The sequence below is a fragment of the Ipomoea nil genome, unplaced genomic scaffold (genome assembly GCF_001879475.1).
Source record: "Ipomoea nil cultivar Tokyo-kokei standard unplaced genomic scaffold, Asagao_1.1 scaffold1043, whole genome shotgun sequence".
NCBI classification, from domain to species: domain Eukaryota; kingdom Viridiplantae; phylum Streptophyta; class Magnoliopsida; order Solanales; family Convolvulaceae; genus Ipomoea; species Ipomoea nil.
In genome coordinates this window covers 10042150-10114238 of record NW_017617471.1, presented here as the reverse complement: position 1 = coordinate 10114238, position 72089 = coordinate 10042150, and the positions used below count along the sequence as shown (strand labels likewise).

General features: G+C 33.0%; 4 protein-coding genes across 4 annotated transcripts; 2 read left to right on the top strand and 2 right to left on the bottom strand.

The window, feature by feature from the left end:
• Positions 1-18393: 18393 nt before the first annotated feature.
• LOC109181245 (endoribonuclease Dicer homolog 2-like) lies at positions 18394-26725 on the bottom strand. The gene is made up of 22 exons (XM_019330997.1): positions 26664-26725; positions 26375-26552; positions 26114-26227; positions 25643-25777; positions 24724-24808; positions 24582-24643; positions 23519-23662; positions 23304-23432; positions 23088-23217; positions 22870-22963; positions 22559-22754; positions 22326-22486; positions 21941-22156; positions 21615-21841; positions 21292-21542; positions 20794-21218; positions 20588-20691; positions 20235-20431; positions 19895-20104; positions 19373-19783; positions 19004-19282; positions 18394-18795 (listed from the first exon to the last, which is right to left on the bottom strand). The coding sequence occupies exons 1-22, from the start codon at positions 26723-26725 to the stop codon at positions 18445-18447; spliced, it is 4161 nt and encodes a 1386-aa protein (XP_019186542.1). The 3' UTR covers positions 18394-18444.
• Positions 26726-36015: 9290 nt separating this feature from the next.
• Positions 36016-50160, top strand: LOC109181244 (putative leucine-rich repeat receptor-like serine/threonine-protein kinase At2g24130). Its single transcript, XM_019330996.1, has 6 exons — positions 36016-37005; positions 40812-41105; positions 46859-48784; positions 48889-49255; positions 49347-49380; positions 50043-50160. The coding sequence occupies exons 1-4, from the start codon at positions 36072-36074 to the stop codon at positions 49236-49238; spliced, it is 3504 nt and encodes a 1167-aa protein (XP_019186541.1). The 5' UTR covers positions 36016-36071; the 3' UTR covers positions 49239-49255; positions 49347-49380; positions 50043-50160.
• Positions 50161-57082: 6922 nt separating this feature from the next.
• LOC109181243 (putative receptor-like protein kinase At3g47110) lies at positions 57083-62703 on the top strand. The gene is made up of 5 exons (XM_019330995.1): positions 57083-58033; positions 58915-59208; positions 60209-62137; positions 62232-62569; positions 62689-62703. The coding sequence occupies exons 1-5, from the start codon at positions 57103-57105 to the stop codon at positions 62701-62703; spliced, it is 3507 nt and encodes a 1168-aa protein (XP_019186540.1). The 5' UTR covers positions 57083-57102.
• Positions 62704-65643: 2940 nt separating this feature from the next.
• LOC109182281 (rubredoxin) lies at positions 65644-66625 on the bottom strand. Its single transcript, XM_019332407.1, has one exon. It carries the CDS (start codon positions 66462-66464, stop codon positions 65838-65840), a length of 627 nt encoding a protein of 208 aa, XP_019187952.1. The 5' UTR covers positions 66465-66625; the 3' UTR covers positions 65644-65837.
• Positions 66626-72089: the final 5464 nt, after the last annotated feature.

Here is a 72089-nt window from a genome sequence, read left to right as displayed (position 1 = left end):
CCTTTCTACAATCAGTTAATGTTATCAACTAGTTGTACTATCTAATTAACCGAATCAGCTAACAGTCATTTACCAAACAAAGTTTTTTTTCTTTTCTTTTTTTGGTAAAATTAATTGTTTTTTTTTTTGTTTTTTTTTTGTTTTAGTCAAATGCTAGCTTAGTAGGATAATAATAATAAAAATAAAAAAGAAATACACATGTCATCCGAATCATCACAAATTTGTTGGTAACCTACTAAAAATGCTAATTGCACTTTTTTTACAAGTTCATGGATCAATTTGAAACTTATTCAAGTTCAGTGGCTTAATTGAACAAGTCATATTGGACTTAATTGAACAATTTTACCGGTTTAGGGGACTTTAATGAAGCTTTTTTCACTTAGGGGACCCAATTGCGCTATCCACTCTACTTAGGGGGCCACTTTGACACTTTTCCCTTTGTTTTTTATTTTATTTTATTTCTTTTAATATTATTTTATTATTATATTTATAATATAATATAAAAGTGAGACCCATTTTTAAAAGTGAGAGAGATTTGCAGAGATGTAGAATAAATAGTAAAGAATTTACAAATTTGATGATGTGAAAGTGAGACCCATTTTAGAAACTGAGAGATATATAAGGGATAAGGATAACCTAGCATTCTTGTATAATATTGTACTCATTACAACTAATGGGTGGGTAAATAGGGATGGAATTTGGTCCGTCTTTGACGGGGATCTCCAATCTCCGTCTCGACAGGAACGATGATGGGGAAACTTTTCGGGAAACGGGAACGGGAATGGGAAATATATGTAATTTCTCATCGGGGACGCCACATGAAGAAAAAGACGAGGAGCGCAATAATATTCTTTTTCTCGTGAATCTATTGGCAGTCTAATGCGAGATTGTCAAGAGATTCTGTCCACTCATTCTCAACTCAAGGAGCGTAATAATATTCTAATTCTTGAAAAGATAGATATGAATAAAAGATAGCAAGATGCTTAACTTGAAGTGAGTAACTTGAAGAGTGAAAATACTTGCTTTCAAGAAGAGTGTAAAGCAAGAGAGGTTAGAGAACATAACATTCGCGCTACCATTGCTACGTTTACTAATTCATCCAAAATTATGGATAAAATAGTAAACATGTAAAAGCCATCGAGAGATAAGACAGGACTTGGTTATGACTCCACATGTTCTCAAGCCCCTCCAAAACTGACTAATTTTGCTACTACTTTAAATAATAAAGTGCAAGTGGTAAAATTTGTTAAAAGTCAGGATAACACAATGACACCGGGACTTGGCTATCAAGCAAATGCAACGTTGAATGTTGAAAGGCCGAAACAATTAAATTTCACGGCTAAGGAACAAAAATTCAACAAGCAAAATAGATATGCCAATGAGTTTAGTGCAAAAAGATTTCATAGAAAAGAGGGAAGCTTTTCTAGAAATGGAGCTGGGAGATTATATCCCACTCAACATGATTGGTTGTGTAAATCTAAACCATGGAACAAGTCCAAGTTTAATACTTTTCATAGGCTAAAGCAACAATCCTCTTCCCATGTGCCAAAATATAAAAATGTTTTTCAAAACCCGGCGCCAAAAATATTTTCAAATGTCAGTTATGATTATCATGTCTCAAATGGTTACAAATCACCTTATCTTGGTTCAATAGGATCTAGGTGAGTTTTGCTACAAAAAATTACTAACAGTAAAGGACCCAAGCAAGTATGAGTACCTAAAACTAATTAATCATTTTTGCAGGATGTTTGGTACATCGATAGTGGTTGCTCATGCCACATGACTATAAATAAATCATATCTAGTGAACTTCAAGAAGATCGATTGACCAAAAGTTATCTTCGGAGGAAATCAAAATTATAGAGTTACCAAAGATGTTGGTACAATTGAAAGAAATGAGTTAAAGGATTGAAGATGTCTCATTTGGTTAAAGCCTAAAATTCAATTTGTTGAGCACTAGTCAATTTTGTGATAAAGGCTATCTTGTGGAATTTTCCAAAGATAATTGCCTAATAAAAAATGAGCTCACAAATGAAATTGTACTCATTGGAAAAAAGAAAAAAGAATATGTATGTTGTTGATTGGAACTCAAGCAAAGATTCTATGTGCTTAATGGCCAGAAATTCGAATGAAGCAAATTGGGAATGACATAGGAAGCTCAACCATCTAAACTTCAAGATTATCAATCAACTTGCAAAGAAAAATCTAGTTGAAGGATTACCAAATATTGTCTTCAAGAAGGACCAAGTGTGCGATGCATGTCAACGAGGAAAGCAAATAAAATCATCTTTCAAGTAAAAAACGCACGAGTCAAGGTCGAGACCGTTAAGCTTACTACATATCGACTTATTTGGAATGGTTGATCAAATAAGTGTAAGTGGTAAGAAATATACACTTGTTCTTGTTGTTGATGATTTTTCTAGGTACACTTGGACTGTATTCCCCAAGAAGAAGAATGAAGTTGAGCAAGTGTTGACGAAGCTATTGAAGCAACTCCAAAACGAGAAAGAATTGCAAATATAAAAATTCGGCAACTTTCCTCTTTGGTGTGACTTCTTTTTAAAGCAAATATTAAACCTCCACTTTGATCCTTAATATTAGCATCATCTTTTTTCGATTAAACCTCAGTCACACGCTCTTTGTTTTGAAGCCTTCATTTGTGCGCTGCTGATGACTTTCTTTTCATTTGACAATGCATATCATCCACTCAAATTTACTTTGATAGATATCAAGTGGTCCAAAGGAAGATTAACACTAACAACCCTTAACTAAAACTAATAACAACACTACTAAATAAAATAGTCAATAAGGTTTTAACATGTACAAATAATTTTAAACTTACAATCTCCCCCTTTCGCATTTTATTTGGTAAAACTCAAGTATCAAATACTTTGGACAAAAATTGAAACATAATCAGTTTAGTTTTTATTTAGAGCCCTTATAATAGGTATTGAACAAGACATACAGTGACATAATAAAAAAATTAAACCTAATTCCTTTTTGGACCACATGTCAACAATATACCTGTGTAAATTTCTTCAATCATCCAACCACAACCACGAGTAGAATATACACAGAAGAAGCGAATATACAATTGATCATCACATAATTAAAAGAAGAAGATTTTATCATCAACTTGTTCATACGAGTAGTAGTTCAAAAAACATGCCATACATATGCCATCATCCAAGAGTACCATATAGACTACTACTCCCCCTAACATAGTGATCCTTTTATTTCCAAAGAAATATACCTTAAAAACTTCCCAAAACATCCATACTCCAAGAATACCCCCTTACTCAAAAAACTCCCCCTTTTTGCCAAATAAATGACAAACCACGAAGGGTGAACATCAATATAGTGGATTAGCTTTATCGTGCAGACGAGGTGCCCGAAATCGAATCATCATCGTCGTCTTTAGAACCTGAACTAGAAGAAGCAGCACCAATGTCGGCCAAAATCCGAGCGTATATGTCCTCCATGCGAGATTCCTTGAGTTGAGCATCACGTAAGTTTTCAAGGCCAAAAATTGTGGCTTGTTGAGAGGCAACGGAGTGTTGAATCTGAGCAATTGAGGCCTCAAGTGTAACTACAATCTGCCTACGATCAACTAAAGTCTGAGGCTCTTTGGGAACCGGTCTGGAACCTGGAATAGAAGCAGAGGCAGTGTCCTCAGATGAAGCCGGAGCAGAAACCAGTAGGGCAGAAATAGCGATGTCCGGAGGCATAGCAAGAGATGCTCTATCATCATAGTGATCCTGTTGGGTCAGACGCTCATCATATTGATACACATTGTCATGAGGGGTAACAATTTCATCCTTATACGGCTTGAACCCATAGAAATTGGGCGGGAAGTTAAAATTTTAGGATTTTGTTATTATATATAGTATAGATTACAATAGGAATAGTATTACACAATTTTATAATATTAGAATAGAATTTTAACGCAGAATTATTGTACGAATGGGAATGTAGAAATCAATATATTTTATTAGGAAAATAGATTTTTTAGGAATTGGGCAGGAGTTACACAATTTTATAATATTATAATAGAATTTTAACGGAGAATTATTGTACGAATGGGAAAGTAGAAATCAATATATTTTATTAGGAAGGGATCGAGATTTTTTAGCAATTGGGTGAGAAGTTAAAATTTTAGGATTTCGTTATTATATATAGTATAGATTACAATTAGAATTGTATTACACAATTTGATAATATTAGAATAAAATTTTAACGCATAATTATTATACGAATGGGAAAATAAAAATCAATATATTTTATTAGGAAGAGATATTTTTTAGGAATTGGGCGGGAAGTTAAAATTTTAGGATTTTGTTATTATATATAGTATAGATTACAATAGGAATAGTATTACACAATTTTATAATATTAGAATAGAATTTTAACGCAGAATTATTGTACGAATGAGAAAGTAGAAATCAATATATTTTATTAGAAAGAGAGATTTTTTAGGAATTAGGTGGGAAGTTAAAATTTTAGGATTTTGTTATTATAGATAGTATAGAAGTATAGATTACAATAGAAATAGTATTACACAATTTTATAATATTAGAATAGAATTTTAACGCAAAATTATTGTACGAATGAGAAAGTAGAAATCAATATATTTTATTAGGAAGAGAGATTTTTTAGGAATTGGGTGGGAGTTACACAATTTTATAATATTAGAATAAAATTTTAACGCAGAATTATTGTACGAATGAGAAACTAGAAATCAATATATTTTATTAGGAAGAGAGATTTTTTAGGAATTGGGCGGGAAATTAAAATTTTAGGATTTTGTTATTATATATATATATATATATATATATATATATATATATATATATATATATATATATATATATATATATATAGATTACAATTAGAATTGTATTACACAATTTTATAATATTAGACAAGAATTTTAACGCAGAATTATTGCACGAATGGGAAAAATAGAAATTACTATATTTTATTAGGAATAGAGGTTTTTTAGGAATTGAGCGGGAAGTAAATTTTAGGATTTTGTGATTATCTACTATATATATATATATATATATATAACTAACGGTGAGTTAACACAAAACCTAACGGATGACCAAATTGAGGTAACTTTTAAAAGTCGAGGGATCATATTGGGTGCAATTAAAAGTCTGAATGCAAAATTGAGAATGGGTCATAGTCAAGGGACCAAAATGGGTAAAAACTCTGAAGAAAACTAATAGTCAGAGACCAAATGAGGAAATAGTCCAATAGTCATGAGACCAAAAGTGAAAAAAATTGAATAAATATTATAGTCCATCAATTTTTTTGAATCAATCAAAACATATCATGTCAATAGAAAGTAAAAATAAAGCATGCAATAAGTAAGAGTATTGTATGTAAAAGGAAAATGGTAGGTGTAAGCCTATATAATTCTTACCAAGTGTTTAAATTTTATTGAATGAAGAAAATAGAATGAATAAAAACGTAACCATGACCCACTCCCTTTTATTAATTAATCAAAGTATGACGGACACATCATATGCAGTAAAAAGTGAGTAAAAAGTGAGAGTATATATATAATTACTCTTATGTAATAATATAATATTCTTCTTCGTGGGATGATAAACACGTGGTTCCATCCTTGTTGCTTCATTGATAGTCCTTGGTCCCTGGAAACTATTGCTAGTAAGGTTCCTTTTGTTCGTCAATCACCATTAATCCATTATATGAATGGATCAGAGTTTTTTTTTTTTTTTTTTTTTTTTTTTTTTTTTTTTAATAATAGTAATAATTGAAAGATAGGATAGGAACCACTTGGTATAATATGAGTAACAATCGAGTTATAAAAAAAAATTATTTTTTCAATAATTTAAAAATATGATTCTTTTTCCCTATAATGTTGTGTGTCTAAATATCTCCATTCCAATAAACGCAGACCATGTACGTTTATTCGCATGCATGCATGATTCTTCCTCTCAAAAGGTTGAATCCCCCACCCGAAGGTCCTCCACACTTCTGTCCGATAGAATATTTGAAAGGATCTAAATTAAGATGACTTAATAGTTCATATTAATTCCTACAAACTAAGGGATCAATTCAATTTGAGCATGATCTCCACACAGTTACTGCGGAAGTTCGAATCTTGAACTTTTCTTTCAAATGCATGCATGGTTTGTTTTTACTAGCGCGACACTGTATAGAGATACAGAATATGGCACTTTTTGAAAAGAGTCGAGATTCCAAGAAGATAACAATCAAAAAGTGAAGTTAGATGGAGATATATATCAAAGAATCACATACCCAAAATTATTGAATACAATTAAGGAACAATATAATATGATTAATATCTATCTTCCAGGAAATTAGCACCCATCGCTCTCCTATATAAACCCAAATATATGTTGTTGTCATTACACCTTAACACACAAACAAAAACTCATTAAACCCTACACTAACACCGCCCTACCATAATGGCCGCAGCCGCAGGTTATGGTTTCATGAATAACAAAGGCAATAACTTTAACACCTACAAGGCCATGGAGCGACACATGGACGGAAATGGCTTCCGCGACTCCCTCGGCGGCGGTCGCCAGCAGTACGCTGCCGCCGCCGGCGAAGGCTTCTACGGGCTGAGCAACGACACGGAACAAGATTTGTTTGAAAAGGTTCGTTTGCAGATGACTCAAATGGGGTATCGCAGCAAGAACTGGGGCGGCGTGAAGCCTGCGAATGGGAAGACCATTCATCAAGCTGGCAATGGAGAGCAAACCTCCGGCAAGTATAATAACTTCTACGGCGGCGCTCAGGGTGGAGCTCAACGCCCTCGGTTTGGTGCTCTGGCAAGCAAGCATAAAGAGTAATATAATAACTTTCACAATAGGCGGCTAAGAAAACACTTTGTACTAAAAAACTTATAAGAATAGCCTTTGTAATATAGTGGTAGATGTGTCATGTGTGGGAACGTGAAAATAAAAAGGACTAAAACAGAGTTTTTTTTTTTTTTTTTTTTTTTTTTTTTTTTTTTTTTTTTTTTTTTGCCGTTTTGAAGATGAAGAAACGGCGATGTGTGACTAGCTGCATCCCTTTCTTATATTTGTATTTTTATTGTATCATAAGTATAAGAGATATGTGATCCCTTTCTTATATTTGTATTTTTATTGTATCATAACTATAAGGGATATGTGATGAATATTTATGAAGGCTTAAGTTTGTGAAATATATAGTCTAACCTCATAATAGTATCCAATAGCTTTAGAACGGATTGACCTCATTGTATACAAAATCTCTTAAAATAATGGTGCAAATAATTAGTTTTAATTTTATTCAAAAAAGTTTTGTTAAGTTTTTGATCCGTGATTATATTCAATGTTAAGTTTGGAGAACTTTCAGATCTCTATTTATCAAGTCAAATTTTGAAGTTTTAATTTGAAAGTGAAATAAAAATACAAGAAAATGTGCGAGAAAATATATATGCAGCCCTACATTGCTCATGCACCTAAGCTAAAATATTTTCCAAGCAAAGTTTGAAGTTGTACCTGGTGTGTGTGGTTGGGCACCTGCCCTGCCCGTACACCTGAGTGATACTCTCAAACTGTGATTTCTTGTAAGACTACATGTGTCTAGTCGTACACTTGCTCGTACATACATTCACAGTAATTGTATTTAAGGGAGTTTTGAGTTGTTTTTCTTTGGTTCCGACCTCTAGATAAACACTAGCTAGTTTTTTTTTTTTTTTTTTTTTTTTTTTTTTTTTCATTTTCCTTTATATTTTTAGGTTAGATTAGGTTTAGATTTAGATTTCTAGCTAAACATATTTAAAACTTTTATTATTGAAGATTTACACTTGAAATTTAAGGATTTCACTTCTATTTCAATAGATAAGTTTTTTTTTTTTTTGTTTTTTTTTTATCTATTATGCTATTTACATATTATTCTTGCGCTTTTACTTTGTTTATGCTTATTATGTGTGAGTAGTTAGTTTATAGGTTTGGGTTGTATTATCTATCTAGCTAGATGCTCTATTTGTGATTATTGCATAAATGGTAGAATTACTAACATATGGTTCTTTGAAATTATGAAAGATTTGTAGTAGAATCTTGTTAATGTTTGATTGACCACATCTATAAAGATATCTTTGAACGACTCTTGGTCACAATGAGAGCTAGGTCAGATACCAAGCTACTCCTTGCATAATCTCTATTCCCACTATGCAAATTGGGGAAACATAGAGATTTTGGTAGTTTTTGTGTTCGAGCGAATTAGAATTGATACTTCACGAGAGTGATGCAATTCTTAGTCCTAATTCATGTTTACATGATCACGAGAGTGACTTGTAGACTAGAATCACTGTCAGATCCATAAGTGGACAATGGAGGCAATCGCCCCACTACGCCACCCCCATTATTATTATTATTATTATTATTATTATTATTATTATTATTATTATTATTATTATTATTAAATCTAATGTGTATGTGTAAAGTATTGGAAATTTGCGTACACGTGAATGAAAAAAAAAATAGATTCTTTATCACAAATGAATTTGTAAATTATAAGCTTTTAATTTAAAATTCTTATTATGGTATCCGTATTCACAAGGTAGGTTGGCCTCTAGAATTTTCTACGGACTTTCCGATCTGAAACATCATTACCTAATAATCACTCCTTAGTGTTGTTACTATGTGGAAAGTTTCTTAAATATTTATTTACTATGTGAGCTTTTTCTTTGTTATTTTAGTGCTTATTTAATTAACTCATGTTGGCCGGGGTAATCAAACTTTTTAATACTTAAATAATTGAAAGAATCGTTTTCCAAAAAAATAATAATAATAATAATTGAAAGAATTTTACTTTTTAACTTTTTTCTTTTAATACTATTCACTATATTAAAATGTAGTATCTGTCCTACATACTTTTTTAACGTACTGAAACACAAAGAGTCAACGTCTCTATAGGGTTTACAGGCTTGTGACCTCTCATTTGAGACTTGAAAGAACCACAATGAGAAAATCAGAATTATGCCGTTTGACCATAAAATCTTTGATATTTTACTTTTTAACTTAAATTACATAATGTGATGATTGTGTCAAATTAAGAAGTGAACTCAAATTCTCAGTTTCGAATTAAAGTTGAATTGCTACTATAGTAATTTATATTTTAAGTTCAAACAAAACATTGGACTTGTACTAATAGTCTCAAACCGTAACCAAATTGAATCAAATCATAATAATTTCAAATTATATATCAATTATTAGGAGCACAAATCCAAGATTATTACGGATGTTATTATTCTCTTCCAACAATAAAATGCCATAATCTAAAGCATGCAATCCACGAAAAAAAATCCAAACATCATGGAATTGATGCATTTTGTCTTGGGAAAATGTTCTCCAATATCCCACTATCACACGGTCTTGCAAGAATATTATAAAACAAGGATAAAGCTATATGCCTATAGCCACGTCCTTTGGTTAAGTAAAAAGTTGGTTCTGTTTTGATAAGGATGGATTTGTGTTCACGCTTTATAAATAAAACCAGATTTTTCTTCAAGCTAAGCGATGCTATATATATATACGATTCTTTTATAAAAATATATTTTAAATACATTTATATATTATAATATAGTAGTCATTTTAAAAAAAAAAAAAATTAATCTATACTATTAACAAAAACAAAATCCTCCATTTTAACTTACCGCTTAAACCAATCATATACCGGTTTAAAGTAGTGTAATACAATCCCTAGCTAATAGAATATATTGTTTCCTATTTTCTGTTCGTACAACAATTCTACATTAAAATTTCTATTCGTAACACAATACAACAATATTATAATTCCATTCTTATTCAACAATATTATTCTGCCACTACTCTAATCAATACTCAATACTATTATTAAAAATAAAATCATTCTTTTTAACTTCCAGCACAAACACTTAATAATAATAAGGTCAGCAGTATAAAAAAATCGTAATTCGAGAAGGCATAATGTTCTAAAATTATTTTTACGCGCTATTTTACTAATAATCTAATTAATATGAATATAAGGAATATTTTACAAAAAAAAATGAAAAAGAATCGATTATTAATAATTTTGATTAAAACTACATGACATTATTTTACTATTAATCTAAACAATCAATACTATTATTAAAAATAAAATTCTCATTTTTAACTTCCCACCTAAACACTTAATAATAATAAGGTTAGCGGTAAAAAATAGAAAAATAGAAAAAAATTTGTAATTGAAGAAGTCATAATGTTTTAAAATTATTTCTACGCGTTATTTTACTATTAATCTAATGAATATGAATAATTGAATATAAGAAAAATTTTGTATAAAAAAAGAAAAAGAATCGGTTATTTATAATTTAAATTAAAATTACATGGCATTATTTTACTATTAATCTAATGAACATAAGGAGATTTTGCAAATAAAAAAAAAACAAAAAATCGATTATTAATAATCTATATTTCTATACTTATTACTAAAAACAAAATCTTTATTTTTAACTTCCCGTCCAAACACTTAAGAATAATAAAGTTCACAGTAAAAAAAGGAAAAATAGAAAAGGATCCGTAATTCGAGAAGCCATAATGTTTTAAAATTATTTCTATACGTTGTTTTACTATTAATCTAATGAATATGAATATAATGAAGAATATAATTTGCAAAAAAAAAATGAAAAAAAGAATAGGTTATTTATAATTTAGATTAAGATTATAACGTATTATTTACTATTAATCTAATGAATATAAGGAAAATTTTGTAAAAAAAAAAAAAAACAAAAAAAAACAAAAAAAAACAAAAAAAAAAAAAACGAATCGGTTATTAATAGTCTAAATTTTTATACTATTATTAAAAATAAAATCCTCCTTTTTAACTTTTCGAATCCCGTCCAAACACTTAATAATAATAATGTTAGCAGAAAAAAAAATGGAAAAGAATCTGTAATTCGAGAATTCATAATGGTCTAAAATTACTTTACACACTGAAGTTATAAAAGTATAATTGTACAATTTTAGTATAATCACTATTATGGTAATTAATAAATTAATTACACATATATTAGTGTAATTGGCTAATAATTATTATATTAATTAAATTAATAATTACACAGATTAGTATAATTATAACTAAACATGGATTGTTAGATTTTTTTTCTAATAATTACAATTAATTTAATTCATTCAGGTATGGAGGATGAGAAAAAAGGTAAAGGCGATATGGTGAAAAGGAATATATTTAAGGTGTAAAAGTATAATCACACAAATATTAGTATAATTACCTAATATTTATTATGATAATTAAGCTAAACATGGGTTGTTGTATTTATTTTTATAATAATTATAATTAAATTATTTCTCTTTGTATCTCATATTTATTTTAGTAATAATATAATTACATAAATCATATTATATATAATATTAAATTTTTTAAGATAATTGCAGACAAACGAGTCATATATTATTCAATTAATTAAGTGACATTTTTGCACTAATCTTATATTACAATAATTGTACACTTTCAAATATTAAAATTGTTTATAATTTCATCTTTAATTTTATTATCTAAATATATAATAAAAAAATTTCATCCCATAGGTCGTGCATCGCACGTGTATTGCACGTGTAATTGAGCAATTATTTGCTCGAAATCAAGTAAGGATAATACCAGAAAACATAAGCGATCCAACTCATTCCATCAATTGATGCAGTATATAATATTTGTTGTTATAATTTGTATAATTGTATATTGATCCAAATATTCTTAAAATATTATAACAAGTTCATTCCGTGTAACACAGTGATGAAAATAGTGGTTAGGGCCCCTACTCGAGGGGTAGCTCCGCCCATGGGTACAGCGATGAAAATAGTGGTCAGGGCCCCTACTCGAGGGGTAGCTCCGCCCATGGGTACAAGGTGCTTGGTCATTTTCTTGTTTTTGCATCCATTCCCAATTTCCCATGTAGGCATATTAATGGGAAATGATAGAAACGCTGTTTAGTCCTTTTCTTGCTTTTGCATCCATTCTCATGCAGACATATTAATCATGTAAGTGTACAAATGATACACATTAAATCCGTTTATGTTGACTAATTTAATTGACAAAATAATTAGAGCATTTATTTGAAATTAACATATGGACCATGGACCGTCTCCTATCAGAAGGTATGACTTTATATTTCTACACTATGATTTCGAATTGGAGGCTTTCGAAAAATATGAAGAAAATTATCAGGATGATTTTTGGGTGTAACGTAAGGCTGTGATTATTGGGTTGACTGTGAAATCTTCATTGGGGAAATGGATATGTGACTTTGGAATATTCAGTGGAAGATTTGATTATTTTATTTGCATGACCACAAATTATTTGGTTGAGAATGAGAAGTCAGGAAATGCAGTGCGTGATATATATATAGTATGTAGCTATACAACCAAATAATTTTACAGCTAATAATTTCGTTTTAACATTTTGAAATTATTTCTTTCAAGTAATCAAAAGATATCAAGTAACAAGAATTTATCCAAGTGCGTGCCAAAGGTCGATCAAAAGTAAATTAAATTTGATTTTTCTTAAATGTTATATATAATTGTAGATATCAATTAAATTGTCTTTTGAAATGGGATGACAATACTTATCAGTGAAAGTTTTTGCAGATTTCTTTATACTTGTTATTTGACTTTTAGTTGAGACGGAACATATCTTAATTTGATATTTACATATTAGGAGTGCATTGAACGTAATATATGAATAATATTTGTATAGTCTAATCATAAGTTTGGTTTTAGGTAAGACAAATTAAAACGTATTTCAATTTGGTATTCATACGACCAAATTTGGTATATATATATATATATATATATATATATATATATATATATATATAGATCATAAAGTATGTTGCTAAACCTACCCTGTTATGTGACTTAGAGGTTAGTTGGAATCAGATCAATCCAATTCATTAATTAGTTCAAGACATTATTGGACCTTGTCATATATACCGTACCGAGTAATACCATTCTTAATCATTTTTCAGGCCTTTACATATACATACTGATAATAATATATTACATTTCCAAAGAGTTTTACATCATAGGAAAGCTAGCTAGCTAGGAGAGTATGTTGGTACTAAAACACAAACACATCTATTGGTGTCAGTTTGAAATGAAGAACTTAGGTTTGGTTTGGTAAGCATTATGTACGGCGGGCAATGCCATTATACTTCCTGGATGCCTCATTGCTGTCAAGTACCGCCGGTTTATAATAACCCCATGGAGCTGCCGGCACAGCATATGTGCTGTAGTGCATCTGTTGAGGAGGATTAGTGATCTCATTCGCTGTCTTTTTAGCTTCCTCCACCACTTTCATCATATCACTCACCTCATCATTTCTTTTGTTGCTAACTGGTTGCTTGTACGATCCACTGCTGTAATTTGGTTTTGTTTTACTGCCATTCTGGCTCACGTTTGATCCTAATAATATGCCACTCTTCTTGGAATCATCATCTTCGTCTTCATCTTCAACCGACCAGTCAGTATATGGCATCTTGTAAGAAATTTTCTTGTTATTGGTGTCTGGGATTTCCTCGTCATGGGTGTTTTTGCTTTGTGCTCCATTGAATTTGGGTTTTTCGTGTTCGTCTTTGTTGGTTTTGTAAGGGCTAATTCCGCTATTATGGACATGCCCTTTCCTGTTGGGCCAGTTAGGCCTTTGACCACTATCCATGCTTGTTGTCTTGGATACATCAGAACCGGACCTTTCATTGGGGAATGGGCTTGTTCCTCGACTGTCTTGGAGGTTCAATTCATCAAACTTGTTGAGCACCAAACCGGTGTTTATCTTGTCCCTCCCATTCTCAATGTTGTCGGGAGAAGGAGAATCCTCTTGACTTGGCCAACTAGGTTTTGTACTTGGTGAGTTCGGATGGTTGAAAGTAAGATGTGTCATGGATTTAGGTGGAGACTCAAATCGACTTGACCAATTAGGTTTAGTACTAGCATTTTGATTGCTCAACGAGGGATACTCCGTAGACGACCTAGGTGGAAAGTCATCTCTACTTGACCAATTTGGTCTAACACCTGAATTAGGATGACTTGACTCATGATACATAAACTTCGGTGGAGAGTCATATTGGCTTGGCCAATTTGGTCTTGTGCTTGAGTTAGGATAATAACTCGACTCAGGATGTGTCATGAACCTAGATGGGGAGTCATCTCGAGTTTGCCAATTTGATCTAGCGTTTGAGTTTGGATGATTTGAAACAAAACGCCTCGTGGATGGAGGGGGAGAATTATATCGGCTTGACCAATTTGGTTTAGCACTTGAATTAGAATGACCCACTTCAAGATACTCCAGTGATTTAGGTGGAGAGTCATATTGCCTTTCCCAATTTGGTGCAGAATCGGGGTTAGGCTGACTCAATTGATGACGAACCAAAGGTCTAGGGAAAGAGTTGTCACGACTAGGCCAATTTGGTCTAGCACTACTTGAGTTAATATGGTTAAACTCAGGATGCATCATGGATCTAGGCGGAGAGTCATCTCGACTTGACCAATTATGTCTACCACCCGAGTCATTAGAATGGTTCCACTGAGGGTGTGTAACAAATCTAGATGGAGATTCATCTCGACTTGACCAATTACGCCTAGAACCAGTGGTAGGACGCCCAAACTCTTGATGCTCAGTGTCTTCCCAACTAGGAAACTTTGCCACAGCACCCATGTTGGGAGGACTAAACTGATGAGAATACTCATCATACTTGAGTGGAGAGTCATCTCTGCCGGCCCGAGCCGGCTTACAACCCCAGTAGGTCTGACTTTGAACAGGAGCCCCAGACATGGATGCTTCCTTCAGAAACTGGTCAAGGAAGCTGTTAGCCATCCCAAGATTATGATGGTCCTCCTTGAGACTATAATGAGTAGTCATCACAGGGCGAACAACCTTAACCACCCTTTCGGTCCTAACCACGTAGCTGTCTGAGCCATCTACATTTGGATAGTGTGTGATGGAGCTTTTCCTCTGCCCACCATCAACAACCACTGCTGCTGGGGATGGCTTGCTCATCACGCCATCTTCGTAAGGATAGCCATATCCATCCTCATTTGGCTTTCCCTTCTCATCAAAATCGTCTAACTCCTCGTCCATCACCTTTTTGTTGCTTGCTTTACTATCAAAACCATACGACCAATCCATTGATGATTGATCAGATCAGAAAGCTAGAAATCAAAGCTCAGTTTTTCTATATTAGGAAGGGTATGGCCTGGTATGTATATGTTTTCTCTTGTATATTTTTTGTTTGCTGATGCAGCTTAAGAGATTAAGTTTCTCCTTTTATAGACAAGCTAACCGCTTCTTGTTGAACTATTGTAAATAATTATAGCATTTCACTCCAAACTTTTCTGGATTCTCTTTGAACTAACCTTATTGTGGCTAAGATAGTTTTTCTCCCCAGGCACCCATAAAGCTGGTTGTTTTATTCTATTCTTATCTCTTATGAAGTTGATATATATGAGTTGCATTAGTTACACCTAAAAATCATTCGGACTAGCACAATATGGAGAAAGATGCACTTTTGGGACAGATTATACTATGAACCAGGGTTCAAAATGACACTCAAATGATGTGTATGCACTTAACAAATTATGTTTCGGTAGTTAATTAACATTATATGTCTGTTAACTACAGACCCATAATATGCCGTACGAGTTAACAAATTATGTGGCTTCAATTTATTTACTAGCACATAATTTATTAAGACAAATTCAAACATCTCTACTTTGACGAATATGTTATTTTAGAAGAAAAAGACTTATCTCACAAAAGAGAACTCCCCTTAATTTATGCCTTACCTTCCTATCTTAAAGGAATCAAATTCTATTTGAATAAACGTTTGGGGCATATATTAATGGTCTCTTTAATTATCAAGTCATGAATAAGATTATTGATAGTAAACTGTTTGAGAATCACTTATGGTAGAAGATCAGAGACCGGATATTTGTGAATTTATGTTTATCCTAGCTACCCATCTTAGCTTTTCCATGTGCTAGAAAGTTCACTTCATTTGACGCCACTTGGTTGCACTTTGTTGATATATTAGGAGCCTGATGAACATGGTTTAGCAGCCTCACATGGTGATTATGATTTGAAAATATAATAAAATATATAGTTAATTCTATTTTTTGTCCTAGATTTATAAGTGGTAGTCCACTTTTAGTCTTTTTTTTTATCAGAACACCCTCATTTGGTCATGATATTATTGTGACATAACCATTTTTAGTCCTCCGTCAAGAAAATCATTGAAATGCCATTAAATACAAGGACATTCTGATATTTTTTATACAAATTATGTTGACCCGCTATATTTTTTATGCTTATTTTTTTGAAAAAATCAAAATTGAAGATTGAAATTAAATATTTTTGTATTTGACGAAATTTAAACTGTTTTGTTAATATAATGGAGGATCAAAAGTAATCATGCCACAATAATACTAGGATCAAAAGTGAATGTTTTGACAAACAAAAAAAAAAAAAAAAAAAGAACTAAAAGTGAATTTTTCACGGATCACTTATAAATTTAGGACAAAAAATAGAATTAACTCTAAAATATATTTTGGGGAAAATAACATTTTTGGTATATTAATTACTTTCAATTGCTTTTTTTTTTTTTTTTTTTTTTTTTTGGAAGAATGAATGTAATCCATCTCATCATTTAATAGACCCTTTAATTCTAACAACGCTTGAAAGTAGATGTTTATATTATGAGGGCATTTTTTTTAAACTTCAAAGTTATTTTCAATTACTAGTTTAATCCACAAGGGATACTGAAATATATTTATACGGAGTAATTAATTTATTAGGAATATTATATTATAATTAGATAAATAATATTGAAGGTGAACATGTATATTTTTTTTTTCCTGATCATCCATGAAGGGATTTCTTAGTAAAGAGATACTTTTAACTATAATATTTTTATAGCTTATTCTATTTTTTTTAAATACATTAGTAGCAGTAATTAGGAGTGGGTGTTTCGAGCCTACATTGAGGCTTGAAACCTAAACCTCCCACATAGGGGAGCCATTCGATACCAGTGGACCACAAGCCACTTGGTTAATATCATTCTATTTAACATTATAGTTCGGTTCGATTTCGGTTTTGGTTCGGTTTGAAAAAGTTTGATTTAAATTCGGAATTGGTTCAGTCCAGTATTCAGTTCGATTTAAGAACCTCAAATTTTAATATTTTCAAATTTTACAAACAATACATATTCACATAATTCAAATTCAAAGTCTAAACATTATATAACAAAATATCAATTCAAAGTTCAAACACACTACTAAGTACTAATTATCAAATATCAGTTGACTTTTTTGCACAACTAACTCTTCAGTTGGCTCACTTGGAATGTTTTATTGATAAGATGAAGAATCATCTATCTGTATAGTTAACCCAACAGGGTAACTCAAGTGGCAAATGAGCTCTCTTTGTGGGGGAGAATTCCGGGATAACCCGGGTTCAATTCCCATAAGTGACGATCCCCTTTGGGCCAGCTTCTATGCCTCCCGGGTGGACCTGGACCGTTAAACGGACAGAGACAGACCCGGACAACTCGCCATTGCTAGTGCACTGGAATACTAGAAAATAATTCTAACGGCGAACAACAAAAATGAAAAGTAGAGAACAAGTCATAAAGAAATCAAATAAAAAATTAAGAGAGATATCAGTGAGAATAGGAACTAAACGACGTAACATGCATCAAGCTACTTGGATTTACTTCATTATTATTATTATTAAAAAAACAAACGGCATTCGATTCAGTTCGATTTTTACTAAACTGATCAATTTTTAACCAAATCGTTCAGTATACAAGAATCCATTATTGTTTGGTTTTTCGATATATTACTAGTTTGGTTCGGGAAAATCAAATCGAATTGCACACCCCTAACAGTAACGGTTGTTTGAAAATTTATGTTAACAAGTTTGAATGTCCACCACTCGACACACAATGTCCATTAAGTGGCATATTGACAACTTTAATTTATTGTTAAGTATGAGTAAAAAGATGAGGTGAAAAAAGAAAATCCCCAGAAAAATAGATGTTGAAAACTTGTCCACCACTCCACACAATGTCCACTAAGTGCACGCATGCTGCACTTTCTAGCTTAAGAAAAAAAAAAAAAAAAAAAAAAAAAAAAAAAAGGCCATATGTGACCAACTACAAATTGCATATTGATTGTCAAGTAAGCAACTAGTCCAACATATATCTACCTCTTTCAATTCTGTCTTTCATGTTTCAATGACAAACACAAAAACATAAACTAAAAACAGAACTAAAAGGAATCACAGAAATTTATTTTATTATACCATTCACATTTCACAGTTGCTAGAAAAGCTAAGCTACCAGCCAGCTAAAACACCAATGGCCCCAGATAGTAATTTCAATACAAACAATCTAATGCCCCCTTCTTTCCGCCTTCAGCTTCTTCAAAATATGCATGCAAGCCAATTTCTCGGCTGTGCGTTTGTCACGAGCAGAGCCCGTGTCACTGTAAATAGCGCCATTTGCATCGACCTCTATTCGGATGCATGCAACTTCATCTTCCCTAGTCACCGACCACTTCTTCTTCACATAATTTTTTCGTTGGCATAACTCGTTCAGCTCTCTCGCTGGATGAAGCCTTACGGTCTCTGGAGTAACCATTGGCTCCAGAAGAGGGAGTACGCTTTCACCAACTTTATCCTTGTTGAAACCAGAATCGATGAAGATCGCTCCTGCAAGTGACTCGATAACATCTCCTAGCACCTGTCATGCCAAAACGAGGACTTAAAGCATATATATATATACATGTCGGGCGAAGCCCTAAAAGGCCAAGTCCAGCACTGGCTGCTATATCACGGATTAGCACGTTAAGTGCACATTAGTACATATTGGGCGAAAGCCTAAAAGACCAAGCTAGCCTATGCAGACATAAAAGGAAATAAAGTTGCGTCTTAACTACTAATTATAGTACCTTGGGGAAGCTTGTATCCAATTCCCATCCAAAAGTTGAGGAAATAGATAACTGCATAACTCTCTTAACAGTGCTCTCTATATGTTTATGAAGGTCGTCGGAAGCATAGAGAATATGCTTTTGTAAATCAGTCTTTATTGCACAAAGCGCATAGCAGTCGTTGTTCACTGAACAAGACCTCAAGTCGGTCAATAGGCCAGGAGATAGCCCGGGATATTTGTAATAGAGGTATGTTGTGATAACATAATCCAGTACTGCATCCCCGATAAACTCCAGACGCTGCATAATACAATGAAGCATCAAAGTATTATATATAGCTGATCGATTAGGTTAGATCAGAGTACTTGTGATGAATCAAATCGATATTACCTGATAGCAGAGTGGGATTTCGGAGAGCATATAGGAGCCATGAGTCAGTGCTTCAACTAGCAAAGAAGGATCACGGAATTTGTAGTTTAGTAAGTTCTGCAAATGGTGCACGTTAACAAATTTCGCAGCATTTATGGGGAAGTGCCTTGTTCTGGGAACTTTGACAAACTGGATATCCAAACCGAGCCATTTCATAAATGATAATGCTGCTTGTTCTCCAGCTGTACTGACATATGCGCCTATTAGTGCCTCGGCAACATCAGCCACCCTCTTAGCCTTGATGTTCCGTTTTCCCATGCTATACATTTTCCCCGTAGGAGATAGTATCTCCAAATCCAGATTCAAATGCTGGGAATAATCACAAGGAATGGCCCATGTTTTCGGATCAAATGGTTCAGTACGAATAAATCCCTGCAATTCGATGGGAACGAGACAACCAAAAACACTTATTGGTGCCCACAAATAACTGAAGGAAATTAAAATATTGGTCCAATTCAATATTACGCTCATCAAGTTTCTTACCGGAATCTTTTGGTTGCATGCCAGCCTGCACAATGCAGAATTCGAAACCATTTTGTCCTTTTTCACACTAAGGAGCCCCTCGTGATCATTTCGGAAAGATGTGAATAGCTTCTGACTGGCAGCATATTTTAGAAAGGAGTCTCCCAATGTCTCTAAAGACTCCAGATGGAAACTTTCTTGGCATTTTTTGGTGGTGATTGCTTCTAAAATCTAAACAAATGTATAAACAAAAGCATGAAATACCTCCTAAGAGAGTGTTTTCCCTTGTATGCATGAAATACTATACTGTTTGAATAAGCAATTAAGCAATTAAGAAAATTACGATAGCAGAAGTCCGTACCTTAGCAGATGGTATGCCAACATTTTGCCTGCAGTGATCCTGAACCATTTTTTTCAAGTTGACAGCCACGAGCAAGGACTCTATCCGATGCATGATTGATGGAACAAAGGTGAAGGAACACAATGTACCATACGGCACCAGAGACATTACTATGGAACAAAGCTCGGGAGGCAATTCAACTGATGAGATACTTGGTTCTACGAATAACAACATAAAGAGTAACTCGAGTAAGTAATTGCATGCCCTTATAGCGGGCAACATCAAGAACAGAGAGCAGAAAATGGCATCAGTATATGAAAACTTACAACCAACGCAATGCAATAATAATAATGCTCCATAATAACAACAATAACCTTTTGATTTCCAAGTTCTACATCGACGGAGGTAATTTTGGACGGTGGGTAAATATTTTCCATTAAGAAATGTTTCTCTCTCAAACAACAAGTCAATGTTATGCCTGTAATCAACAGTAATTTAATAATCAATTTTCAGTAAAAATATACAACGTCAACTAATTGTAATATATTTAAAGGCAATGTATGGTACGTGATCTGCCTACCGTTTCTTAAAATACTCTTTGTAACTCATAAATCCTCCATTTCTCGTCCTCAAAGCCGAGTTACCATCCAAGTGGTGCAAAAAGCCAGTAGTGTAATATACCTTACCGTTATGCGGGGTGCATACAAGAGAATTCACCAACCAGCAGCTAAATACCAAACCATTCTTTGTATGCACCAGATGATCACAACCCCGCACAGGGCAGCTACTCATATGCTTATTATCGGGTTTTTCAGATGGAAATAAGAGAGAATCGATAATTTTCCAATCAACCGAAGGTTTGCTACTGGAGCCCATGGATGGTAGAAGGAGATAATCAAAAGTTGTAGAACCTATCAAATGACGAGATTGATCGAACGCTTCTTCCAGATTATGGTGCAGAAGAGCTCTTAAAAGAACAGCTTGGAACATCCGACACCTATGTATCTGAAACAGAGACAGAGAGATTAATGTTCAACGCAAATCTAATGTAATTCTAGATAAGTAGAGTTATACAAACCCTTTCAGAAGCTAGCTTAATCACTCCAACATGAAATAGATGTCCTTCCCTATAGGCCCCTTCAACATTTAATTCGAATGTTAACCTCTCGCTACCAAACCCGAGCTTTGTTCTCACAGCGAGGATGATATTCTGGTAATGCTGCAGCTCGATAAGGTAGCAATAGTATGATGTTTCGGGAGCCTTCTCACAACAGCCAATCAACTCGGGTGGAAAATACCTTGGCTGCTCATCATTGTAAAGTACACTCCCTATGTATATACAAGTGAATAAGTACAAATGGAGATTTAATTTGTTAAGAACGAGAAAATTTAGAAAATTGCCTGATTCTTCAATGACCTCAGTTTCCTCCATAATATTGGGCACGAGGTTATCTGTCAACGCCCCAGCTTGATGAAGCTGCTTGCAAGCTTCCAGACATGCCAGTTGCTTCAAGATGTTAGCGTTTCCCTGAACTATGACTGTTTGGATTTGGCAATTTCTAGGAAGATTGAGGGTGCACGTCTTCTGCACTTTGTCGATATCACACACAGGAACTGGTTTGAAATATCTGCAGAGGAAAATTAGGGACAACCAATTACACAATCAAAATAAGTACTGAAAACACTTCGAGTTACCAAAGATCTGAAGATAGATACATGGTACCGACCGATCAGAAGGTAGCTTCGAGCAATAGAGGTATAGCAATGAGACACTAGATCTCAAATTAACAACTGCTCCTGTACTTTCAACTCGGTAGGAATGCTCGTCATTTTCACAATCAAGAGGTGAACAGGGAAGAGAAGAATGGCGCAAAGATTCCTTCCGCATTATCTCTCCACTAGCCAGATAGTTATTCACTTGAGCAAGCGTTGAACTGTCCCCGCTGAAAGAAATTTCAGCAAAAATTAAACCAATGTTCGTTGGGAATCCTTAGAGGGAATTCAAGGCTAATTAGTATTATGAATTCCAAAATTAGAGATGCTTACAAGCCTAAGCTGATAGTTGGATTGCACATTAATGGTTATATGCTCAACAATTACAAGCAAACCCACCTTCTAACCATCAAAATGAAGTTCGAGTTTTGCATTCGAGCACGACCACGTGATTGGATAAAGCTACAAACCGTAGCAGAAGGATCAAATCTTATTACAAGGTTGCAACTTTGAACATCCAGGCCCTCTTCAAGCATAGAGGTCGCAACAATAATGTTCACCTGCAGATAATATTACAAAATCTTATACTCTATAAGAATTACGTTTTTAAGGATATATGAATTATCACCTACCATTCCCTTATGGAAGTCTTCAACGATTTTATTTTGAACTGTTCTACTTTGTGGCTGCATTGCAGACGTATTTCCTGCAGTGTATTTTGTCTTCCATCCTGTTAACCTCGGTAGCAGCTCATTCAGTAGAGATTGAAGAACAATCGCAGTAATAACCCTCTCAACAAATATGATACATCTCAATTCCTTTATGTTCCTGTTCAAACAAATATTTCAAAATATCAATCTTAGACATCTTCACGGGTCAGTATTACATAGTACTTCATTTTAAGATCAATACAAAACTCGGGTGGGTGGTCCACCATCGGTACCTGTAATTGAGAAGAATCTCCACTAGACACAAGACTTTCGAAGTAATATATCCAGCATCCTTATTAGCTTGCATATTGATATCCCACTGTGCACCTAAGTTTACAGTAAAAGGGGAAAAGTAAGGATGGACAAAGAGCTGATCAAAAGATTCAAAGATCAGTGTAAAAACAAGGAAAATAGGAAATTTAACACCAAAGTATCAGGCCATGAGCATTACCAGAAGGCATGTGGGCTGAGAAGATCTTAGCTGCATCTAAACTAAAGCGTCTGGAAATGGGTTCAACACGTAAATTCAATTTGCCCCACAAAAAGGAGTCTTTATCATCACAAGATAAGGATTCAGCAGCCTAAGTCAAGACACATTTCATTGAACAATGTGTCAAGGTTTGAAACAGTAATGCAAATTGAAAGTGACAGCAATTGAACATTTTACCTTCAATGCCAAGAAAATACCCAGTTCAACCAAACAAAACACAAAGGTTGACTCAAGTTTTGCTAATCTTTTACGTGCAGATTCAGCAATAGACTCTGACATATTTGACTCGGTGATATACTGGTCATGCTGAAAATTTGAAAATTTTATTGCACAAGGAATGCTAATATGATATGAAAGAATTGTCTCTGTACAGCTCAACCTTAGATACATACCTCAGCTCTCAAACTATGCACGTCATGTGATATGCTTTTGAACATTGCATAAGTAACATCAAAATCCGAGGAGTAAGTCTTCACCTTTGCAGTAGGGAATGCAATGTACTCAGCTAAAACAGATTCACTAGCACATGTATAGACCTTCATTGCACGTACAACAATTATTCATCAGTCATGCACTACTTCTAAGCAGATGATCATATGAGCAGCATTTCCACTTAGCTTCATATAGTATGGAATAAATAAAATATCCACAGGAAAATACATGTAAAAAATCCCATGATCAGATCATCCTCTAACAGGTAAAGGGGAGACACGGCTGGAAATTATGGAATTTCCGACCACCTGAAAGTGATCTTAAATCAAGTCGAAAGCAAAAAGTGGTCGGAAATAGCAACAAAGGTTTTTCCGGATACCAACCGGATACCAAAAGTGGTCGAAACAAGGCTTTCGACTTGATTTAAGATCACTTTCAGGTGGTCGGAAATTCCATAATTTCCAGCAGTGAAATATTTCTATGACATAATTAGACCAAACAATGATGCAGCAGATTTTGTGATATTCTTTGGACTGAAATTCTATATTTGCAAGAAGGTAATTTTCAAGAAAACATGTAAAAAAATAATAATAATAATAAACAATTGAAACACTTTGGTGTGATTACTAACCGGGGAAATGAAAAATCTGTTTACTTGTCATTTCTCTAATTTGGAGAATGGAAGACAATTCTCCATTTTTATAAAATTTGAACTACTTTAACAAGTTCTCCATTTTTATAAAATTTGAACTACTTTAACAAGTTCTCCATTTTGGTCTTTGGAGAAATGGAATTCCTGTGTTCCTTTTCTTTCTTCCATTTTCTTTCCTTTCTTCTTCATTCCTTGCCCAGAGAAATGAATTAAACATGCCATTGACTTTTAAATTCTTAATTTACGAAACATTAAATTAAAATAATAATACTAAACCAAAGACGATGTGTGTGCAGCTTCTTATTTAGTACCACCCTAAATTAGGTTTCCTTAAATATTGAAAAAGATGTAAATGACCAGGCTGATGAAACCTTTGAATTCATAAGATTTTCCAGGCGATGAATCTCTTTCCAGTAGCTATCTGAGCTTGAACCTAATTGAACAAAGAAACAGATTAGCAACTTCATTAACTTCAACAAGGTTAAAAACAATTACAAATCATGTTATGTTAACCTTTATCCTTTATAGGCGAAGCAGTCATCCCAAATACTCTTGGAAGTTGAACATTTCTTGACTGTAATTGGGGATGATAGAATTCCTAAAGGGAAATTAGTATTATTAGAAGCTAGTAAACTCTCAAGGTCATGCCAAAGGCAATTAGAAAAATAAAAACAAAAATAAAAATAAAACATCATCAACAACAATAACAGCAAGTCAGCTATTGATTGGAATTTAAAACCTACAGTTGATCATAGTCTTATTGATTCTGAATTGCCTTTTTAGTTTATTGTACATTATTGATTGTTCCATGATCTCATTTCTAGAACCTATTGTGCTTATGTTTTACAAGGTAACCATAACTAGAACCTATATAAAGTATAATGATAAGGTGTTAGAGTTAATTCCACCGTAACGGAGGTCCCTAGTCTTTGGTGGTAATTCCAAATTCAGTCTCAGACTATTGTTTTTTCCATTTTACATCCCAGACTATCGTTTTTTTGGACACTTTTAGTCCTTCTCATGATTTTTTCTATTTTTAGTAAGGGCATTTTTGTCACTTCATATTTTTCTGATTTCAACCAGTTTATTTGGTTTAAGACTTTACTAAAAATTGGTTGAAAAATATGGTTACTAAAAATCAGAGGTTACCTAAAGTTCTAAACCAATTAAACTGGTTGAAACCGGAAAAATAACAAAAGAAAAATATGAAGAGACAAGAGACAAAAATGCCCTTACTAAAAATAGAAAAAATCATGAGAAGGACTAAAAGTGTCCAAAAAACAATAGTCTGGGATGTAAAATGGCAAAACTATAGTCTAGGACTAAATTTGGAATTGCCACAAAAAACAATGGACCTCCGGTGGAATTAACTCTAAGGTGTTATTATATCTTATCACTACACATACATAATTACATATATAGGGATTCATACCTTCATGATACAGGAATATGGATGATTGCCTCTTGCATTATGGCACTCATCAAATATCAGAATCTTTATCATGTCAATTTTCAGAAAGCTGTGCCTCAAAGCAGCAAGTAATATTGCTGGTGTCATGATAAGCACCTAAAACATGAAACTCCAGGTTAGGGCACATTACCCATCAGTTCCAAATAGTTGTACCTATAAGGTCAGTTTTTCTTCACATCCATGGAACACATGTCAATAGTTTCAAATTTTAGCCAAAGTAATCGATCTACATGTATCATAGGAGTACAGTTAGTCTTTCATGTATTCACTGTCCAATCTCCGAACTTCATGAAAATGTAGATTTGATAATTTTGTCTATAATAACTGCAGTCCATACTAATCATATAATATTTGATAAACTTTTACTCAAAATTAAATGAGGTTTTAAAATTCACTATTCACTAGAGTTGCTTGGTCTCAAGTATTACACACCTCAAAGTTCTGCACTTGGTGCATCCAAATCTTGGCATCCCAGTAATCAACTCCCATTTCTCCCCAATATTGTCCAATTCTCAGGTCCATGTGCCTCTTTATAGCTTCAGCTTGCTAGTAGTTTAATCATAAGCATTAAATTTAAAACAAATAAACCAAAAAAATACTTATTAGCCAAAATGGGGACAGATTTCATAAGTTTGAACAACATACAAAACATTTTTTGTACTATAAACTTCAATTATGAGACAATATCCTTACCTGAGGGACCAAGATAACAGTGGGAACCAAGAACACTGCTATATAAGGAGAAGGCTTCCGAATCAGATGAGCAAAGCTGCGCAAAAGCATGACGGCTATAAGGGTCTTCCCAGACCCAGTCTCCAAGAACACAATAGTGTTCTGCCGGATCGCCATTTCCAATGCTTCCAACTGATAACTAATCCAACCCAGCAAACAAACAAACAAACAAAACATTAAACTAAAAGCATCATTCAAGAAAACAAAATGCACAAACTATTCACATATACAAGATGATAATGATACTGACGATCTAGCAAAAGGCACAGGATCAGGCTGCAGCTCGGTGATTTCAGAACTATGCTCCTCCATTGACGAATGTCTTCAATTCCTTTCCCAACTGTTAACCCATTCATTCAAAAAGGAAACAAGAACAGATTTTTACTTTGTTATTAACAATGCTGTGACTGTGAGAGCAATACCCACATTGCAGAAATTCAAGAATTACCAAGAAATAAACTAAAAACATGCATAAAAGAGCAATCTTTAAACTGGAACTTGAGTAAAGAGTAGAGTAGGTTGGTGGAACACTCATCCTACTACTAAAGAGTAATGCCAAGTTGTTGAACCTCACACCTTCATACCATCTTTTGTTTGGGCGGAGGAAGGTGTTTATAAAGAGGTGGCAATGCATAAAAGAGGCTGAGGACCACGATCAAGTCATGGTAATATAGGTAATTGTGACACCAACAGTGAAAAGCAAATAATATAATGATGGAAAAAGGATTACTCCTACTAGAAGTAAAATGAGGCGTGAGGACCACGCCTTATCAATTTTATGGTAATATAGGAAAGAACAAAATTGTCAAGATAAAGTTAAGTTTTTTACCGAGTAAAAGGATTACATGTTTTATTATTATACATAGACTAGTAGGATCGCGCGGCTATATATATAGTATGATATATATACAGTATAGAAAATAGAATATTTGAATCAGAAAAAAATTAAAATGAAAAACTTGTAATTTTATTACACATGGATGAACTTAGTAATTTTATTAGACATTGTTGAAGATTTCATTGTTGAAACAATGTGATGCATGGCTACCTATATAGTATATAGAATATTACGTATAATATAATAAGAATAAGAAACATAGTATTTAAAAAAAATACTAAATTTTAAATAATAAATTGTGGAATGTTATTATACATTATTGAAGACTTCGTTGTACACAACATTTTTAGTCGTACTAAGACATAGTATATTTTCCCCGCAAATCAAAATTTTCAAACCCCTGTGATTACTAACTCTTGAAACAGCTACGTACAATTGTTCATGGTTAAAGACAGGGTCAAATAGTGCCATACTTTATAAATTCGAAATAGTTTAATCATAAATTTTGTTTTGGAATAAGGGTCAAATAGGTTACTTAACTCCACACCAAATTACAATTAGGTCATCGAACTCAAAAAAGATACAATTAGGTCCCTGAACTACACAAATTCATGCAATTAGGTCTAAAATGACCTGCTTACCTACCATGTAGGTTGCGAATTTTAAAAATAATTTTAAATAAAAAATGGCTTATGTTTTTTTTTTTAATTTTTAATTAATTTTTTGTTTACAATTATTTTAAAAATCCACAACCTCCACGTCAGCAAAGTATCAGGTAAACAGGTCATTTTAGACATAATTGCATGAATTTGTGTAGTTTAGGGACGCAATTGCGTTTTTTTTTTTTTTTTTTTTTTTTTTTTTGAATTCGATGGCCTAATTGCAACTTGGTTTGCAGTTTAGTGACTTATTTGACCCTTATTTCTTTTGTTTTAAAAATTTTGTTAAATAAAGAAATTGTGAGCTTCTGTTAGGTAATTAAGAAAATTGGTACACCATACATGGGCAAGTTATACAAAATTTATTATGTGATCAACTTATTCCAATTGTATAATGAATTGGAATAAGTTGATCATTTGAACGGATCAATTTGAAAATGTGACTTGTTATCTATATCAAATCTACTCCAAATCTCCAATTCATCTAGGATGTAACATCTCACATGCATATCAAAAGCCCCTTAATCATCTTCAAAGTGTTATGCAACAAATTTCAACTTCTTTGTTTTTAGATATTTCAAAAATCCTACACAAATAAATCATACTCAATTAATGTCAATTTTTCTCAGATCACTTGAGATTTACTAGTATTTCCAAACTTCAAATACAAAATGAGACGTTCTTATCAGCATAGTTAAAAATTTAGTATTTTTTTGAATACTACGCATAAGTACGTGTTTATTAAAATAATTATACAATGGTCAAAATATACACATTATTTGCTATATAATCAGAGGAAGGTTTTGCTAGTCTACTACAAACAACTAGCACATTGTACATTCTATCTCACTTTATGTGTTTGATTCTATAAATGTGATCTAAGAGCAAGAACACCAGCTTAATTTTTGTTCAAATTATTCAGATTCAACAAGAAAAGAGAGTTTAATTTGGAAGGGTAACCTATTGATAACAACTAAAAATGGGTCAATTTCATCTTTTTTCTAAGTTTGATGATTTATTTGTTTTTTTTTTTTCTAGTTCAATAGTTTAATTACATTTTTCAATAAATTCAAATATTTATTGAGTTAATTAATGTCATATGTGATTTTCTGAATACATTAGTTTTGTCACATTTAGTCTTAAACTTTTAAATTGAGCATCTGTAGTCATTCGACTTTCAAATTGATCACCCATAATTATTCGACATTCAAATTGTTACTATCCTTGGTCCAAGTTAACCACTCATGATCCTTTAATTTTCAAATTTTAACAACACTAACTCTTATATATATATATATATATATATATATATATATATATATATATATATATATATATATATATATATATATATATATATATGAGAACACACTCTTCAGGATAAAATTAAGAACCAATCTTAGACATATATGTGGAAAAATTGAAGGATCAAATCAAAATTTTAAAAAATGCAGTGAGGTTTTTGTATTTATTTTGCAACTTTTAACATTATGTTGGGCACTTCTCATGATTTTTCAAAAATGCAAATTATGTAGTTAAAAATACACGGTAAAATATTAAAAAGTGCACTCTAATATAATTAAAATGGCATTTTTGCAAAATGTGAAAATGCAGTGCATTTAGAATCTGGATTTTAGAATTTATAATTGAACTTTTTCGTTTTATTTGATTTAGTAGGGTTTACTGTTTAGTGCTTAGGGTTTGACATTTACAATTTAGATTTAAAATTTAATTAATTTTTTCATTACTATTTTAAAAGTTGTCCAAAAATGCACTATTTATTGTTAAAAAATGCACAGTATAGTATGGTGTTAAAAATTGTACAATAAAATTAACGATAATTATAAAAATGTCACTACATTATTGCTGCCCACCCTGGCTCATAGTCAAGTCAGAACCAGACAAACCAATCGCTATTCACATATTAAATTAATGCCATTATAGGATTTCAGCAATAAATCATTTTCCATTAATATGCATGCATGAGAAATTGGGAAAAACAAGAAAAGGACGAAGCAGCGTTTCTATCATTTCCTATTAATGGAAAACAAGTATCTAACGTTTAATAAATTTTAATGATAAAATTAATTTTATTTGTTGTTATTATAATATTCTTTAATTTATAACTCAAATTTTTTGTATGCATTATTTTACCTTTTTATAAAAATATAAAAACTGTAAAAACACATTAAGATCACAATAAAATATAAAAAATAAAATTTCATTCCATTTTAATTCAATATAACATTCTCATGAGTACAATTAAAGCGTACATGCTCATTGTAATTATTGATCCGATTCACTTATAGAGTAATCCATGCATCTGCACAATCATATTTAAAATAAGCCCATTGTGAAGCAATATACCCTCCTATCACATATTCGAGACCTTTTGATCACAATAACATATTCGGGAACTTGACCTCTTCTTTGAACTCATTCAGTTAAATCTTTGCGAGACATAAACACCTAATAAAAATTATTTTTATTACTAATAAAATTAAACAACAATTTTAAAAATAGAGGTGGCAATGCATAAAAGAGGCTTGAGGAGTGAGGACCACCATCAAGTTTATTATGGTAATATAGGTAAGAGAGATTTTTTCAAAAAAAAAAAAAAAGGTAAGAGAGACACCAACAGTGAAAAGTAAATAATGATGGAAAAAAAAGGATATATTACTCCTACTAGAAGTAAATAGAAGCGTGAGGACCACGTATTATCAAAGTTTATGGTAATATATATGGAGTTGATAATTTAGCAGGTGAAGGTATAGAACAATTTAGCAGTAACAAATTTGTGTGAATTTAACTCTTCAGTCAAAGAGACAGGGGCTTTTTGGGAATTGAGGATAGCAAATATGAGGATACTTGTTTTGGGAGAAAATGACTGATTTGGTCTTTCGACTATGAGGATTTCACCAATTTGGTCCACGATTACCAAAATTACTCAATTTGGTCCTCGATTATGACATTTGTACCTGATTTGGTCCTAAGTGTTATTTGCAGGTCAAACCTAAAAGGTAATTTTGGGATTTAAAAAAAATATTTTCCTTCTTATTCTCTAAATCTAAGTCGTTTGTTTTATATAGATATGTTATTTATATTTGAGAGGAAAATATATATCTAGAAAAGTCGTCATAATATAAAAGAGTCTATATAAAAGTTTATAACTTTTTGAATATCAATGGAAGAGTACCTAAGGGGTATTTATTCTAGTAACAGATGTGTCATCACACTACTTAATAGTTGGTCTGACCTAAATCTTTCTTTGAATATAATTTTGAAATTTTAGATAATTAATTACAAAAGAAAAATCAGGACTATGTGGTCTAATGGTACCCGAATTAGACTTTCATTTGGAAGGTTGTGAGTTTGAGCCTTAATGGAGGCATTATTGGTTCTTTATGTTTAGGTTGAGAAAGTATATGAACAGATATTACAATGTAATAGAGCCAGTAACATAAAAAATTAACTAAAAATATTTTATCGTTTCACACACTACTTTTTCATAAAAATAAAAAAACAAAAGAAAAATTACCCACCTCTCATCGGATATTCGATGACTCATTCCAAGCTTTGTTTTTTTTTTTTTTTTTTGAAAACCTCATTCCAAGCTAATGAATCTCCCAATCAGGAGTGTTGGACTTTTTTGGAATGTATTCATTATATTCTTCCCCATTTAACATGGCAAGTAGGTTGGAATTTGGAGTCGCGTGGGTCACTTTAGTTTTTTAAAAAAAAAAAAAAATTATTTTATGTTTTCATTTTTTGCTTTCTTTTTTCATATTTTTTTTTCTTTTACATTAGAGAGATGGTAGAAAAATTGAAAAAGTTTTCAGTATCTATTTTCTATATGATTTTTCAAATAAAAGAATACATAGTGATTTGAAATTTGATTTTTTTTTTTAAATTACAAATAATCTTAGTGATAGGTGACAATAATACCGATGGGGTGTGTTCGTGCATGTGTGTGTTGGATCTGATTGGTTATTTTGAGTTCTAAATTTTATTTTGAATATTCAAAATTTTGAATTCTACATTATTTAAGTTTTAATTTGAAAGATAAGAATGATATTCATACATAACAAGAACTAAAATAATACATAGTACCTAACCTCTCAAAGCCTAATAGGACCCTTGATAGGACGGGTTTGAATAGTTGATGGCAGGACATGATCAAATGGATTCAGATATAGTAGTAAAATTTTTATGATACTTCGGTTATGTGTGTATATAGGTTTCAAGATGATTTCGAGTACACCATAATATTCATTTGTATTAAGATAGTTCTAAATTGTATTAGGATTCATATTTGAAAATGGCTAGTAGAGTACGTAAAAACAATTTATATGTAGTCAAAGTGGTAGACTATACATGTATGAATAAGAGTAATGATAGAAGAAAAGTATATAAGAGTAGTGATGCGCTAGGTAGGTATGTGATAGTAGAGTACATAGATATGTGGATGATGATGAAATAATGTGTATTTTTGAATTAAAAAAAAATCTGAAAAACAAGAAAAAAAAATTATTTCTCAAATCTTTGTTAAATTAGAAAAATGAAAACTAATGCTTAAAAAAACACATTTTTTGTTTTTTATTTTCTATTTTTCATTTTTTTTTAGAAAAATGTTTAAAAAAGAATACTGCACCCCCGCAAGGCCGCATAGTGAAAGATAAGTACCGACGTTGACACGTATGACCTACATCATGCTTTGGATTGACTTAACAAGTCTCGAAAATGTTTATATATTCTCTTACCCCAAAAGACTGAATCCCCAGCCCTAAGGGCCCCCCACCTCCGACCCGACAGAGCTTGTGGGAGGATGTAAATCACGGTGACTCAATGTGTATGTTTATATATTCTCATTTGCCTTTCTCGCGAGAGAACATTTATGTTATACAAATCAAACTTTTTCTAAAAGAGAATTGTATATATATTACTGATAGTTTTTTATTTCTGAAAGAAAAGTCCCAACATATAATTGATAATATTATTGTGGCAAATTAAGATAGAGTTTAGCTTGGTGTCTGTTTATCTTCGAAGAAGACTGACTGATCAGTACAATCAACAGACGCACTGCTAAATCAAGCCTCTGAAAATATGATAAAGGAAAGTTTTCTAAAAAGTTAGAACGCGGTTATGAGGTGACAGTTTTGGAAAGAATATCAGCGGATCAGCGTGAAAGGTATGGACCAAATTTTAAAGATTTCTTTCTTCACAAAAAAGTCATACCATCTACAATCAGAGTTATATTTGGAGAGTGTCCAAATCAAAGAAGTATATATATCCTCATTCGCTCAGAAGTTAGGGTTGCATTGATCAAAGCCCCAACACCCTATACTAAACAAAATACACATCTTTGGGAAAAACTTGAGAAGTATCAACATTGCTTAACCGATACGACGCTAAGACAACTGAATCACTCAGTTGTGGGAACAACGTGGGACTTCGTCATTGAAGCAGACTACATCAGAGTTAGCTCTCCAATTTAAGGGATTTCATTGGACTTCTGCATGTGTGGCTCTCCGACTTCAACAATCCACTAAACCATTGTAGACTGGGTACTGACCTTGTGTGGGGCACTTGGGTGAGATTGTATTTTTCTCTACCTTTGTACATTGGATTATTAGTTAGTGGATTGGACGCCTCCGTGATCGTCCCCCAGATGTAGATACACATTGTATCGAACTGGGTAAACAAACATATGTGTTGATTTACTTTCTGCCTTAGTCTTCCGCTTTACTCTTTATCTGCCGTTTTATTTAATTGACTGCTCAATCGAGAATCTGAGTCAGATAGTCCGTTATTCAATTTGATAGAAATTTTATCAATATCCAAATTAAGAAAATATGCAAAATTACAATTTCTTAATATTAGTGTAAATTTTCTTCCCATTTTAATATGGGAAAAAGGCTTCTAATTCCAAGTCTTTCCATCTTTATTTTTGAACTCAAAAAGGTCAACTTTAATAATCAATTTTTGATTCACTCATTATCCATTTTGAATGTATAATATATTAATTTCTTTGTCTTATCCCAAAAAAACTCGAATCAACTTTGACTCGATCTAAGTTAGAAAGAAACACATATATATTTTATATTTGTATCAAAAAGAAACCACTTAAGATGTCATTTTCGTTAAAAATTTCCAACCGATCTGAGGTTTCTGCCAGCTCCCGCCTCCGCCACTCACTGAGAGATGTCTTACCAAACCCGGACTAATCTTAAGACTCATTCCAAGTTAGAATTTTTTGGATTATTATCTCATGCTTAGGAGTTGAGAGGGATTGAATTGAAAAGTCTTTAAGAAGTGTGTACGTAGTAGCTGTAGTATACGAATTCATTTGACGCAAACGTTAATTGTAAGATTTTGAGTTTAACTAGTATTTCATCCGTGTGATTGCACGAGATTTGAAAATTTTAAATTTAAATAATTTCAATGTACTTACCATATAAACATAATATTATGCAAATTACACATACATAAAATATTATTAGGCATAGTCCCAAAACACACACACATATACATGTAGAAGATAATTATTAATATTATTTTATTCATCTAAATAAATAAATAAAACACAATTAATAAATGAATAAATACAAAGCCTAATGTACAATAGATAGAGAATGTGTATTGAACACATACTACCTCGTAATAAAGTCAATAATTTCAAAAAATACAAAGGCAAATGAAATAAATCTAAAAATATATATTAACAACATCTCATTACAATTGTATTGGCCAAAAAATAAAATAATAAAATAATCCAACATTTCAATCCTTTAACCCTAATGCCCAGTTGTATAAAGATCTCGTTAGGTATATACATATACATAGACACATAGAACAAAAAATATTTTTAATATAAAATAACAATATGCAAATTTTTTTAAAAATTATCAGTTTAATAAAAGGTAATACTTATTAAATATTATAAATAAAGAATTTTAATATATTATTACCCATAGACTATTTATCAAAAATTAAACAAAACTATATAAACACAAAGCCTAATAAAACAAAACTAAAATATGCATTTACAATAGCCCGTTATAATATAATCGTATTCGCCCAAGTAAACAATTTAGCAAAAGAAAAAAAAAATCAAGTCCATCACAATACTTTAATCCTATAACACCCAACTACATGATCTCAATATTTACATACACTCATATGTGTGTCTGGGGGGGGGGGGGTAAGCATTGCTTTCATTATTTCTATTAATACTTATTATTTATAGAAAAAATTTCACCTTTAATATAATCAACTATTGTGACATTGTCACATTTAGTCCTATTCTTTTAATTTTGTTATGTTACATTCCTGACTTTGGACAACTTTCACTTTTAATCATTGATTATTGTGATATTACCACATTTAGTCTTATTTTTTTAATTTTGTCATATTACATCCATGACTTTGAGCAACCTCCACTTTTAGTCTCGACTATTGTTACATTATCACATGTAGTCGCATTCTTTTAATTTTGTCATATTACATTCATGACTTTCATTTGACTGTCACCATTAGTTTTTCGCTAAAAATTTCATTAATTTACCGTTAGAATTAACAAATAACAAATTAAGGAAAATCCTTACACATATCGTAACTCATATTTTGAACACATTAGAAATACCGTAATTCGTAAATATCAAAGAATGTAATATCTTAACTCATAGAAATATAAGTTATGATATGTGTAAGAAATTTTTTCCTTTGTTATTTGTCAATTTAAGGATATCAATGTGTTTCAATATCGTATGTAACTCATATTTTGAACACATTAGAAATATTGTAAATATCAAACGATGTAATATCGTAACTCATCGAAAGGATTAAAAATATTCAAATTAAAATATGATAGTCTAAGAGTGTTAAATAACAAAACTTGTTCTTTAGAACTAAATTTAGAAATGTCACCAAAGAAGAGACCTTGGTTAGAATTAACTCTAGCTTTTGTTTTCTATTTTCTATTTTTTACTTTTTTAGAAAAAAAAAATAAAAAAAATTAAACACCCGCTGACCCGCAATAAGTTGGCACGTATGAACTATCATGATCTGGGTTGACCTGAAAAGTCTTGAAAATGTTTTTTATATATATCAAATTAAACATGACTAAGAGCATGCATGCTATCCCTTCCTCCCAACCTTAATCATGGAGATAACGTTATCTACTCTGTTTTCCATAACCTTTGCTATCTTCTTGTTGATCCAATCTCTAATGCCCAGTTTGGCCCTGTCGTCTATGACGACCAACATTACTACCGACCAACTTTCCCTTCTTTCTTTGAAAGCTCACATCACTTCCGACCCTCTCAAAGCTTTGGCCACCAATTGGTCCACCCGCACCTCCCCGTGTGATTGGATTGGAATCACTTGCGGTTCTCGACATCGCCGGGTGACTCGCATCAATCTTTCAGGGCTGCAACTTGTTGGTGAAGTGCCTGCGGAATTAGCAGACGTGTCTTTCCTTGTTTCCATCAATTTGCAGGGGAATAACTTCTCCGGCAGCTTGCCCCCACAGTTGGCTCAACTCCGACGATTGACATCCATTGATTGTAGCTTCAATAACCTCAGCGGAAATCTCCCGGGGTGGCTTTATCGCTTGCCTAAACTCAAATACCTCGATCTGCACAATAACACTTTTACTGGTTTATTGCCGTCCTTACTGGGCAACATCTCGACGTTAGAATTTTTGAGCCTAGGTAGCAACTTTCTTCAAGGAGTGATTCCAGAAGAGATTGGAAATCTTGGTAGGTTGAAGGTGTTTGGCGTTGAGGATAATCAGTTGACGGGTACAATACCGTCCAGTATTTTCAACATATCTACATTACAAGTAATTGCTGTAACAACAAATGACTTGTCTGGTAATCTCCCTCCAAACATGTGCGATAGTGTTACTACATCACTTGTGTCCCTTTATCTAGCTCAAAACAAGTTTTATGGTGAAATCCCAAAGAGCTTATCAAGATGCATTCACCTCCAAGCCTTGTTACTTTCTTACAACAATTTTGAAGGGCTGATACCAAGCGGAATTGGAAATTTAAGCAACCTTGAATATTTAGCTCTTGGCGGCAATCTCCTGAGAGGTAACCAAATTATTTATCACCCATATATGCACTCTCCCTTACAACTTTGGACAAATATGAGATGTTCATCTAGTAAATCAACGGTTGAAAAGTGATGAATAAAATTGGACTAGTTTTATAAATATTACAAACTTCAAAGTTTCTAGTATTTATAAAATTAACATGTCTTTTTTAAGCTTATTTTGAACCATTAGATCTACTAGATGAACTGATGAACAACTCATATTTGTTCACAATTCTTATATGAAGAGTGATTCTCCTTTAAATATCTAAACACAGAACAATCTGAAAAAATGACTTTACAAAGTCATTTTCTAATAAGTTTCCAAACCAACTCTAAATTACATGCATAAATTAATGGTTGATTTTGGAGATTTGCTTGTTAGGAATATAGCGGAATAATGCGGAAGCGAAGGATCGAAAAATTGAGAATTATAGAAGTATAATAATAGGGAAAATATAATAAATGACGAAATAATAAAAATACTAAATTGGGAGAATATAGAAATATATATATTAATCTCAAAAGAGAGAATTGAAACAATAATATATATATATTTGTCTACGTAAGGAAAGCTAAAGAGTTAAGGATGGATAATGAATTGATAATTGATGCAAGAGGTGTATTACAAAAGCAAATGTCTACAATATTTATACAATTCAAAAGAAGAGAAAAATAAGGCAAATGCGTATTAAGGAGAGCATAAATAGGAGGAGACGTGGGTACATGCCACGTGATGCGCTGCATGAAGAATTATGCTGAGTCAAAATTAGCCGCAATTAATTATGGAATTGAGCCACCACTAATTATTTTCTAACAATCTCCACCTTGGATCAAATCCACTGTGGGAATTAACAACTGGAACAGCCGACTAAACTCAAACACTGTTTGAACTTAGCAATAGGAAAAACTTCAGAATAGCAGGATGGATCACCATCAACTTCCTATGCGACTGAAAGAGCATAAGCAACCATATTGGTTTCATCGTCACTAGCGTACCTAGCAGGTTTCTTGATTGTCCTCCTAGGCCGATCCATAGCAATGGAATACTCTCGTTGTGGCTCGACGAGAGGTGCGGAGCTAGTAGATGCATCATCTTTAGTATTACCATCAGTAGTAGTAACACTATCAATAGGCCTGAATTCAAACTCCACCTTCTCACTAGTACTCTGTGTCTCATCTGTACTGGGAACTTTTCCAGAATAAAGTAGTGCATTTTCATCAAAAGTGATATCTCGACTCAGAATGATTTTCTGAGAATCAGGAGACCATAGACGATACCCTTTTGACTCAGAGGCATAACCAAGGAAAATGCATTTGACAGCTCTCGGGTTCAATTTACCCGTACTGGAATGAGCATAAGCAGGACATCCAAAAACTCTTAAGATAGAGTAATCAACAGGATTACCTGACCAAACTTCCTCTGGAATTTTGAAATCAAGGGATGAATGTGGAGATCTATTTACCAAATAGCATGCAGTAGAAACGGCCTCGGCCCAAAAATCACGCCGTTTCCATAACCCAACATTAGAGAGCATACAACGAGCTCTTTCCAATAGAGTCCTGTTCAAACGTTTGGCAACACCATTTTGCTGGGGTTTACCAGGCAAGGTCTTGTGCCTGGCGATTCCATTTGCCGCACAAAAGTCATTGAAATCTGACTCACAGAATTCCAAGCCATTGTCTGTCCTGAGCTTCTTGACTTTTTTACCTGTCTGAGTCTCAACAAGTATTTTCCACTTCTTGAAAATAGAAAATGCCTGATTTTTATGTTTCAGGAAATAGACCCAGACTTTACGAGAAAAGTCATCAATAATAGACATAAAATATCTACAGCCTCCCATAGACTGAAATTTAGTTGGTCCCCATAAATCGGAATGTATATATTCCAATACATCTTTGGTACGGTGTGTAGCAGTAGAGAAACTAACCCTCTTTTGTTTCCCAAAAATACAATGCTCACAAAATTGTAATTTACCCGTACCTGAACCACCAAGGAGGCCTTTTTTGCTCAGGAGATGCATGCCTTTCTCACTCATATGCCCCAGACGCATATGCCATAATTGAGTGAGATCCGCATCAGACATCGATGAGGATACCGCTACTGAACCTGTCACAGTACTGCCATGCAAGACATACAAGCTTCCAGAACGAGAAGCTTTCATAAGAATAAGAGAGCCTTTTATGACCTTCAAAACTCCACCTTCAGCTGTGTACTTGCACCCCAGAGATTCCAAGGTGCCCAATGATATCAGATTGCGTTTCAAATCAGGAATATACCGAATATTGGTAAGAGTCCTGACAACGTTATCATGAGTTTTAATCTGAACACTTCCAATTCCACTAACCTTGCATTGGGTATCATTACCCAGCAAGACAACTCCACCATCAACCGGTTCCAGAGAGATGAACCAATCTTTGTGGGGACACATGTGGAATGTACAACCAGAGTCCAAAATCCACTCGGTTTCACTCCGTTTCTCACCGGAGCTAACAGATAACAACACATCACCATCTGAATCACTTTCAACAACACTAGCTTCAGCGGACTTCTTTTCTCTCTCTTGCTTGTTTTTCAACTTGAAGCATTCAGTCACATCATGACCATGCTTCTTGCAGTACTTACAGGATTTGTTGGACTTATGTCCTTTGGACTTGGATCTGGAATTTTTATTGCTACTCCCTGATTCAAGTGAACGACCCCTTACAGTCAAGCCTTCACCTTTGTCCTCAGACTTAATTTCAAAGTCAAACTTTTCTTTGGACAATAGGTTCGACTTAACATTGTCGAAAGTAAGGGTATCACTACTATTACCATACAGCATAATTTCTTTGAAATGCGTGTATGATCTAGGGAGAGAGACAGGCAATAAAACAGCGCGATCCTCATCTTCAATTATAACATCAATATTTTCCAAGTCCAATAAAATTGAATTGAATTCATCCAAGTGAGATTTAATAGAAGTACCTTCCGTCATACGGATTGTGTACAGACGCTCCTTCAGGCGTAGCGTGTTCGCCAGAGTTTTGGCCATGTAAAGCGTATCCAACTTGGACCATAAATCTGACGCAGTCGTCTCACTTAACACCTCACGTAGAACCTCTTTAGACAGGCACAAAAGAATGGTTGAACGTGCCTTGTCATCCAGATCTTCCCAATCTACATCTGTCATTGTAGCCGGTTTCTTCTTCTTCCCAGCTAGCGCTTTCTTCAAACCGTTCTGGGTTAGAACGGCTTCCATCTGAACCTTCCAGATAGAAAAGCTAATTTTCCCGTCGAACTTCTCGATATCGAACTTAGTAACAGTCGACATCTTTGAAAATAATTCTCAAATAAACCGCTCTGATACCACTTGTTAGGAATATAGCGGAATAATGCGGAAGCGAAGGATCGAAAAATTGAGAATTATAGAAGTATAATAATAGGGAAAATATAATAAATGACGAAATAATAAAAATACTAAATTGGGAGAATATAGAAATATATATATTAATCTCAAAAGAGAGAATTGAAACAATAATATATATATATATTTGTCTACGTAAGGAAAGCTAAAGAGTTAAGGATGGATAATGAATTGATAATTGATGCAAGAGGTCTATTACAAAAGCAAATGTCTACAATATTTATACAATTCAAAAGAAGAGAAAAATAAGGCAAATGCGTATTAAGGAGAGCATAAATAGGAGGAGACGTGGGTACATGCCACGTGATGCGCTGCATGAAGAATTATGCTGAGTCAAAATTAGCCGCAATTAATTATGGAATTGAGCCACCACTAATTATTTTCTAAAAGATTTGCAGGTGCAATACCACAAGAGATTGGTAATCTCATAAGCATGAAGATATTGGGCATGGAACTAAATCACCAAATAACGGGGTCCATACCTGTTGGCATATTCAACATGTCTTCCTTGCAAGTTCTTAATTTACAAGCAAATAGCCTGGTCGGTACTCTTCCAACAAACATATGCCAACATATTCCCAAGATTGAAAATATTTCTTTGACTTATAATTTCCTATATGGTTCAATCCCAAGAATGCTTCATAAATGCTTCGCACTTCGGACTCTAGCTCTGGGCGCAAATCGTTTTACAGGTATGTTATAATATTACGCATTTTGGAGAATATATATTGAAATAGTCTACCTTCTGTATTTTTGTGATATATATATATATATATATATATATATATATATATATATATATATATATATATATATATATATATATATTATATAATTAAGTTCTTGTGCGGTTAGGGTGCCCAGGTGCGGTTGTGCGGTTTAATCTGGGCCATTTATCTCACTTAAATCAACGTTCAGGATTACCAAAATTTAAAAAAAAAAATGCAGTGGCAATTTTGTAATTTTGCATCTAGGTCAAAATTAAGGTGAGCGGATCTATGATTAATGTGCGTGAGTTTTGTATATAAAATGCGTGAATTTTGTGCGTAAGGTGCGTGAGTTTTGTGCTTAATGTGCGTGGGTTGTGCTTAACGTGAGTAGTTGTTAAAACTTAAAGTGTGGACTTTTGTGCTTAAGGTGCATGAGATTTGTTCTTAATGTGAGTGGAGTTTGTACTTAATGTGCGTAGGGTTTGTAGTGCTTAATGTGTGTGAGGTTAGTGATTAATGTCAATAGCTGTTGAAACTTAAAGTCTGTGAGTTAATACTTAAAGTGCGTGTGGTTTGTGCTTAATGTGCGTGAGGTTGTGCTTAATGTGCGTGGGTTTTGTACTTAATGTGCATGAGTTTGTGCTTAATGTCAATAGTTGTTGAAACTTAAAGTTTGTGAGTTAACATTTAAAGTGCGTGAGTTTTGTACTTAATGTGCGTGAGGTTGTGCTTAATGTGTGTGGGTTTTGCACTTAATCTGCGTGAGGTTGTGCTTAAGATCTAACACTTAAGGTGCGTGTTTCTATCAGTACTTAAGGTGCGTCATTGTTTCTATCACTTAAGGTGCGCCATTTTAGCTTATGCTTCTTTCTTCCAGACACACATTTTTTTTTTAAATTTTCATTGATATATATATATATATATATATATATATATATATATATATATATATATATATATATATATATATATATATATTTACCCAGATAGTTTGATAAAAAAAAAATAAAACACTTAAAAGTATAGCCATAAATATTATTGGATGTGGACGTAAAATAAAACACATCAAAATTTTATAAAAAATATTCATAACAAAATATGAAAACATAATTAATTTGATAAAATAATTTGAATTAAAAATACATTATAAACACATCTCATTATTAATATAAAAGAAAGTTTTATGTATATATATATATGTGTGTGTGTGTGTGTGTGTGTGTGTGTGTGTGTGAATCTCACAATTAATTAATACGAAGTATTTAAAAGTCATAAAAAATACCTAAGTCACAAGGAGTAAATAAATTTGTACACACACTAATGAAGGATTTGAACCTGCCCCCTTAGAAAGTTAGTTCACATGCCTTACCACCTGATCTAATCTTCCTTTATTAATTTATATCTATTTTATTATACTTATACTAAAACTTGTACTATATATACATATATACATACAAGGGTTATATATGGGGTGGGGGTGGGGGTGGGGGTGGGGTGAGGGGGGTAGCTGCCCCCATGCTGGGGTCCGCCCACATATATATATATATATATATATATATATATATATATATATATATATATATATATATATATATATATATATATATATATATATATATATATATATATATAGAGAGAGAGAGGGGGATCATAAGAAGAAGTGTTTAGAAGAAAACTCAGAGTCAACCTCAGTTTTACATTTAGAAAAATACGAATCATATCAAATGTTAAAAACAAATGGGGTTGCATTTTCGTAATTATCACTAATTTTACTATGCAAACTTGAACACTCTCATAATTTATCAGGTTTGCACATTTAGTATTAAAAAAAATTATATTTGCGAAAATGGAAAAATACATTGCAATTAGGGTTTGGATTTTTAGAGTTTATGATTGAATTTTTTGTTTTATTTTGTTTAGAGTTAACATTTTATTGCTTAGGGTCTAAAATTTCCGGTTTAGTTTTAAAATTTATTTTCTTCATTGATTTTTAAAAATTTGTCTATATTTGCATATTTAGTCGTTACAGATTTCATATTTAAGTATTTAAGTTTGCAAATTAAAGTTGACGATAATTACAGAAGTGTCACCGTATTTTTTTTTTTTTTTTAATCTTATCTATTACACCCTACATATAATGGTTTTTTTTTTTTTTTTTAAATCTCCAAGAGGTGTGTTCTCATGGAATCATAAGCGTATATATACAAATGAGAACCACCTTTTAAGTGAGAATGTGAGAACCAACATGAAGCACAAAATCTAATATACAAATGCAAAAAAATTACTACAAGATAGATTGTGTGCAATGTATGTAGAAGATTGTGTGCATTAATGTACAATTTCAATACACAAGTTCTCACGGGGAGGGGTTATCATTGGAAGATCACTATATTATATTTATATATATATATATATATATATATATATATATATATATATATATATATATATATATATATATATTAACAATCATATAGCAACTCATCTTTAGGTAAAGTAGGAACCTAGGAACTAATCGTAGCCTTTTATCTTACTTAATCGATGGTCCTTATTTAATCATTTTTAATGGTTTTTTTCTCGGGTGTTAGGGTATCGATGGCACACACAATTTAACCCATGTGCACAACATAGTCTTTAACATCAATCTGGTTTTGGTGCATGTGCACACATTCGATAATCTAAATGCACACGGTATTTCGTATACTTGTGCATGCACAAATTCGTTAACCTAAGTGGACAAGGTATTTCGTATATCAGTTTTTTTGAGTGGCACAAACTCGTTAACCCAAGTGCACAAACAGATTTATCTGAGTGCACACACAACACAATCCAAGTACACACCAAAATGTTTAACATCTTTTCATACACAAACTAATTCTGCAAATTATGACACACATAATGTAACCCAAGTACACACAGTTCAACCCAAGTGCACACCCAATCGTTATGTTGTGAGCACATGCTCACCTTGCATGGTGCGCACGAATTCATATCCATAATTTCTATACTGTAGATCCATAATTTCTAGACTCTCGGTTGGCTAAAATTTAGACTTTAGATTCATAATTTCTAAAACCGTAGGATCCATAATTTAAATACAATAGATTCATAATTTCTAAAACCGTAGGATCCATAATTTAAATACAATAGATCCATAATTTCTATACAGTATATCCATAATTTCTATACTGCACTGATTTGCGAAAACATAGTTCAACAATTGGAATCTAAAGTATAAATTTTAGCTCATCGAGAGTCTAGAAATTATGGATCTACAATATAAAAATTATGGATCTACAGTATAGAATTTATGGATATGAATTTGTGCGCACCATGCAAGGTGAGCATATGCTCACAGCATAATTTGCAGTGCACACAATATTCTATCAACCCAAGTGCATACAATTCAATTCAACCCAAGTGCACACCAACTTGTTTTACGTCTTTTCATCCACACACTCATTATTTACGTTATGACACGCACAATTTAACTCAAGTGCACAATATAGTCTTTAACATCGATCTGATTTTCGTGAATTCATTCTTTCAATATTTTAGCATATTATGGCACACACAACACAACTCAAGTGCACACCAATATATATATATATATATATATATATATATATATATATATATATATATATGTATGTATGTATGTATGTATGTATGTATGTATGTATGTATGTATGTATGTATGTATGTATGTATGTATGTATGTATATGGAAGGGTTCAGGTACGGGTATAGCTTCCCGTGCGGTTAGATCTGAGTCGTTGATCAAATCTAGATCAATGGCTCAAATCAATGAAAATTAAAAAAAAAAAAAATCGCGTCTCTGGAAGAAAAAAGCATAAGCTAAAAATGGTGCACCTTAAGTGTTAGATCTTAAGCACAAACTCACGCACACATTAAGTACAAAACCCACGCAAATTAAGCACAATCTCACACACATCAAGCACAAAACTCACGCACTTTAAGTATTAACTCACAGACCTTAGTTTCAACAACTACTGACATTAATCACTAACCACACACACATTAAGCACAAACCCTACGCACATTAAGCACAAACTCCACTCACATTAAGAACAAATCTCACGCACCTTAAATTTCAACAACTACTGACATTAATCACTAACCTCACACACATTAAGCACAAATCCTACGCACATTAAGCACAAACTCCACTCACATTAAGAACAAATCACACGCACCTTAAGCACAAAAACCTACACTTTAAGTTTTAACGAGTACACACATTAAGCACAACCCCACGCACATTAAGCACAAAACTCACGCACATTACACACAAGACTCACACATCTTATATACAAAACTCACGCACATTAATCATAAAACCGCTCACATTAATTTTGACCTACATGCAAAAATTATAAAATTACCACCGCGCTTTTTTTAAAAAAATATTTTGGCAATCCTGGACGTTAATTTAAGCGAGATGAATGACCCAGATTAAACCGCACATCCGCACCTGGGCACCCTAACTGCACAAGAACCTAATTCTATATATATATATATATATATATATATATATATATATATATATATATATATATATATATATATATATATATATATATATATAATGTTAGGGTGGAATAATGCAACAATGGATATAATTAATATAAGAAGACCTTTACAACCTCCCACCGCTCTGTCGGGCCGGGGTGTGGGGAGCCCTTAGGGTTGAGGTTCAGCCTTTTGGAAGAATATAAGAATACCTGTAAGATTTGGAGCTTCTTGTTTAAATCCAAATACCTAAACAATCCTAATTAAATCCAAACTCGTAAATAATCCGTCTTTATGTTGGCCACCTAAAATCAAGGAAAATATCAGGATTAAATATTTTCTTTTAAGTGGATGATGAATAAAATGACACCATTATTCCTTGTAATTAATTATGATTAATTTGCTAATTAAATTGTAACTTGATCTTGATCATTGATTTTCAATTTTTGGACGGTTTAGATTGATTCTTAAGTTCCTACTTGAATCCTTCTATCTATATATATATATATATATATATATATATATATATATATATATATATATATATATATATATATATATACATAGAGAGAGAGAGAGAGAAAATCAGCATTTTGGTTCCTCAATTGTTTTCCAATTGTCAATGTAGTCCATAGTTTTCAATTTCAACCAATTTGATCATCTAAATATTTAAAATTTCGTCAATTAAATCCTTTTAGGGACCAAATTGACAAAATTTTAAAAATGTAGAAATCACTATTTTGATCCCTGAAAGGGTTTAATGTATGAAATTTTAAATAATTCGATGATAAAATTGGTTGAAATTGAAAATATTAAAATTTGAGAAACAATTGCATGACCAAAATGGTAATTATAATTGAAGCATGTGTTGCATCTCAATTAAAAGTCTAAGCTAATAGTTTGATTGCACATTAATGGTTCACGCCCCCTCACGTGTGCGAGTCAATTACTTTTTGAGCTCAAGCAACACTTGGACCGTGGACCGTAATCTCTATTTTTTATCGGGTGACTTTTGGTCTGGCTCTTAAACCAAATTGAAGCATGTGTTCTAACTCAACTAAAAGTTTAAGCTAATAGTTAGATTGCACATTAATGGTTATATGCTCAACAATTATAACTCTTATAAATATCATCTATCAATTTTAAGTGGTATAAGTGTGCAAACTATTAGTTGTGAAAGCTTAAAAGATAAGTTCATGGCAGGTATAATTCCGTCAACTATCTTCAACATCTCAACACTACAAAGAATTGAAGTTAGTGACAATTCCCTTCATGGAAGCCTGCCTTCAACCATGTGCTTTGGCTTACCAAATATACAACAACTATATTTGAGTGCGAATAGCTTCAGCGGAGTCCTACCTGAGTCTATATCAAATTGTTCTATGCTCAGTCGTTTAGAACTTGACGGTAATGAATTTAGCGGCCCGATTCCCAACTCTCTTGGAAAACTTGCCTATCTCACAGATTTGATCCTCGCTTCAAATAATTTTAGGAATGATCCTTCTTCCTCAGAATTGAGTGTTATTGATTCATTGACAAACTGCAAATATTTGGAAATGCTAGATTTGTCTCGTAACCCTTTGCAAGCTGTCCTTCCAGCTTCAATTGGAAATCTTTCAACTTCCCTTCAATGGTTATCTATTCAAGGTGGTGAGCTGAAGGGTGGCATCCCAGAAGAGATTGGAAATTTGAGCAACTTGGGTGTGTTGCTTTTACCATTCAACAACCTGGCCGGCCACATTCCCAAATCACTGGGAAAGCTACACGACATTCAAAGAATAAGCCTTTCTAACAACACTATCATTGGAGACATTCCAAGTGGTTTTTGCCAACTACACAATTTGGTAGAATTATACATGTCGCGGAATCACATATCAGGTCCCCTATTGGATTGCTTTGGAAATTTCACTTCACTCACAAGGCTTTCACTAGGCTTGAATCAATTAACTTTTGGAATACCCGTGAGCTTATGGAACCTGAAACATCTGTTGCAGCTCAGCCTGTACTCCAATCTGTTGAATGGCTCTATTTCTCATGAAGTTGGACGCTTAAGTGAGTTGATAACTTTAGATCTATCGCATAATCAATTTTCAGGAGGTATCCCACCCACAATTGGTTCCCTACAGCACTTGATTAACTTTTCCTTAGGGTACAATGCACTGCAAGGTACTATTCCTGATGCAGTTGGTGACATTTTGAGCTTAGAAATCTTGGACTTGTCGCACAACAATCTCTCTGCTTCAATCCCCAAATCTTTAGAAAAACTTAGAAATCTCAAGGGATTCGATGTTTCTTTTAATGATTTGAGTGGTGAAATTCCATCTGGGGGGTGCTTTGCAAACTTCACTGATCAAGAGTTTGTGTCAAACGGACCATTATGTGGACTTCCAAGGTTCCATGTCCCACCATGCCAAGCCAATCATGTTCATAATTCAAGCAAGAAAAGATTGCTTCTAGTTGCAACTGTGCCATCAGCTGTGGTAATAACAATATCTGTCATTATTGTTGTTTATATATTGGTGAGGTATAAAAGAAAACATAACCCTCCAAATGTGGTGGAAAATCCTTTGTCTGCAATAGAAGTACAAAGGATTTCATACAATGAAATTTTTCGAGCCACCAGTGGATTCAGTCTTAACAACTTGGTAGGTACTGGGAGTATTGGGTCTGTTTATAAGGGCATTTTGAATGATGGAATGATTGTTGCGGTAAAGGTATTTAACCAATCAGATGATGGAGACAAGAGTTTTGATGTTGAGTGCCAAGTGTTGCGCAATGTTCGCCATCGAAATCTTACTAAGGTCATAACTGGTTGTTGTGGAGAGAACTTTAAAGCCTTGATCCTTGAGTTCATGTCAAATGGGAGTTTAGAGGAATGGTTATATTCAGAAAACTCATTGAGCATTGGACAAATATTCAGCATAATGATTGATGTTGCATGCGCTTTAGAATATCTTCACCATGGTTATTCAACGTCTATAGTCCACTGTGATCTAAAGCCTAGCAATGTCCTATTAGATGAAGAAATGGTAGCCCATGTTAGTGATTTTAGTATAACAAAATTGATGGGCACCGAGGAAAGCTTTATGCATACTAAGACTTTAGCAACATTGGGTTACATGGCACCAGGTAAACATTTTTATGTTTCTCATTTTTTTCTCTTTTTTTTTTTTCATAAAAGAGAATATAAATTTTCAAATTGTGTTGTTAATAGTGATTTTTATCCATTGTAGAGTATGGATCAGAGGGGATTGTATCTATACGGTGTGATGTTTATAGTTTTGGCATTATGTTGATGGAAGTCCTTTCAAAAAGAAAACCTACTGATGAGATGTTCATTGAAGGCGTGACTTTAAAGAGTTGGATAAAGGATTCACTACCTGATGGTGTAGCTCAAGTTGCAGATACCAATTTGTTGGGGCAAAAAGATGAAAAATCAAGTGGTGTGTTGGAGTGTGTATCCACTTTACTAGAATTGGCTTTAAATTGTGCAGCTGAATCTCCTGATGCAAGGCCAAACTTCAAAGACATTGTTATAACATTGAAAAAGATCCAAGTCCAGTTTCAAAAAGTTTGTCTTTGATCTAACAATATTGTCTGGTAAGTAGTTTATTCCTATCTTGATTTATTTCAGTGGAATGAAAAATCATCTGAATTTTTAACTTACTGATCAATCATTCTTTTGTTGTAGATTTACAAGGTTTAAGCTGAGGAATAATATAACGGTAATTATTCTTTACAAGTACATGTTCTATATTTATTTCCGATTTCGAAGTGTTGCATGCCATGGCTAAATTGTTATATCATGGATTATAGTCCAACAATGCTCCAAAACGACATTCAAATTATGTTTTCCTGTTTGAAGACCACATTTTTTTTCCTTCATTTTTCATTCTTCATTTGTTTTTCTTTCGCTGACAACAATGTTTCTCCTTCTCACTATTAGGGGAGGTGAGGCAATATATGTCATGTTTTAAAAATTGAGAGACAAAATTTAAACCATTTATAATTCCTGGGTGACATTAATAATTGACATATTTGTAAGGAGCTAGCAAAAATTACAATTTTCCTAACATATTTGTAATTAATAAATTATATGCATGCAATTAACAAATTATGTACATTCAATTTATTTATAGATATATAATCAGTTAACTTTAAGCTGATAATATGTTAATTGCAAACACATAATATAAATGTCATTTTCAATCAGGTTCCATAATGCAAGATAGCTCCTACTCCATTGTATAATTTGCCGCCATAGCTTGGCATATGAGTTCAGCACTATTTTATTATTGTATTTCGTCCCTCATTTCTGCCAATAGTACAGTCTAAGAAATTGTGTTTGGTGTGTGATACAAAGAACTAAACTTGAAACTTGATGCAGGATAGGATGCTTTGAGATCTGGAAGATGAACTAAGTTGAAGTGGAAATATATACTAATTCAGTGTGTACCTCCACTGGGAGCATTGGCCATAAGGAAAGATCTTGTCATTTCATTTTATTTCCTTTTTATTTTCTTTTTTTTTTTTTTTTGTAATTTTATTTTATTACATTTGCTTAAACATATTGTCTAATTTTACTTAGTAGGGTCAAAAACATTTTAGTCCCTCACTCCCATTTTATGGGTCGAATTTGGTTAACGAGCCTTGTCTGAAATTATTTACAGTTTAATTTTTTTAAATATTAAAATTAATATGTAAAAATTATGTATTTAAAAGTTACATTACAAGTACTATTAAACACAAAAAATTCAAATTTAAAAATTATAAGAGAATACAAATAGAAATAAATAAAGATGAAAAAATTGATTTAACTAATGAATATATAGTAAGTAAGACAGGCGAAATAGGACAGAGAGAATAATTGATAGCAAAATAAGTAGTAATTTATCTTTAGAATTTTACATCTATAACTCATGCTAGTACAACTGATCAACTAACATAATCTAAAATAAGTTTATAAGTTTTACTTTGCTAGCAGCCACATGGTGATCGAATATTAGTTGTAGGCACTAGTGTACATATAACTTAAATAATGCGGGACGCAATAAACTAGTATGCAAAGGTAATTTTTTTTTTTTTTTTTTTTTTTTTTTTGTATGTCAGTGTAACCTAAACCGATATAGAGTGAAGAATAGGCTATACTTCTTACTACTAATGGGGAAAATGATAAGTTTACCTTTTGCAAGTAATATGTGTGATGTCTATTGAGCATGTGGACAAGAAGACCAAAAAGAAATACCACGCAAAAAACATTTAATGTATATTCAGTACCATTTGAAGATCATAAAATATGTAAGCTTGTAAACAATTATATGCAAATATTGTGATACACTACAATGGTAACACGAAGTGTTTATTCAAGTCTAAAACAAACATTCTAACAACTCTAAATGGATGTTAGTTGTTAACTGATTGGGTTAATTAGAGAGTATAACTAGTTGATAACATTAGCGGATTGTAGAGAGGTGTTTAGTAAATTAGCTGTTAGCTGATAGCTGTTTGGTATAATTTCTTTTCTCAAAAAGCTAATTAAAAAATCTACTTTGAACAGCTTTTTAAATTTTTACATTTTAGAGTTGATTTTTTAACCAAGTCAAACAATTAATAGTGATTAACAATCTGCCCTTTCCCAGGGCCCATGCTTGGAGGGGGCCCACCCTCCCCTCCCCCTCTTTTATATATAGAGTATATATATGTGTATAAGTAAATAATATACATACAATTTAACTGAAGTTAAAGTAGCTTTGTTGGTTAGTCACATAATTAGTACTTTGTATATGTTAATAAAGGTCAAGGGGCCAATTTTTATTGCTAGCATCTTTTAATAAAGTCTTTCCTTACATTTCCAAAAATAAAATCCTAATTTGTGAGATTTATTTATAATTTTATTTTTTTTAACTATGTAATTTTAATACTTATATTTAAAAAATATATATATTTTATGAATCATTTAGCCTGATTTATATCAAGTGAGGGGGAGACCCTCCTATATATACTAAACAAGTCGGTTTAAGTATTTAATGCTCCGCTACAAGTGGCTTGATGTGGCACGTTCATGTTGGCTACGATCGCCCTACAGCTATGTGTAGGGTGATTGTCCGAAGTGACAGAGCTGTTATTCCTGTAGGTTGTCAATCGCGGAGTGCATTTCATTGTAGATCGATCGGTCAACCTACGGTAGGCCGGCCGGGTGGGCAAATTATGTTGTGGACCCATGTCCACCTTGCCAGGTGGATCCGGGTTATATTCACAATATTTGAATTCTATATTCACAATTTTTGAATTGAATATTCACAATTTTAAATCTCAATACACAAAATTACAGAACTCAATATTCACAATTGCATAACTCTATATTCACAATTTTTGAACTCTATATTCACAATTACATAACTCTATATTCACAATTTCATAACTCGATATTCACAATTAAAGAACTTTATATTCACAATTACAGAACTGAATATTTACTCTTTGAATTGTTTTCAATGAATATTCACTTCTAAAATTGTGAATATAACCCGAATCCACCTTGCAAGGTGGACCCCGATCCATGGCATAACTATCCGGCCGGGTGGGGTTTCGTCGAGGCGATTCCAAGGCTGATCCGCAAACATCTTCATCTGTCACGAGGCTTATCAATACGAACAGTACGGCTGATAACAAACGATTTAGTTTCGTCGGGTTGGTGACTATGACGGACCGGCTGAGTAGCTCTTTGACAGATCGGCTATATAGATTAGTCCTTTATGACGGACCGACCGGGTAGCTCCTTTTAATAAAAAAAAAAAAAAATAATGATTGATCACAACTCCCCCATCAAATTAATCAACCTATCCATCAAACTTGTCAAATAGTTCCAAATGAGAAGAACAATTTTGTTGGACTAGTCCTATGGCACCTTTTGGTATACAGTCAGCACCAAATATATATTAATTCTCTACGTAACTTCATGGAAGCCATAAATTGAATTTTTAATTAGAGATGAAGTGGACGTAAATTAAAACTTGTAGAAAAGACAATGCTCAATTGCTCATTCACACTAGCCTTATCTATCTGGAGACTGGAGTTCAACATCTTCTGTTTAAACTTAGCCAATTTTTCTACTTCGAATAATATAATTGTACCCATGGATCCCAAAGATTTTGAGATCTATCATCTATGGCATGTTAGACTTTGAATGCAACCCAGATGGTTCAATCACACGTCAACGGGAACTTCCTTCTACCTTCGAGCCAACATCCGCGGTTGACGGCAAATTATGATGTGGATCCGGATCTAAAACGGCGTTGTTTTGCTTCAAAACGACGTTGTTTGAATTAAAAAAAAAAAAAAAATTGTTTTCTTCCTTGCCGTTTGTCTTCAGAATTCGTTCCTATATATTCACAATTTTATAACTGAATATTCACAATTTTAGATCTCAATATACAAAATTACAGAATTCAATATTCACAGTTGCAGAACTCTATATTCACAATTAAAGAACTTTGTAATTTTTGAATCTATATTCGCAATTTTTGAACTCTATATTCAAAACAAAAAAAAAAAAAAAAAAAAAAAAAAAAAAACATTGGTTGAAGAAACGGTACCACTAACAACATCGTTATTCCAAACTAGCAAAGCTACGTCGTTTTGACCTGGGTCCACCTTGTAAGGGGACCCATCGCATAACAATTGGTTGTTGACCATTCCTTGGTCCTCGCCAAGGACATCTCCATCAGCCAAGAATAGTTATGCTGTGCATCTGTATGCACCATGCATGGTGCATATAGATGTAAAAACGACGTCGTTTTATTAAAAACGCGCGTCTCCCCTTTAAAAAAAAAAAATTCAGGTTCGATTCCTAGTAACAACATTACTTTGTTCATTCATTATGGAATTTTAGTTCATGGATTATGGAATTATAGTTCATCGATTATGGAACTATATAGTTCATTGATTCTGGAATTATAGTTCATCGATTATGGAACTATATAGTTCATCGATTATGGAACTATATAGTTCATCGATTCTAAAATTTTAGTTCATAGATTCTGGAATTTTAGTTCATTCATTCTGAAAATTTTAGTTCATAGATTAGATTATGGAATTATAGTTCATCAATTATGGAATTATAGTTCATCGATTATGGAATTATAGTTCATCGATTATGGAATTATAGTTTTGAACCTCACTTTTTTTTTTAAGGGGAGACGCGCGTTTTATAAAAACGACGTCGTTTTTGCATCCGTATGCACCATGCTTGGTGCATACGGATGCACAGCATAATTTGCCATCAGCCAATCCAAAACCACTTGCTCAAATTAGCCTACCCAAAAAAGCTGCAGTCGTTATATCGTGCAACAGGGCGCACAATGTATTGTGTGCCTCACCTTACCCAAAATGACATCGTTTTGGTATATGGTCCAAAAAAAATTCTCTGTTTCAAATACACATAAACTCATAACAAAATTCATAACTGAATACGCATAATTTACATGATACATAATACACAGAAACTCTTAACTGAATGCACAAAACTCTTAACTGAATACACAGAAACTTTTAACTGAATACACATAAACTCTTAACTGAATATACAGAAACTCTTAACACAATACACAAAAACTTTTAACTGAATACACATAATGGGGTTTAGGCCGTTTGGACGGACGGAGTGATATCAGCAATTAAAACGCGCGCGTTTTGTGCCTGGGCGCACAATATAAATTGCCGAAAAGTTATGTTGTTGGTTCTCAACCTTTATCCAAGCTACTTCTCATAGGCCCTGTTTGGTAGCGTATGTATCTTAATAGTCAATTTTAGCTTTTTTGACCACTACTAGGTACTAGCAATTTGATTCAGTTAAATAATCAATATGATTGTTTGATTAATTGGTTTTTGAATAAGGTCCAAATTGGCCACTAAACCTAACCTGAAAGTGCAATTAGGCCACTGAACGAAAAAAGAAAAAAAAGTATAATTAGGCCACTAAACACCATAAATGTATGCAAGTTCACCTGATAGCAGGTTACCATCCATTTCATCAGGTTGCCAACTTACGTGGATGGTGAGTTGGCATTTTTAAAAATAAACTTTAAAAATAAAAAAATTTATTAAAAAATAATAATAAAAATAAAACAATCCCCCCCCCCCCCCCCCCCTCTTCCTACTCCTTCTCCGGTTGTAGACGAATACATATCTCTTCGTCTCCGGCAAAGACGAAGGAAGGTGGGAAGGGGCCGTGGATGGCGTAAGATAAGTTCTCCGTCGCATGAGTCACGCCACCCCGACTTTTTATTTAGTTTTATTTTTATTTTATTTATTTTATTTTTAGTTTTAAAGTTTATTATTAAAAATTATTTAAAATGTCAAGTTTGTCAACTCACCTGCCACGTAATTAGGAAATCCGATGAACTGGATGGTAAATATGCTATTATGTGAAATTGCATACATTTAGGGTGTTTAGTGATCTTATTGCACTTTTTTTTTAGTAGCCTAATTGCATTTTTAGGTTACATTCAGTGATCAATTTGGACCTTATCTACTATACTAATAAGAGCCCAAGAGAGTTAGGCCTATAATGGGTAGAAAAAATGGCGGTCAAATTATTTAATCAAATGAATGGCTCAGATTAATCAGATTTTAATTTTTTCTTAAGATTTACTAATTTATACTTAATGAATATGATTTTCCGTTAACTTTTCCGTTAAATATTATATTTTCCGTTAATTTCCGTTAGTTCACCGTTAACTTATTGATTTCAATAAGAAAGGTCTTAGGCTCGAACCTCATCCCAATCACAGTTGACATAATTAGTACTCTATTTTACTCTTATTAAATTAAATAATAATTTAGTAGCTACAACAAAAAATAATACATATGCATTTCTTTAATTTAGAATTATGTGTCTACAATGTCTTTATTCAAAAAAAATTATTCATTATCAATAAATTAAATAAGAAAATAATTTCATTAGTTATATTGTATTTATTTTTCTCCAATATAAAAATTCCTTACATTCAAATCCATCAATTGATTATATTTGCTACATTGTCCCTGCAATGTCTTTATTAAAAAAAATTATTCATTATCAATAAATTAATTAAGAGAAATAATTTTATTAGTTATATTGTCTTTATATTTCTCCAATTTAAAAATTCTTTACATTCAAATTCATCAATTGATTATATTCACTACATTGTCTATTATCTTTTTTTTTGTACACTATTTTTAATTAAATATCAAAGTTATAATACAAAATAATGCTATATATTTATTTAACAAGTATTTTATTAATACCATGAAAAAATATATAATTAATAAAAAACCAATCGTATTAACTACTTAGAGGGATTTGTTGACAAAAAGAGTATTCAAATCACACAACAAATTGAAGTGAGAATTACCTCGCAATGTCCTTGTTTGACAATCAGCAGTTAGCGGTTAGCGTTAGCGTTAGCGTTAGCGGATTGTATTAGCGAATTTGACCAGTGAATTACATCAACGGTGGGTAAAAAGATATTTGAAAAAATTAGCTGTTTAGATTAACATGTAAAATGACCTAAGGGTATAATAATAATAATAATAATAATAATAATAATAATAATAATAATAATAATAATAATAATAATAATAATAATAATAATAATAATAATAATAATAATAATAATAATAATTGTTTTAGAAAAATAAAAAAATATATATATATAATTAATTCAATCATATTAACTACTTGGGGGATTTATTGACATAAAGAGTATTCAAATCACACAACAAATTGAAGTGGGAAACTATCTCGCAATGTTCTTGTTTGACAATCAATAGTTAGTTCTTCAATATTAGTATATATTTAATATTTTATACCCTAATTTTTATTTGCTCTCCCTTATGTCCCGTATTTGGTTTCAACCATACCTATACAATTATTTTATTGACAATTATAATCAATCTTGACTATATTATCTTGCATTTGTAAACTTAGAATTGCCTATTTAAATTCGCAAATTTTACATTCAATTATCTATGCATTAACAATTCCAATATAATCTTGCATTGGTATACTTTAAAGTACTTATTTAAAAGAAAAACATTGGGCATTATCCCAATCGCGCAATGCGCGTAAAAAAACTAGTATTCCTAATAAAATTTAAAAAGTGGTTCAAATCAACTTTCTGAGAAAGTTATTTTGCATTTAATCAGCTAAGAGCTACTTACCAAACATTTTTCTACAATCAGCTAATGCTATTAACTAGTTAAACTCACTAATCTAATCAACTAACAACTATAACCTAATTATTTACCGAACACCCCATACTCTATTTTCATTTTTCACGGTGGAGGATTTGTCGTGTGTAAAGTGGACACGCCTGGCCGGCTCTCAAGATGTTTATATAAATATCAAATTAAACATGACTAAAAGCATGCATGCTATCCCTCCCTCCCAAGTCCCAAACTTAATCATGGAGATAACATTATCTACTCTGTTTTCCATAGCCTTTGCTATCTTGTTGTTGATGCAATCTCTAATGCCCAGCTTGGCCCTGTCGTCTATGACGACCAACATTACTACCGACCAACTTTCCCTTCTTTCTTTGAAAGCTCACATCACTTCCGACCCTCTCAAAGCCTTGGCCACCAATTGGTCCACCCGCATCTCTCCTTGTGATTGGATTGGAATCACTTGCGGCTCTCGACATCGCCGAGTGACTCGAATCAATCTTTCAGGCCTCCAACTTGTTGGTGAAGTGCCTGCGGAATTAGCAGACATGTCTTTCCTTGTTTCCATCAATTTGCAGGGGAATAACTTCTCCGGCGGCTTGCCCCCACAGTTGGCTAAACTCCGACGATTGACATCCATTGATTGTAGCTTCAATAACTTCGCCGGAAATATCCCGGGTTGGCTTAATCTCTTGCCTAAACTCAATTATCTCGATCTGGGCAACAACACTTTTACTGGTTCATTGCCGTCCTTACTGGGCAACATCTCGACGTTAGAAGTTTTGAGCCTAGGTAGCAACTTTCTTCAAGGAGTGATTCCTGAAGAGATTGTAAATCTTCCTAGGTTGAAGGTGTTTGCCGTTGAGGGTAATCAGTTGACGGGTACAATACCGTCCGGTATTTTCAACATATCTACATTACAAGTAATTGCTGTGACAACAAATGACTTGTCTGGTAATCTCCCTCCAAACATGTGCAATAGTCTTACATCACTTGTGTCCCTTTATCTAGCTCAAAACAAGTTTTATGGTGAAATCCCAAAAGGATTATCAAGATGTGTTCACCTCCGAGACTTGTTCCTTTCTTACAACAATTTTGAAGGCCAGATACCAAGCGGAATTGGGAATTTAAGCAACCTTCAATATTTAGCTCTTGGCGGCAATCTCCTGGGAGGTAACCAAATTATTTATCACCCCTATATAAATTTTTTTTTTTTTTGGGTCAGACCATGAGGTGTACGTCATGAGCATGCCCTAACGGTAGAAGACACATTTAAGCCCGTACCATATTTAGACTAATCCCTTTCGCACTGGCCCGGCCCAAAACCCCCGACCTCTCTTAATCTAAGATGCTCATCTAGTTGATCAACGATTGGAAAATGATGGAAACAATTGGACTAGGGCTCAAATTCATAATCTTCCATTTGGGAGAGTCATTTTGTGCCACTAGACCACAAGGTCATTAGCCTGAACTAGTTTAATTTATTTATCAGTAGTTATTATTGTTATTATTATTATTATTATTATTGGTATATTTATATTTTTGAATGCGATTAAATTCTAAAATTGTTACTTAAAGTTCCGTTTGTAAACTTGAAAAAAGTTTTTCGAAAAATGATTTATTTTCTTGAAAATATTTTAATTTTCTGGTGTTTGGTTAAAGGTCAAATTTTTTTTTTCATTTTTTTTTCTATTTCGCTAAAAGTTTAAAAAATGCAATTTTTTGCATAGTTCATTTTCATAAAAATGAACATATTATTTGTTATATAAAGTGGTTGTGGTGTTGTTTGTACTGGTGGTGGTAGTGGTAGCAGTAGTGGTGTTGGTAATAGTAATTTAGAAATTAGCTTAAAGCAAGACGGGAAAACAAAAAATTTGAAAAATATTTTCCAACTAAAAATTTAGGAAGACATTTTTCATCAAATTAGATTTTTTCCTTTGAATACCTAAACACAGAAAATTCTAAAAAGTGACTTTCGAAAGTCATTTTCTAAGTTTCCAAACGGAGTCTAAATTACATGGATAAATGGTTGATTTTGGAGATTTGATTTGCAGGTGCAATACCACAAGAAATTGGTAATCTCATAAGCATGAAGACATTGGGCATAGAACAAAATCACCAAATAACGGGGTCCATACCTGTTGGCATATTCAATATGTCTTCCTTGCAATATCTTAATTTACAAGCAAATAGCCTAGTCGGTACTCTTCCAACAAACATATGCCAACATCTTTCCAACATTGAAAATATTTATTTGAGTTTTAATTTCCTATATGGTTCAATCCCAAGAATGCTTCATAAGTGCTTCGCACTTCGGACTCTAGTTCTGGGCTCAAATCGTTTTACAGGTATGTTATGATGTTACGCATTTTAGAGAATATATATTGAAATAGTCTAGCTACCTTTAATATATATATATATATATATATATATATATATATATATATATATGGAAGAGATCAGGTGCATTTGAGACTTCCCGTGAGGTTGTGCAGGTAGACTCAGGTTAAGCATTAATCTGACGCACTTAAAATACACAACGCACGCATATTAAACACACAAACAAAACACCTCCAGAACCCAACCTCACGCATGTTAAGCACACAAAAACACACGCACTTAAGTTTTAAAAACAACTCACATTAAGTACACACTCACGCACCTTAAACACACGACTCACACGCACATTAAGCATAAAAGTCACGCACATTAAGCATAAAACTCATGCACTTTAAAGTTTCAACAACAACTCACATTAAGTACACACTCACGCACATTACGCACATTAAGTACAAACTTCACGCACATTAAACATTACACACTCACGCACATTAAGCACAAATCTCGCGCACATTAAGCACAAGACTCACGCACATTAAGTACAAAACTCGCACACATTAATCACCCGCACAACCGCACGGGAAACAATTAAATGCACCGGAAAATTCGCCGGAAGGTAGCCTGAACCCTAATGACCTGTGATAGCAGGTCATTAACTTGTTTTTAGACTTCATTGCACCTAAATGAATTGTTAATGGGTGTAATTGCACCTTTAAAAAGTTTAGGGACCTAATTGGCTTTTAAGCTAAAGTTTGAGGTCTTATTTCACCCTTTGTCCAACATTCAAGGACAAATATGTCATTTTTCCTTTTCGGATGAATTCATTAAATTGCAATTCATAGGGGGGCCTATGAATTGCAATTCAATGAATTGAGGGCAATTCCCTCCAAGTCTTCAACCAAATAATGTAGTTTATCATTTCATTGAATTGCAATTCAATTCCAATGTAATTCATGCCAACCAAACACCCCTTAGTTGTGAAAGATTAAAAAGATAAGTTCATGGCAGGTATAATTCCGTCAACTATCTTCAACATCTCAACACTACAAAGAATTGAAGTTAGTGAGAATTTTCTTCATGGAAGCTTGCCTTCAACCATGTGCTTTGGCTTACCAAATATACAACAACTATATTTGGGTGAGAATAGCTTCAGCGGAGTCCTGCCTGAGTCTATATCAAATTGCTCTATACTTGGTGGTTTAGAACTTGACCGTAATGAATTTAGGGGCCCAATTCCCAACTCTCTTGGAAAGCTTGGCTATCTCACAGATTTGGTCCTCTCTTTCAATAATTTTAGGAATGAACCAGCTTCTTCCTCAGAATTGAGTGTTATTAATCCATTGACAAACTGCAAATATTTGGAATTACTAGATTTGTCTGCTAACCCTTTGCAAGCTGTCCTTCCCACATCAATTGGAAATCTTTCAACTTCCATTCAATACTTATCTATTCAAGGTGGTGAGCTGAAGGGTGGCATTCCAGAAGAAATTGGAAATTTGAGTAACTTGGGCGTGTTACTTTTATCGTTCAACAACCTGACAGGCCACATTCCAAATTCACTGGGAAAGCTACACAACATTCAAAGATTAAGCCTTTCTAACAACACTATCATTGGAGACATTCCAAGTGGTCTTTGTGAACTACACAATTTGGTAGAATTATACATGTCGCGGAATCACATATCTGGTCCCCTATTGGATTGCTTTGATAATTTGACTTCACTCACAAGGCTTTCACTAGGCTTGAATCGATTAACTTTTGGAATACCCGCAAGCTTATGGAACCTGAAACATCTGTTGCAGCTCAGCCTGTACTCCAATCTGTTGAATGGCTCTATTTCTCATGAAGTTGGAAGCTTAAGTGAGTTGGTAACTTTAGATCTATCGTATAATCAATTTTCAGGAGGTATCCCACCCACAATTGGTGCCCTACAGCACTTGACTAACTTTTCCTTAGGGTACAATGCACTGCAAGGTACTATTCCTGATTCAATTGGAGACATTTTGAGCTTAGAAGTCTTCGACTTATCGCACAACAATCTCTCTGGTTCAATCCCCAAATCTTTAGAAAAACTTAGAAATCTCAAGCGATTCGATGTTTCTTTTAATGATTTGAGTGGTGAAATTCCATCTGGGGGGTGCTTTGCAAACTTCACTGATCAAGAGTTTGTGTCAAATGGACCATTATGTGGACTTCCAAGGTTTCATGTCCCACCTTGCCAACCAAATCATGTTCATAATTCAAGCAACAAAAGACTGCTTCTAGTTGCAACTGTGTCATCAGTAGTGGTAATAACAATATCAGTCATTATTGTTGTTTATATATTGGTGAGGTATAAAAGAAAACATAACCCTCCAAATGTGGTGGAAAATCCTTTGTCTGCAATAGAAATACAAAGGATTTCATACCATGAAATTTTTCGAGCCACCAGTGGATTCAGTCTTAACAACTTGATAGGCACTGGAAGTATTGGATCTGTTTATAAGGGTACTTTGAATGATGGGATGATTGTTGCAGTAAAGGTATTTAACCAATCAGATGATGGAGATAGGAGTTTTGATGTTGAGTGCCAAGTGTTGCGCAATGTTCGCCATCGAAATCTTACTAAAGTCATAACTGGTTGTTGTGGAGAGAACTTTAAAGCCTTGATCCTTGAGTTCATGTCAAAGGGAAGTTTAGAGGAATGGTTATATTCTGAAAACTCGTTGAGCATTGGACAAATATTCAGCATAATAATTGACGTTGCATGCGCTTTAGAATATCTTCACCATGGTTATTCAACATCTGTATTCCATTGTGATCTAAAGCCTAGCAATGTCCTATTAGATGAAGAAATGGTAGCCCATGTTAGTGATTTTAGTATAACAAAATTGATGGGCACAGAGGAAAGCTTTATGCATACTCAGACTTTAGCAACATTGGGTTACATGGCACCAGGTAAACATTTTTATGTTTCTCATTTTATTTATTTAGTAAAAGAGAATATAATTTTTCAAATTCTGTTGTTAATAATGATTTTTATCCATTGTAGAGTATGGATTAGAAGGGATTGTATCTACACGGTGTGATGTTTATAGTTATGGCATTATGTTGATGGAAGTCCTTTCAAAACGAAAGCCCACTGATGACATGTTCACCGAAGGCGTGACCTTAAAGAGTTGGATAAAGGATTCACTACCTAATGGTGTAGCTGAAGTTGTAGATACCAATTTGTTGGGAGAAAATGATGAAAAACCAAGTGGTGTGTTGGAGTGTGTATCCACTTTACTAGAATTGGCTTTAAATTGTGCAGCTGAATCTCCTGATGCAAGGCCAAACTTCAAAGACATTGTTTTAACACTGAGAAAGATCCAAGCCCAGTTTCAAAAAGTTTGTCTTTGATCAAACAATATTGTCCGGTAAGTAGTTTATTCCTATCTTGATTTATTTCAGTGGAATAAAAATCATCAGAATTTTTAAGATACTGATCAATCATTCTTTTGTTGTAGATTTACGAGGTTTAAGCTGAGGAATAATATAACGGTAATTATTTACTACAAGTAAACGTTCTATATTTATTTCCAAATTCAAATTAAACTTGAAACTTGATGCAGGCTAACATGCTTTGAGATGAGGAAGATGAACTAAGTCAAAGTGGAAATATATACTAATTCAGTGTGTACCTCCACTGGGAGCATTGGTCATTTCATTTTATTTTTCTTGTTTGTAATTTTATTTTATTACATTTGCTTAAACATATTGTCTAATTTTACTTTGTAGGGTCAAAAACATTTTTGTTTTAACGTTGAATGATTTTGCTATATTTAGGCCCTGTTTGGTAAAAAATTGGCCTATAGGCCAATTTTAGCCTATTTGACCACTATTAATTGTTTGATTTAGTTAAAATATCAATATAAATGTTTGGTTAATTAGCTTTTTGCAACTCTAAAAAGGCTAAAATTAAAAAAGCTACTACAAGCAACTTTTTCAATTAACTTTTTAAAAAAAAAGAAATTATACAAAACAACTATCAACTAACAGCTAATTTACCAAACACTTTTCTACAATCAGCTAATGTTATCAACTATTTATACCTTCTAATTAACACAATCAGCTAATGTTATCAACTATTTATACCTTCTAATTAACACAATCAGCTAACAGCTAACAGCTATCCGCTAACAGGCATTTTACCAAACAGGGCCTTAGTAATTGATAGTAAAATTAGTAATTTGTCTTTAGAATTTTACAACTACAACTCATGCTATATTTTACTATTTATTGGGTCAAGGGTGCTTAGCATCCATTTTGTAAATATCTCATTGCCATCCATGTTCCCTTAAGCACAATGAAGTGGAGAAATAGCGAACCACACTATAAGTAGGCAATATAACTAGAGCAAACATTCAGACGAGATAGGTACAAAAGTAGGACGAAAAGAGGCCTCTGAGACACAACACAACTGATCAACTAACTTAAAATAAGGTCATAAGCTTTGCTTTGCTAAGTAGCCACATGGCAACACAACTGATCAACTAACTTAAAATAAGGTCATAAGCTTTCCTTTGCTAAGTAGCCACATGGCATAGGAGTCGAATCCTAGTTTTGGGCACTAGTGTACATATAACCTAAATGCGGGACACAACAAACTAGTTTGCAAAGGTAATCTTTTGTTATGTCACTATAGCCTAAGCAAATATAGTTGTGTTTGGTAAATGGCTGTTAGCTGATAGCTGATTGATTAGGTTAATGGGTCTGATTAGTTAATAGCATTAGCTGATTGTAGAAAATTGTTTAGTAAATTAACTGTTAGCTATTAGCTAATTACATACAAAATGACTTCCACAAAAAAAAAAAAAATAATTGAAATGGGTAGCTTTTTAAATTTTAACATTTTGGAACAATAAGTGTTACAAAAAGCTAATTAATCAAACAATATATTGATTGTTGAACTAAGTCAAATAATTAATAGTAGTCAAATAAGCCAAAATTAGCTGATAGGCTAACTATTTTACCAAACAGAGTGAAGAATAGGCTAGAGTTCATGCTACTAATGGGGAAATGATAAGTTTATTCCTAAGAAGATCCAAACCACATGTCTTAATTTCATTGGAGGAAGAAAACTAAATGAATAAAAGCTATGACTTTTGACACATTTTTTTCCTAGATAAACCTAAACAAACCATTGAGCTTATGTGTTTCTAACTTCTAGTTTTACTATAATAGGAAAATGATAAGTTTTCCTTTCCCCAGTAATATGCCCGATGCTTGCTAAGTTGAACTACCCCATTCTATTGAGGAGCATGTGGACAAGAACACCAAAAAGAAATGCCACTCCAAAAGAATTTTATATATATTCAGTACCATTTAAAGATCATAAAATATGTAAACTTGTAAACAATTATATACAAATACTGTGTTACACTAAAATGGTAACAGGAAGTGTTTATTCTAGTGTAAAACAAACACTCTTAACATTTCTAACTGCTACAATACTAACAGGCAGAGCAATGTGATAAGTTTACCATCTTGACATCACAGCAACAAAAGACCTCCATTGCAGCATATTACACAAATGACGAGCTGAGAAACATCAACTTGTCTTCTTGTACTTATTAGCAAAAACCTCTGAATGAAAAGATAGCGTTGATCCCATTGTTGTATGGTGTACTGTGCTTTTATTCAGTTTGGTATTAGTGCAAATTTTCTTTTGTCTTGTGCTTGGATATTCAGAGTGTGAATTCAAATTTGGGTTGCTCATGTTGATAAAAATGACACTTATCTAAGGGTTCTATTTAGTACTATACCCCGTTCTTCACGCCTATAAAGTATTTAATTTGCTACTCCCTGGGTTGATCCCTGTTACCTTAAACATGGAATAAGAGGGTGAGAATCAGCTACATTTCTTGAGATCTCTGTATTTCTCTGCACTAAGGTTTCTTTCGCATCAATAGGTTAGGCAAAACCTTCATGTTCGGTTTTAGACAAATGATGTCTCAAGAAACATGGAATAAGAGGGTGAGAACAAGTGACATTTCTTTTTTTGATACATTAAATTTCCTAGCTTATGTCAAACTAATCCTAAGTCTCCAGAACTCCCGCCCAAGAGCCGCTGGAGGAGGTAAATCACAAGTCACCCCGTTAGTCCCCAATTCCCAACCCTTACACGTACACTCTGTGCACAAGGAGTCTTCATTTGATCAGTCAAGCTCTCCCAATGACCCCCCGGGGTTCCCCCGTTGGAGTTAGGCTTTAGAGTGATCGATCAAACCAACTCATAACCCCGAGGGGCACTAGTGACATTTCTTGATTTCTCTGTATTTATCTGCACTAAGGTTTCTTTGGTGCCAATAGTCTAGGCAGAACCTTCATGTTCGGTTTTAGTCGAATGATGTCTCAAGAAACCTCAATACTATCCAACTTTCTTACCACAGATATAAGAGCAGCCACCATTCTACAAAATCTAAATTGAAAAGTACTAGGTATGATCATTGATGGGCAGAACTACTATATGGTTTTTGCATATATTTGAATCTTACTTACATCTCTGTATACCAAACCATACACTATTATTATTATTATCATCACATAACAACACAAGTGCAAAAATCTATACTAACTGAGAATCATCAAATTGAGCAAAACATAAAGTCCTCAGCTATTGCAGAAAGTAACCAGACAAGAAGAACACGAATCCCAAGAACAAACCACCATAGATAAGGAGAGCCTTCTGGCCAGAGGTGAGAGTATTACCACCCAATCCAAATTGCTGATTCTGGGCAAAACCGGCAATCTCCACGCTCTTGCTCTGGAAGAAACTCTTGGCCGCCCCACAAGTAGGGCACCTCCAATCCTCAGGCATCCTATCAAAGGGCAACCCAGGAGGAATGGGATATGAAGGGTCACCAGCTGCCTCATCATATTTGAACCCACAGGACCTGCACTCATAAATCCCAGTGTTTAGCACAGCGAATTTCTCCTCCAATCTCCTCTTATCGAAATTCTCAGCCTCTGTGAGTGAATCTTGAGAGGTTTCTGGAGAAAAGCTTGGTTCTTGAACAGCCTGTTCTGAAATTGGTTGCTGGGAAATGGGCTTGTCTTCTTGGGAGACATCTATGGATCTTGGAGGCTTTGGGTGTCTGGAAATGGAGGAAAGGAAGAGGGGTTTTGGGAGGAGAGGGGAATAGGGGTAGGAGAGGTGGGGTTTGGGTTTTGGAGGGGTGGGGAGTTGGGTCTGGGAGAGGTAGAATGTGAAGGAAGCTCTAGTTGTTGCTGATGAAGCCATTAAAGAGCTTGTTTGTTGTTGAGATCAATCTGATATTTTCTTGTTTTTGGGTTAGCGCTGCGAAGAGAGTGTTGGGTTTTGAGGACATGTGGCTATGGAGTTGAGTGAGTGGAGGAGAAGTGAGAGGGGATCCATGAAAGAGCATATGCCCTTTCATTTTCATCACACTCGGATAAGGTTTGGAAAATTGTGTTATATATACTCCGTATAAATTTGGCATAATCTCAGAAAATAAAATAATAATAAAAATGACACTTTATTTTTTGGGTAACTACAATTAGCAACATTTATCAATTAGGGATATTAGGAGAAATGTAAGAGTGATTAGGAAAAATAAGATGGGAGGTGAGAGAAAAAATGAAAAAAAAAAAAAAAAAAAAACTGAATTTTAAAATTTTAAAATAAAAAAAAAAAGAGAAAATGGCACTTTTTCCCCCTATGTTATATACGTATAGCACTTTTTCCCCCTCAATTATTTAAGTGGCTCTTTTTTCCCCCTGAAATGTTAAATGGACATATTTACCCTTAAAATAAATATTTCATTTATTTTTATTTTCCAATAAATTATTACTATAATTTGGTTCAAACCAGATACTATAGTAACCAAACCAAAATATTTCAATTACAATTTATAATCAAAACGCGATATTTAGAGTTTATTAAAATCGCGAACTGGAATGGCCGGTTCATGTTCCGAACTGAAAAAATAAAATACATTTATTGTTGAATTTAAACTATTTTAAAATAAAAAAATAAAATTTTAAAATAAAGACGGTTCAAAATCGCGAACGGGATCCGGAACCGCCGGTTCATGATCTAGTTTTTTTTTATTCTTAAATTTAATAAATTGAAATCCAAATATTGGGTTCTAGATCTGAATCATAACTAAAAACCTTTAATTCGATTGCTATAGTGTCTGGTTCAGTTCGAACCGAACCGTGGTAATCGCTACATATACGCAATAATTTGTTGGAGAAGTAAAATAAATAAAATGTTTACTTTAAGGGTAGAAATGTCAATTTAATATATTAGGGGGGAAAACCACCACTTTTAAAATAATTGAGGGGGCTAATGTGCTTACATAAATAATTGAGGGGAAAAAAGTGCTATAAGTATATAACATAGGGGGAAAAAGTGACATTTTCCCTAAAAAAAAAATAATAATAATACTTTAATTACTGTCATGCGCGACTCTCCGCAGCGACTGCACGCGCCCATTGGGCACAATGGTGACAGCAACGCATAGCTGTTATGGATGGACAAAATTAAAGATGGGTCCCACATTTCTGAATTCTCTCAACATTTATAGAAGCACCCCATTTTTCTCTTTCTTGCTTCTCTCTCTTCCACATGGCTTCATTTTCTGACATTATTCCCACATTATACATTGATGATAATGCTCTTAGTTATAGCAAACTCCAACCTATAACTTTTCGTTTTGAATGATAACAATGATGTCATTAAATCATAAGGTATTTGGTAAGAAAAAACAAATTACTTTCTGTATCTTAGTTATGGGTAAAGCATAGATTTAATCACTTAATTATTTTTTATGTAACTTTAATTCTTCATTTATATCAAAGTGACAGATTTTGTGTCCTATATTTATAGATGTCAGTCTATTTTTTGTCTTTTTTATAAAAAATATTTTTGTTTGGTTCTAATATTATTGTGACATGACAATTTTTTGTCCTTGTCAACAAAAGTGTTTAAATGTCATTAAATACAAGGACATTTTGGTCTATTTAGTTTTAAGTGTTAAAGTCATTTTTTTGTCTTAGATTTATATGTGTCATTCTACTTTTAGTCCATTTTTTTCAAAACATCATTGTTAGTCCTAATATTATTTTGGCATGACCATTTTTATCCACCGTCAACAAATATGTTTAAATGATATTAAAAATGACGTTATTGACCACTCAAAATCCTACTTTTTTCTTCTTGGTAATAAATCACAAGCCTTGTGAATTTTTATGAAGTAGACATATGCACTAGACTTAAGGTTTGTTATGAAGTAAACTTGTTGTGTTTTTCAATTGCATTTTTTTTTTTTTTTGCAATAGACTTATATATTGATAACAAGTTTATTACCAAGAAGAAAAAAGGAGGATTTTTTGTAGTTAATAACATCATTTGTAATGTTATTTAAACATATTTGTTGACAGATGACCCAAAACGATAATATCACAATAATGCTAGGATCAGCGATGATGTTTTGAAAAAAAAAATGATTAAAAGTGGAAAGACACATAAATTTAGGACCCAAAAAAATGAAAATTACTTAACACTTAGGGCATCCCCATTAGTGTTTTTGGGTGAATATTTTGAGGCAAAATAGGTGATGTGGAAGTGAGAGAAGGGAGAGAGAGAAAAGAAGAAATGCTTGCAGGAAACCCAAGGTTCTTGTCTCCTGCGCTGAGCCTCACAGCTTAATTAAAAAAACAAAAGAAGGCAGCTGGTGCGCGTTAGGCGCACTTGTAGTGCCCAGTTGGGTGCGTGTATTACACGCTCCAACTGGGCGCATAGAGGGTGGTCAACCACATTAAATATTTTTTTTTTCTTTTTTTTCCTTGTTTTATTTTCTCCCTATTTTCCTACGTGGCTCCTAAAATCTTGTGCACAAATAAAACTATTGGAGATGCCTTTAGAATTGAATATGCTAAAACATCCTTGCATTTAACGTTATTTAAACAATTTTGTTGTCAAAAGACCAAAAATGATCATATCATAATAACACTAGAACCAAATGAGATGTTTTAAAATAAATGACTAAAAGTGGACTAACACCTATAAATATAAGACCAAAAATTGAATTAACTCAAAGATAAATTACTACTTATTTTACTATCAATTACTCCATCTGACCCATTTTACCTTTCTCATTTACTATTCATCGGGTAAACCATTTTTTTTCCTTATTCTCTTTGGCATTTTTAAATTATCTTTGATTTTTTATTTTTTTTTGGTGTTTGATACTCTGTAGTACTTTTAATGTAGTTTCTAAATATATAAATTATAAGAAAATTGTAATTTATGTACATTCATAATATGTCAATTATCAATGTCACCCCTAAATTATTAGTAGTGTAAATGTTGCCCTTCAATTTTTAAAACGGTACACATGTTGCCCCTCCGTATAGTACGCTCAACGGGCACTTCACCAACCAGGAAAGACATGTCTGCTAATTTCGCAGGCACTTCACCAACAAGTTGCAGCCCTGAAAGATTGATTCGAGTCACCGACGATGTCAAGAGCCGCAAGTGATTCCAATCCAATCACACGGGGAGGTGCGGGTGGACCAATTGGTGGCCAAGGCTTTGAGAGGGTCGGAAGTGATGTGAGCTTTCAAAGAAAGAAGGAAAAGTTGATCGGTTGTAATATTGGTCATAGACGACAGGACCAAGCTGGACATTAGAGATTGGATCAACAAGGAGAGAGCAAAGGTTATGGAAAACAGAGATAATGTAGTTATCTCCATGATTAAGCTAAGGCTGGGAGGGAGGGATAGGCGGATAGCATGTTTTGTTTTTTTTGTGTTTTTTTTTTTTTTTTTTTTCAAGTTAATGACTCTATTACATTATAGTATTATTCATCTGTACTTTTTCAATCTGTTGAAGCACAAAGACTCACGATCTCATGATCTCTTATATGAAAAATTTATAAGTCATACGTGCCAACCTGAGTACTTATCTTTCTTTATTGTGAGTACGGTGTTTAGTTTCTATTTTTTAAAAAACATTTTTCTAAAAATATGAGAAACAATATTATTATTAATTTATTATTAAGCCACTCGTGCGATGCACGAACTAAACATTTGAAATTTAGAACTATGCTATGTTGTTAAAAACTAATAATGTTATTAACTTTTAAATATAAAAAAGAAATACCAAGATTATGTGGTTTAATGGTACTCGGGTTGAATTTCCGTTTGAAAGATGGTGGGTTCAAGCCTTAGTGGCTCTACTTTGTAATAGAGCCAGTAGCCCTGTTTATTCTATTATAAATTTTTATTATTTAATAATTATGTTGTTGTATAAACACATTGCAAAAAGTGGACGACAACACAGATGAGAGAGGTTGTGTGCATCGAAAAACTGTGATGTGTTCAGTCGTCGCCGGAAACGGACATTAGCAATGGTCGGAAACATTATTTGTGCAACAGCGATGAAGATTTTGTGCACCACAAAGATTGCTATTTCACACACCAACCTCACGATTGAGGAAGGTTTTTTCTTTCAAAAATATTAAATGTACTCCCAAAATTATACTTCGAATTTGTACTCCCACTTGTGTTCAAATTTGATTGAAAGAAATAAATAATAATAAACATCATGCCCCTACTAAGTTAAACAATTAAGACATGTAATGTTATAAGAAGTGCAAAATGGAAGTATAATTTGGGAGTACATGTAGAAGTATCCTTTTTCTTTTGTGTTTTTGTGGTTATTTGGATTACAATGTGGTCAACTGGTGCAGGGAACAAGGAACCATCAAAGATTCCCGAATTGTTATGCTTTGGAACCGTGTTCACCTTGTAAGGTGGACACGGTTCTATATTCATAATTACTGAACTCTATATTCATAATTATAAAATTTTATGTTTATAATTTTTTAATTTCATATTCACAATTATTGAATTCTATATTCACAATTACAGAACTCTATGTTCATAATTTTTGAACTTCATATTCACAATTATTAGACTATATTCACAATTACAGAACTCTATGTTCATAATTATAAAACTTTATGCTTATAATTTTTAACTCTATACTTACAATTATGAACAGTTTTGGAACCATGTCCACCTTGCAAAGTGGACACGGATCCACAGCATAATTTGCCAGAATTTGGCTTTGTTGACAAGGAGGCAAGGAAATTATTAGATGGGCTTGAACTTGGGTCTAAAGCATGATCTGACTAAATAAAAATAACTAATTGGGCTTAAGGTAGTGGCAGACACCATAAACTAAAATAATAATAATAATAATAATAATAATAATAATAATAATAATACTAAAATCTTCCTTGAATTGTAGGCACTTGTATTGAGTAATATAATTGACCTGTAAATTTAAAGTTGCTTCATACTCAAAAGTTAAAGATTCAATCATTGACCTTTGGTTAATGATGAATGAGTCACTTCCATTCAATAACTCCTCAGATTAATGTCAACATTTTAGCAAATGGAAAAGGTAGCTAGCTAGGATAAACTTTTTTTTTTTGAATGCTACTAGCTCTATTACATAATAGTATCTGTTCATATACCTTCTCAACCTACTAATAACACCTCCACTGAGGCTCGAACTCACAACCTTCTAAATAGAAGTCCAACCCGGATACCATTAGACCACATAGTCCTGGTAGCTAGGATAAACTATTATATTTATTATTGATCATCTCTCAATTTAGAAAACAAAAAAATCTGTGACACATGCTAGTTTGTTGGAGAGCGCTCTACATAAATTCAGAAATATCCGATCTCTGATCTTCTACCATAAGTGATTCTCAAACAGTTTACTATCAATAATATATGCCAAACGTTTATTCAAATAGAATTTGATTCCTTTAAGATATGAAGATAAGGCATAAAGAATCCAATTATAGAGCATGAAATGCCAAGC

Bases quoted from the DNA above. Each gene is read 5' to 3' on its own strand.
- LOC109181245 (XM_019330997.1), bottom strand. From the start codon at position 26,725: ATGGAGGAGCATAGTTCTGAAATCACCGAGCTGCAGCCTGATCCTGTG. The intron at 26,228-26,374 runs GTAAGGATATTG...TTAAACTACTAG, and splicing joins CTGTTATCTTGGTCCCTCAG to CAAGCTGAAGCTATAAAGAG. The intron at 23,218-23,303 runs GTAAAATGTTCA...GTCTTGACTTAG, and splicing joins GTATTTTCTTGGCATTGAAG to GCTGCTGAATCCTTATCTTG.
- LOC109181244 (XM_019330996.1), top strand. From the start codon at position 36,072: ATGGAGATAACGTTATCTACTCTGTTTTCCATAACCTTTGCTATCTTC. The intron at 37,006-40,811 runs GTAACCAAATTA...AAAGATTTGCAG, and splicing joins TGGCGGCAATCTCCTGAGAG to GTGCAATACCACAAGAGATT. The intron at 41,106-46,858 runs GTATGTTATAAT...AGTTCATGGCAG, and splicing joins GGGCGCAAATCGTTTTACAG to GTATAATTCCGTCAACTATC.
- LOC109181243 (XM_019330995.1), top strand. From the start codon at position 57,103: ATGGAGATAACATTATCTACTCTGTTTTCCATAGCCTTTGCTATCTTG. The intron at 58,034-58,914 runs GTAACCAAATTA...TTTGATTTGCAG, and splicing joins TGGCGGCAATCTCCTGGGAG to GTGCAATACCACAAGAAATT. The intron at 59,209-60,208 runs GTATGTTATGAT...AGTTCATGGCAG, and splicing joins GGGCTCAAATCGTTTTACAG to GTATAATTCCGTCAACTATC.
- LOC109182281 (XM_019332407.1), bottom strand. From the start codon at position 66,464: ATGGCTTCATCAGCAACAACTAGAGCTTCCTTCACATTCTACCTCTCC.